The sequence below is a fragment of the Schistocerca piceifrons genome, chromosome 5 (assembly GCF_021461385.2).
Source record: "Schistocerca piceifrons isolate TAMUIC-IGC-003096 chromosome 5, iqSchPice1.1, whole genome shotgun sequence".
NCBI classification, from domain to species: domain Eukaryota; kingdom Metazoa; phylum Arthropoda; class Insecta; order Orthoptera; family Acrididae; genus Schistocerca; species Schistocerca piceifrons.
In genome coordinates, this window is record NC_060142.1 from 661,237,177 (window position 1) to 661,309,265 (window position 72,089).

A 72,089-nucleotide genomic window follows, 5' to 3' on the forward strand; every position below is an offset into this window, starting at 1 on the left:
CAAGACAGGTACGAATGGCTCTATATTGATGAGTATCTAATTTGGAGAGCTGAATCTTTGACGCAGTGTGGTAGAATTGACAGCCATAGTCCAATCGAGATCGAATCATCCCTCGGTACATGGTGAGTAAAACACTCTGGTGCGCTCCCCACCAGACACGAGTGAGTGATCTGATTACATTTAAACCTTCTTCAGACTTGGTAACGGTGGATCGGATGTGGGGCGCCCAGCTTAACCGAGAGTCAAAAATCATCCCCAGAAATCGAACGTGAGATTTTATTTGGAAGGTGTACTGGCCACAGGTAATGTGATCTTGAGTGCGAGCTGTCGTCGACTTGGAGAAGGGAACGACTGCTGATTTCTCAGCCAAGATCTCCAGCCCATTGATAGACAGCCATTCATCGATGAGTGCGATGGTTGTGGTTAATGCCGTTTTGGCCTGAAGATACGAAGCAGCAGTAGAATAAACACATATATTATCAGCATACTGTAGGATTTTTGTGGGGGGAGTAAGTATGCGTTCCAGGTCGTGCGTATACAGAGTATACAGGAGAGGACTTAAAATTGCACCTTGCTGCAAGCCCTGGGAGACGTAAAAAGGTCCGATCATGGTACCTTTGAAACGGACGTAGATCGTTCTTTGAGTAATCAGGATACTGTTACCGTAGATCATCCGTGAAGGAATTCCGAATCCTGCCAGCTTGTCCAAGAGTATCGGTATTTGTACGTGATCATATGGATCCTTAACGTCAAGAAAAGCTGCCACTACTGTCTCATTCGTTCGAAAGGCTGACGTGATATCCATATTAAGCAAAAACAGGTTATCCATGGTCCCTTTGCCTTTTCTGAAGCCGTATTGACTCCGAGGCAACAAATTACTTTTTTCAAGCCACCATTCTAGTCTCCTTTTTACCATTCGTTCCAGTGTTTTTTCAACACACGACGACAAGGCAATAGGTCTATAATTAGTTCTGACATTTGGATCTTCACCACTTTTGAGAATTGGAATTATTACTTGCGTCTTCCATGTTGATATGAGGTCTGTCTTCATCCAGTACTGATTAAAAATGTTCAAGAGAAAGTCTTTCGCTTCTATAGGTAGGTGTTTAAGCATAGAGTAGTGTATATGATCAATGCCAGGGCAACTGTCGCTCGATACTTTAATAGCTTTGTTGAGTTCTTCTTTAGTTACGATTTGACTTTGTGACAGGATTGTTTGTAAACAGTGTGCTATACGAAAATGGTTGTTGTCGAGTTATTTAGTATTTAGTGCTTCATTTTTTGCAGTGAAAGTGCCTAGAGCTAGAGCTAAAGTGTTTAAAAAGCGTGTGAACTGGCAAAAGAAAAGAAATCATGATTCATTAGCAAAGCAGTTCTTCATCATCACTGTTGGAAAATGTGAGTCCACTTACTACTGATTTGCCGAACGAACTTACTCCAAATGAAAACAGAGCTCCTCATAAAAAAGTAAGAGATTTGCAAAAGAAATATAATTTACTTGATAAAGGGAAAGAAGTTTTTGGACTCATTGATACGAGTATATTGTGCGAAGCTCTTGAAAACAATGTGTGTGCTGCAAAAATTGTCAAGGAAACGTTTCACTGAGAATAAAATGCCTTGTTGACCTGGCTGTCCAGTTTAATTTAACATGCAGCGTTCGTAAGTATAGCAGTAAGTTTCCAATTTCTGTTTCAGTAACTGTAAATAATAGATACAAGAAAACTGAACTTTATAGTGTAAATACTAGGTTAGGTTATGGATTGCGAGCAGTTGGTAAGGGCAAAGCAGCTGGTGATATGCAATGTGATGTTCCAAATCTTCCAAGTGTACCTTCAAAGTTTGATGCTTACAACTATGTACTAGGATCTGCAGTTGAAGATATAGCACGGAAGTCAATGCAGGTAGCTGTGGAAGAAGCAGTGAAAGAAAATGATGGCAGTCGTGACCTCGCAGTAGTTTTTGATGGCACATGGCAAGAAAGGGGTCACAACTCCAACAATTGTGTTGTAACAGCAACTAGTGTTGACAGTGGCAATGTTATTGATGTTGCAACAATGTCTAAATACTGTAGATGGATAGACAGGCTGAAAAATGAAAATAGTGATGACTCTGTTGCTAGTTATTATGGTAGTAGTGGTGTCATGGAGGTTGCTGGGGTGAAAAAAAATTCTCATCGCTCTTCAGAGTGGTATAATGTTCGCTATGTCAAGTATCTGGGAGATGGTGACTCTAAAGCACTCAAAGAAGTTTTGGAAAGCAAACCATATGGGAACAGTGTAAATATAAGCAAATTTGAATGTATAGGACATGTGCAGAAGAGAATAGGTACCAGGCTGAGAGGGTTAAAATCAGAAAACTAGATGATGGGAAAACCTTGCATGGCAAAGGAAGATTGACTGATTCCATAATAGACCACATTCAGAATTGCTATGGCCTTGCAATCAGACAAAATACAGGCAATCTTGAAGAAATGAGGAAAGCTATATGGGCTTTTTATTTCCACACTGCATCCACAGATGAGCATCCCGAACATGGTTTGTGCCGCAAAGGTGGAAAGAGCTGGTGTAAATACAATAGGGGACTAATAACTGGAGAGAAATACATTCACCACCATAGTTTACCATTAGCCATCATGGAAGAAATAAAGCCCATTTTCAGGGATCTGGCTGACAGAAGTCTTCTGATGAAATGTCTTCATCGAAAAATGCAGAACCCAAACGAGTGCTTGAATAGTGTGATATGGCATCGTCTCCCAAACACAGTGTTTGTCGGAATTAATACACGACATTTTGGTGTGTATGATGCTGTGGCAACCTTCGATCTTGGGAATATAACTAAATGCCAGGTCCTTCAAAAGTTGGGTTTGCGTGTTGGTTCCCGCACAGTACGTGGTATTTTGACTTTAGATCAGCACAGAGTAAGGCTTCTTGACAATATAATCAAGACATTAGTGAAAAAAGCATGACAGGTGCAGAGGGGGACCAAAAGAAGACTTGAAGATGATTATGAAGACTGGGAAGGGGGTATTAACTATGGATCAGAAATATTTTAATATTTTTTCTCCGTTTCCTGTAAGTTTGTTTTTTGCTTCTTCTAGGAACATTATCTCAGGTACTGGTGAAACTATAAGTCTGAAATTTTTATGACTTAGTCACATGGTTTTCTTTTACACACTGAAACAACGATTTTTTAATTACTTGCTTTAAAAAAGGCTTAGGGGTGATAATCTAGTAAAAATGATGGAAAAATTTACTTAAAAATAAATTGTAAGTAGGCTGTTTATGTTTTCTTATTGGCAACGTTACGTAGCGCTCTGTATGAAAATCACTGGCTGTGCTGTGTGAAGTCTGTGGCTAGCTTGCATTGTTGTCTGCCATTGTAGTATTGGGCAGCAACAGCTGGATGTGAACAGTGCGTAGCGTTGCGCAGTTGGAGGTGAGCCGCCAGCAGTGGTGGATGTGGGGAGAGAAATGGCGGAGTTTTGAAATTTGTAAAATTGGATGTCATGAACTGCTATGTATATTATGATTTTTCAACACTATTAAGGTAAATACATTGTTTGTTCTCTATTAAAATCTTTCATTTGCTAACTATGCCTATCAGTAGTTAGTGCCTTCTGTAGTTTGAATCTTTTATTTAGCTGGCAGTAGTGGCACTCACTGTATTGCAGTAGTTCGAGTAACGAAGATTTTTGTGAGGTAAGTGATTTGTGAAAGGTATAGGTTAATGTTAGTCAGGGCCATTCTTTTGTAGGGATTTTTGTAAGTCAGATTGCGTTTTTCCTGTCTTTATGTGTTTAGCTGATGTTGTTATGTTGTAGAATTTTTCTAATACTATGTTATTTACTTTGTAAAGATGTTTAAACATTATTTGTTCTGTTTTGTTTTAATGCTCATGTGTGAAGTTGATGTTTCGAAAGTTATTCTGATCTTTTATGTATGTACTCATGCCACAGTTCCTGTAACACTGGTGTATATGTTATTTCGATTCTTTTGTAAAGCCTGTACCACAAATGTTATCTGTATTGTTATGTTCTTTAATGATGTATTTTGCACCTTTGTAATTGTTTTATTATATTATGAAATTGTAATTGACACCAGTTCATCATATTATTAACTTGTAAGATCCATTTCACTGCACACGTTTCTGTTGGTCATAGTATATGGACAATATGTGAGAAGTAGGGACTGTTAGTGTTTGCACGTGTGTTAATAATTCAGCAAGGGACTGGGTAACAGCATTGCTGGTTCTAAGGACAATTCCAAAAACTTTGTGAGTGCACAGGTGGTGGTTATGGACTTGCTATATTATCCGCAAGACTCTTCAATGGTGATTGTGCACCTGCACAGTCACAACAGATGGCTGCTGGCCATCTCTACAAGGACTACAGTGGGTCTGCATCTTTGATGACCCACCAATACCATTTATGAAACGTCCCCTTTGAACAATTATACAGGACTGTGCTTTACCTGACACACAATATTTTTTAGCGCAACGCAATCTGACTTTCAAAAATCCCTACAAAAGAATGGCCCTGACTAACATTAAACTATACCTTTCACAAATCACTTACCTCACAAAAATCTTCGCTGCTCAAGCTACTGCAATACAGCGAGCGCCACTACTGCCAGCTAAATAAAAGATTCAAACTATGGAAGGCACTAACTACTGATAGGGATAGTTAGCAAATGAAAGATATTAGTAGAGAACAAACAATGTATTTACCTTGATATCATCATATATAAATATAGCAGTTCATGACAAATTACAAATCTCCGCCATCTCTCTCCCCACATCCACCACTGCTGGCGGCTCACCTCCAACTGCGCAACGCTACGCGCTGTTCACAGCCAGCTGCCTAACACTACAATGGCGAGTATTACAACAATGCAAAGCAGCCACAGACTGCACACAGCACAGCCAGTGATTTTCATATTGAGCGCTACGTAACGTTGCCAATAAGAAAACATAAACAGCCTACTTACATAGAGAAAACATAAACAGCCTACTTACATAGCCCCCATGCTCCCCACAAAAAATTTTACAAATTGGTTTGGGCAGTGCCCAATACAGATTTGAAAAAAAATTTTCATAATTACAATAACAAAGATATCAAATGCACACACTTATTGATACAACATTGGTCAAAAGCTAAAATTGTCTCACAGTCCATAAAGACAGTCCTAATCGTTCATTACGGTAAAATATAGTGTTTTTCTCAAAGTCTGAGCAGTAGAAGAAAATGCACCCGGAAGTAGTGGATTTCCATGCAGTCTTGAAGAAGAAGTAGTGTTGTCCTTCCAACGGAAAAACAGTGCTGACTCTTGGCATACATACAGGTAATGGGCCACAACAGAGCAAACCCACAGCAGAGTCAGTCGAAATTTTGATTAGTATTGGTAGGTAGGTCATCACAGAGCAGACCCACTGTAGTCCTGGTAGAGATTACGGTATTGGTGGGCCACCAGAGGTGCAGACCCACTGCAGTCCTTGTAGAAATAATGGCATGGTGGGTCATCATAGATGCAGACCCACTGTAGTCCTTGTAGAGATAATGGTACTGGTGGGTCATCAAAGATGCAGACCCACTGTAGTCCTTGGAGAGATAGCCAGCAGCCATCTGTTGTGACTGTGCAGGTGCACAATCACCGTTGAAGAGTCTTGCGGATAATATAGCAAGTCCATAAACCACCACTTGTGCACTCACAAAGTTTTTGAAATTGTCCTTAGAACCAGCAATGCTGTTATCCAGCCCCTTGCTGAATCATTAACACACGTGCAAACACTATCAGTCCCTACTTCTCACATATTGTCCATATACTATGACCAACAGAAACGTGTGCAGTGAAATGTAACTAACAAGTTAATAATATCATGAACTGGTGACAATTACAATTTTATAACATAAGAATACAATAACAAAGATACAAAACACATCATTAAAAACATAATAATACAGATAACGTTTGTAGTAATAGGGGCTTTACAAAAGAATAGAAATAAACATATACATCAGTGTTACAGGAATTATGACATGAGTACATACATAAAAGATCAGAATAACTTTCGAAACATCAACTTCACACATGAGCATTAAACAGAACAGAATTAATAATGTCTAACATCTTTACAAAGTAAATAACATATTATTAATGCCAATTATATTCGAGGATAACAGTATTCCTCATCATAGTGAATGTAGCTTAATATTAAAAGAAAAAAAAAATTCTATGAAACTACACAGAGATAGGAAGAAAACAAATACACAAGGGTACACAAACACATAGGGGGATAACACAATGGAAAGGACAGGGTTCGTTTTCAGTGTAACTTTTGGTACTGCAGTATTTTGCGAACAAAACCTTTTTTGTTCTTGGAGATCTCCCTTTGTTTATCATTATTCCCAAAAAGTCCTATCTGTACCTCTTTTCTGTATTCTAACCATATTTCTTTCAAAAGAAATATAGCTCATTGTACAATACTCATTTAGGCCCAAATCGTTTTCATATAACTTTCAAAGCATTCTTTCCCTATTCTCCATAGTTAGGTTCTTATATAGTCTACCCCCTCTTAAGCTAACTTAAATCTACTGAGCTCAGATAGTAAACTAAGGGACGAGGCAATGCAGCAGCACAAAACAAATTAACACAAACAGCAATGCAAAAAAAATGGAAAATTGCAAAGCAAGCTACAGTAAATATAAATTACCAAGCAATGCAACATTACAACTAATATGAGCCAATGTACAGTAGCAAGAAAAATAAGTCAGTAGTAAAATTAGCTTAACAGAGTAACACAATTTAAAATTCAGTAGCACTATGCCTGGCAAACAGCAGCAGCAAATATAAAAAATATAAAACTTATATCTATACATGACAGAAAAAATATTACAGTAAAAACAACAATGCAGATAAGGGAAATGTATATTCACATCTTAATATCTATGTAATTAAAGTGGTGCACCACAACAACTGATTGTAAAAAGAAATATTACCATGTACTTGAAAAGAAAATTATGTGTTACTGTTACTAGTTCCTTCTTATTGTTCTTTCCTTTCCAAGTGCTCCTTTTTTTAAAGAATGTGGATTACAAAATTATCATTTAATAGATCTGTTGACAGAAAGTGTTCACATTAGCAAATGCATCTAAGTTTATTTTATAAAACTAATGCTGTAACACAGCTGGAAAACAGGTATCAAATGAAATAAGCAATTACGCAAACCAAAGCATAAAAATATCATTCAATAGTCATGTGACATTTCATAAGTTAGTAGCTCTCAACTCTCATAGAAAGACACTTGTCATAATCAGGTGTGCAGATGTACGAATATTTCCCATCAATTCATAAGCATTGCAGTAATTAGCACAAAGTACGAGTAATCATATGTTTTCAGGTAATGAGCGTGTAATATTTGTGATGCTTTCTACAAAGGAATGTCAATAGCAAGGTTAATGGAAGTAATGAGGGTGTCGCATTTGCAATATTTTCTCTAAAGGAATGCCAATGGCGAGGATAAAGGCCTGCCTTTTTTCTTTTTTTTTTTTTCTACCTGTGCTTCCGGAAAGGCACACCCTAATGGCTTGTTCTCCAGGTGTTTGACACAGCTGCGTGCCCACGACGCATTACGTGCAGGTGGTTACTTAACTTTCTTACGGAAATATTTACGACACCAGTATCCGCTACAGTGACAGTCTCACATAAAAATATTTCACAGGTCAAGAATTAGCGTTGCAAATCTGTAGAAAGAAAATCCTATGAATATAACGTTGTCCAAAAAATTTTCGCCGGCATTGTGATACATTCACGCATTTACACACATTTCATAACTCTTAAAGTACGATTCTTGGTTTCCAACATCCTTTTTCACAAGTCAAGAGTCCCTACCCACTATTCATTACTCCTTACCTTATTACACATATACGTATCCATCGACACTCGTCAATATTTCGTCATTATAAATATGAAGCATAATCAAATAATTCATATAGCCTCAGCCTATTAATCATAAACATACCTTAGCAGCATAATACACATCGTCGTCGTAAAAATAACATCATAACACCTCAGTCAAATCTCAAAATCGTCGTAGCTTCCTCCAACAATTAAAAAAAATTCTCTGCTCATGTCAAAAGTGTCATCTGCCTCAAACGTACTTTAAAAATCATGAATCCATACCAAATACATCATTCAAAGCTCTCATAGAATCACAATGGTTCCGAAAAAATATGAAGAGTTCACACAGTACAGACAAAATACAATTTCGTAAGTGTGAAGTTATCCAACGGTGTAATTACGTAAACATGTGTCACTGACATAGTAAAAAACATGTTTATCTCTCAGTTAAATGATCAGATAGCTGTGTAATTTGTGTGTTAGAGAAATATGGTACCGATGTGTAAAGTTGTATAAGCAAATACCATATTAGCTAGGGTTCCTTGTGGTTGCCAAACACATGGTACACAAAGTAAGCGTGTACCCCCCTGAGGATTATTGTAATTATACCCTCAGGTGTTACAGATTACAGCAATAGAATGAAATATATCACGGAAAACTTTCTTTGTAATTCAAAAATCTTGAAAAATAAATGGCTTAAGTACAAAATCTCTCAAATGCGTGTCCTGTAGCGCTAAATGTGCGTCTTGCTGTAAGATAATTCTGTGGAAGTGTCGTACTTATCGTTCTCCGAAAGCCAAGTTCTGCAGATGTCAATGTACTTACCTCACGATAAACAAAAGTGAAATGCTTTGCGTATAAATGTCTTAGTTATTACGCTTATTGTTGTGGTGAAGAATGTACTGTGCTGTAACGTATTGTTGTGCTACGGAAAACCCTGTCTCATTGTAGCTATACTACAAAAGTTACTACTAAAACATGTTTTACTTTCCAGAATAAAACAGAAAAACTGTGCAGATATAAAACAGAAACACCGCAAAAGCAACATTGTATATTGTCACTCATTAGAAGCGTCGTGATAAAATCGTGTAGCTGTCACATAAACTAACCACTGTGTCATCTGGTATCTCACAGAAAGTACTTTAAATCCAGATTATATTTTCAAGTAAACCAAAATGTTGCATTAAAATCTCATTAGCAGTACTGGTAAATGTTCTAAGTATGTAAGCCTTATAGTCGTTCCATAATCGTGCAACTAACAAGCAAGAATGTACACACACAATAACACTGTGACGTCTGTTCACTATAGCAATGCATTCGTCATTTCTGTTTAAGTAAGTTCTCTTGGTTCTTGATTGGATGTTTAACTTCAAACATTGTTGTATGTTAACAGATTCTAAGCCTGACAATGCATATTAGTAATGTGAAGCGAAAAATTTTATGGCAAAGACTAAGTTAAAAAGCAGATCATCTTTCAATAAATGGTTTTACATGTGAAATGTGGTGTAAACCTTTACTCTTCCTAGTACGCAGAGTTTCAACTTCAACACAATTATCATGTGGTTTACATCGGTAAAGAATGCTAAATCTTTTCTCAAGGCTAGCGTCTTTGTTATTTTTCCCTGAGCCAGCGGCCGCACGCAGCTGCCTGCTGTGCGAGTCATTGTCTGTCTCTTTGTTGGCGCGCGCTGTTATTGGGATTAGGAGACCTAACTTCTACAAATTCGCCTTGCCGAGAGGGCCCAGCTCTGTTAGAGTCCCGCCAGTTCTGATGAAATTCACGTCTATCGTTATGATTATATCGTCTGTCGTCATGTCGGTAGTTCCTGTAGTTTCTTTCTTGTCGGTTAAGTGGTGGAGAATTTCTCCCTGAATCGTAACTGCGCGCTGAACTGTTGCGTCTGAAGTTATTCTGTCTCCCTTGATAATAATTATTTTGGTTCCCAAATTGTCTGTTTCTCTGATTGTCTCTGTGATAGTCATTACCGCGGAGAGGTGATCTTTCCCTGTAATTATTACTACTCTGCCAACGGTTGTCATACGGGTGGTGTCTGTTTTGGTCACGATTTGTGTTGTGAGAATAGCCTTATCGCGTCCAGTTATTATCGAGGAATTGTGACGGATGTGACCTGTAATTGTTGTGCTCCTGTTTCCGCATTCCGCGATTGTCAGTGTCAATTTCCAATTCTTGTAACAGTCCCTGAAAAGCTTCAATGTCGTCTTTGCAACGTCCTGCCAAAATAATGTGTCGTAAATGTTCAGGCAATTTGATTAAGCAAATGCGGATAAGTTCTGAGGGGCTGTATGGGTTTGACAGGTACTGATTCTTGTTCAACATGTCTTCAAAATATTTCATAAGACTGGAAAATTCAGATTGTTCGAAACGTTTCATCATTATGATGCTTTGTTTTACTCGGTCTTGTGTGGCCTGAGACCAATATGCTGAGAGGAAGGCATGGTAAAACTCTCCTTCACTGTGGCAATCGTGAATGACCGACCGCATTCTTACAGCTGGTTCATTCTCTAAGTAGCCACACATAAATTCTAATCTGTGTTCTAACGACCAGTTGGGAGGAAAACAATGCGAGAATTGATGGAGCCATGCTTGTGGATGAATGTCGCTGCCAGAATTTTTAAATGTTTTGAATTTACGTGTAGTCATGAACAGCTTAAAGTCAAAATCATCATGTCGGCGAGTCGCATATTGGTCATTGTTACGTCGTGTCGGCCGTTCCATCTCAAAATTCGGTGCACATTGCCAATTTCTTTCATAACTTCCGAAATGCCCTGTGTTATTATTTTGTGGCTGTTCCGTATTTCTATGTCCCTCTTCCCGTATTGGGGCGCGAGTGTCCTCTGAAATACGTAATTCTTGTACTACTTGTGCCAACTGATCTTGTACTTCCCGGATTTCTCTTTTGTACTGTGTATTGATTTGATTTTGATTTTGTTTGAATTTTCTTATTTGTTCATACTCTTCTGTGTCAGTGAAGGCTACGGGTCTTGTGTCATTCAGATCATCATCTACCTTTGTAGATAAGTTAGTGACCTGATCCGAAACTTCGGCTACTTTCTCCGATAGTGTACGTATTTCCTCCATGTGTCTTTCTGAACCAATTTTCAGGGTATCTACTGTGTCCTTTAAGTTTTCCTGAGTTCTTGCAAGTTGCGTAACCGAATCGGTAGATGCAACTGAGTCAATTTTAGCTTGCAAGGTGTTGTGATTTTCATGAACAATGGTTTGCAGTTCTTTTATGGCTGCTTCGTGATTCTGTAATACATTTTCATGCCGCGAAAAAATGGGTTGAAAATGCTCACAAATTTGTGTTTTTATGTCATTACAGACTTTTTGACATTTCGATTCAATGTTATGTAACTCACTAGTTAAATCTTCACGTGTTTGTTCAAGTGTGGTGTCTAACTTTTGAAGATTTTGTCCCATTGCGTCTAACTGTTGCTGTGTTTGTCTCTGGTGTTGTTCCATTGTGTCTAACTTTTGAAGATTTTGTTCCACTGTGTCTAACTTTTTGAGATTTTGTTCCACTGTGTCTAACTGTTGCTGTGTTTGTGTCTGGTGTTGTTCCACTGTGTCTAACTTTTCAAGCTTTTGTCCCATTTGTTGCATTAATTGTAATAACAATGCACTGGTGTCTGAAACATGTTCCTCAGTGCTTTTCGGCAGTGAAGTTGCACCGGCAACATTCACATTTTGACAAGCGGAAAATGTGTCTTGACTCATTTGAGAAAACGGTGAGAACCCAAAACCTGAGTCTGCAGTATTTGCAATATTGTGTTCTGTCATTCCCGATTCCTGAGGCGAGCTGTTGCCGACCAATCGATCGATAACGCTTCCCTGTTCACTACCTGTTTCACTGTCTACACCATTGTTTGCCGCCCGCTCCATTTCCCTATGCGCAATTACCAAATTACTACTTGGAACATTAGTTAATTCATTACTCTGCGGCGCTAACACACTGCTTTCGTCTTCACTGTCATTTCTCAGTTTACTTTGGAGCCTAGTATTACGTTTTTCACCCGCCATTATTGTCACAGTATTTCACACGACAACACAGAAAAGCACAATTTGAAGAGCAAAAGTAAGAGAACACATTAACATAACACTGAAAATAATATCTAGTTAATTGCAAGCGCAGCTGCGAAAAACTTGCTGCAAATCTACATGCATGCCACAACTGTTTTACTGTACAACAATGAAAAACTACAACTACAAAGGAAATTCTCTCTATGATTACGCGCTATCAATAAACAAAATCTACACTAATTCCACAAACTACAAGAAAAAAAATCAGAAGATTCCAGTGAGGTATCCTCGGCTAAGGGTCGACATATGAAACGTCCCCTTTGAACAATTATACAGGACTGTGCTTTACCTGACACACAATATTTTTTAGCGCAACGCAATCTGACTTTCAAAAATCCCTACAAAAGAATGGCCCTGACTAACATTAAACTATACCTTTCACAAATCACTTACCTCACAAAAATCTTCGCTGCTCAAGCTACTGCAATACAGCGAGCGCCACTACTGCCAGCTAAATAAAAGATTCAAACTATGGAAGGCACTAACTACTGATAGGGATAGTTAGCAAATGAAAGATATTAGTAGAGAACAAACAATGTATTTACCTTGATATCATCATATATAAATATAGCAGTTCATGACAAATTACAAATCTCCGCCATCTCTCTCCCCACATCCACCACTGCTGGCGGCTCACCTCCAACTGCGCAACGCTACGCGCTGTTCACAGCCAGCTGCCTAACACTACAATGGCGAGTATTACAACAATGCAAAGCAGCCACAGACTGCACACAGCACAGCCAGTGATTTTCATATTGAGCGCTACGTAACGTTGCCAATAAGAAAACATAAACAGCCTACTTACATAGAGAAAACATAAACAGCCTACTTACATAGAGAAAACATAAACAGCCTACTTACATAGAGAAAACATAAACAGCCTACTTACACATTATTTCTACAAGGACTGCAGTGGGTCTGCACCTCTGGTGGCCCACCAATACCACAATCTCTACCAGGACTACAGTGGGTCTGCACCTCTGGTGGCCCACCAATACCGTAATCTCTACCAGGGCTACAGTGGGTCTACTCTGTGATGACCTGCCTACCAATATTCTTCAAAACTTCGAATGACTCTGCTGTGGGTTTGCTCTGTTGTGACCCATTACTTGTCTGCATGTCGAGAGTCAGCACTGTCTTTCCGTTGGAAGGACAACACTACTTCTTCAAGACTGCATGGAAATCCACTACTTCCGTGTGCATTTTCTTTTACTGCTCAGACTTTGAGAAAAACACTGCAATTTTACTGTGATGAATGATCAGGACTGTCTTTATGATGGACTGTGAGAAAATGTTAGCTTTTGACCAACATTGTATCAATAAGTGTGTGCATTTGATATCTTTGTTATTGTAATTATGAAAAATTTTATCAAATCATTATTGGCCACTGCCCAAAAAATTTGTAAAATTTCTTGTGGGGTGCATGGGGGCTATGTAAGTAGGCTGTTTATGTTTTCTTATTGGCAACGTTACGCAGCGCTCTGTATGAAAATCACTGGCTGTGCTGTGTGAAGTCTGTGGCTAGTTTGCATTGTTGTCTGCCATTGTAGTGTTGGGTAGCGGCAGCTGGATGTGAACAGCGCGTAGCGTTGCGCAGTTGGAGGTGAGCCGCCAGCAGTGGTGGATGTGGGGAGAGAAATGGCGGAGTTTTGAAATTTGTAAAACTGGATGTCATGAACTGCTATGTATATTATGATTTTTCAACACTATTAAGGTAAATACATTGTTTGTTCTCTATTAAAATCTTTCATTTGCTAACTATGCCTATCAGTAGTTAGTGCCTTCCGTAGTTTGAATCTTTTATTTAGCTGGCAGTAGTGGCGCCCGCTGTATTGCAGTAGTTCGAGTAACGAAGATTTTTGTGAGGTAAGTGATTTGTGAAAGGTATAGGTTAACGTTAGTCAGGGCCATTCTTTTGTAGGGATTTTTGAAAGTCAGATTGCGTTGCGCTAAAAATATTGTGTGTCAGTTTAAGCACAGTCATGTATAATTGTTCTAAGGGGACGTTTCAAAATGTAAAATATCTGTGTAACAAAACATTTTGACAACAAACTGTTGTAACTCTTCAGGCTTCCCCGGCGAGTTCTTGACATGTCGAATAATCGGGTCTACTGCCGGATGTTTGTGTCGCTCTGGCACAATATTTCGGCCACGTAACTCGTTGCCTTCTTCAGGTGCTACCTGAGACTGCTATATTGGAGGATCTAGTCCAGTATTTATGCCCAGACGGCGCTGGGTGCTCTCTCTGCCATCCGCGCCCGCCTGGCGCTGCTTGTAATGTGTTGTCTCTTCCCCGGTGCTCCCTCGGACGTCTGCGCCCGACTTGGTCGCCATCTGTGGCAGCTGTCTAAGGCCTGTCCTGTGTCGGGCATTCCGTTCGCGGTCCGCGCCCGCCAGGTGCTGCTCCTGAGGTTTTAACCCTTCCCTGGTCCTCCCACGGACGTCTGCGCCTGGCTCGTCCACCATCTGTGGTCGTGACAGCTGTATGGGGCCGGACCCGCGTTTGGCGTTCTGTTCATGGTCGGCGCCCGCTTGGCACTGCTCCTGAGGTGATGGCACTTCCCTGGTGCTCCCACAGACGTCCACACCCCGCTCGTCCACCATCTGTTGTCGTGACAGCTGTCTGGGGCCGGACCTGCGTTTGGCGCTCCGTTCATGGTCCGCGCCCGCTTGGCACTGCTCCTGAGGTCATGGCACTTCCCTGGTGCTCCCACAGACGTCCGCGCCCGGCTCGTCCACCATCTGTGGTCGTGACAGCTGTCTGTGGCCGGACCCGCGTTTGGCGTTCCATTCATGGTCCGCGCCCGCTTGGCACTGCTCCTGAGGTGATGGCACTTCCCTGCTGCTCCCACAGAAGTCCCCGCCCAGCTCGTGCACCATCCGTGGTCGTGACAGCTGTCTGGGGCCGGACCCGCGTTTGGCGTTCCGTTCGAGGTCCGCACCCACTTGGCGCTGTTCCTGAGTTGAAGGCACTTCTCTGGTGCTCCCACAGACTTCCGCGCCCGGCTCGTCCACCATCTGTCGTCGTGACAGCTGTCTGGGGCCGGACCCGCGTTTGGCGTTCCGTTCATGGTCCGCGACCGCTTGGCACTGCTCCTGAGGCCATGGCACTTCCCTGGTGCTCCCACAGCCATCCGCGCCCGGCTCGTCCACCATCTGTGGTCGTGACAGCTGTCTGGGGCCGGACCCGCGTTTGGGGTTCCATTCATGGTCCGCGCCCGCTTGGCACTGCTCCTGAGGTGATGGCACTTCCCTGGTGCTCCCATGGACATCTGCGCCCGGCTCGTCCACCATCTGTGGTCGTGACAGATGTCTGGGGCCGGACCCGCGTTTGGCGTTCCGTTCATGGTCCGCGCCCGCTTGGCACTGCTCCTGAGGTGATGGCACTTCCCTGGTGCTCCCACAGACGTCCGCGCCCGGCTCGTCCACCATCTGTGGTCGTGACAGCTGTCTGGAGCCGGACCGGCGTTTGGCATTCCGTTCATGGTCCGCGCCCGCTTGATACTGCTCCTGAGGTGATGGCACTTCCCTGGTGCTCTCACAGACGTCCGCGCCCGTCTCGTCCACCATCTGTGGTCGTGACAGCTGTCTGGGGCCGGACCGCGTTTGGCGTCTGTTTATGGTCCGCGCCCGCTTGGCGCTGCTCCTGAGGTGTTGGCACTTCCCTGGTGTTCCCACGCACGTCCGCGCCCGCCTCGTCCAACATCTGCAGTTGTGGCAGCTGCCTGAGGCCCGTCTCGAGTCGGGCGCTCCGTTCGTGGTCCACGGCCGCCTGGCGCTGCTCCTGAGGTGCTGGCACTTCCCTGGTGCTCCGACGGTCGTGCGGCTGTCAGAGTCGCGTCCTGCATCGGTAGTCTCAGGTAGCACCTAAAGAAGGCAACGAGTTACGCGGCCGAAATATTGTGCCAGAGCGAAACAAACATCCTGCAGTAGACCCGATTATTCGACATGACAACAAACTGTTGTTACAATATTGTTATAACATATCAATGCTCATACAGTAAAAATTTTATCTCTCTGTCTCCAGCAGTTTGTGAGAAAATGTTCTCTATAGTGGTCGTATTTTAGCTTTCTGTATCCCCTTAAAGTGATATTTGTCATTAAATCGTTTTCTTTGAGGTAATCAATAATAGTAATTAACAGTAATAATAAATGCAGCTGTGGGATTAAGAAGTTCCTAGTGAGCAGCCGCACCTTGTGCATGTGTGCTGCAGGTACAGGAAGGCGAGCGCTCGCAGGTCCCGCAGCCGCGCCGTCAGCCGCTGGTCGGTGGACGACGGATACGTCACCGGTAACGACGAGGACAGCGACGAGGCCGGCGACGACGAGGCGGTGTACCCCAGGCGGACCAGCGCCGCGGGCGCCATGGCCGGGCTCGACTTCATGCTCACCACCGACGAGCAAGATGTCGACGCCTCCTGCCGCTGGCCCGTCCAGGGCTTCAAGGCACCGACCCATTTATTTCCGTAGAAACTACCGCAAATACAGCAAGCACAGTAACGCAGCTGAACAGAGCTACGTGTTATCATTTTACTATACGGTCACATTGTCGTTAATCACTTCTGTGAACGACGAATAAGGGACTGCATGCTGGCTTTGCGAAAACCTGAACTTCTTCAGACGAGGCACTGGCTTGCACCTTTGAGTATAGCAACTGGGTCTGGAGAAGCTCACGCATGCGCGTCCCAAGGAACTACATAGTAATCCGGAATAACACCGCCTTTGCAATGTATTTATCCGACGACACCGGGCAACTGACTTTCAAGTAAAACGTCTCAACTCTACGGCAATATACTGGGTGATCAAAAAGTCAGTATAAATTTGAAAACTGAATTAATCACGGAATAATGTAGATAGAGAGGTAAAAATTGACACACATGCTTGGAATGTCATGGGGTTTTATTAGAACCAAAAAAACCAAGTTCATAAAATGTCTGACAGATGGCGCTGGACAGCAAAACGTCACTGCGAATGACAATAGTCATGCTTGGCCTCCCAGGTCCCCAGACCTCAGTACGTGCGAATATAGGCTTTGGGGTTACCTGAAGTCGCAAGTGTATTGTCATCGACCGACATCTCTAGGGATGCTGAAAGACAACATCCGACGCCAGTGCCTCACCATAACTCCAGACATGCTTTACAGTGCTGTTCACAACATTATTCCTCGACTATAGCTATTGTTGAGGAATGATGGTGGACATATTGAGCATTTCCTGTAAAGAACATCATCTTCGCTTTGGCTTACTTCGTTATGCTAATTATTGGTATTCTGATCAGGTGAAGCGCCATCTGTCGGACATTTTTTGAACTTTTGTATTTTTTGGTTCTAATAAACCCCCATGTCATTCCAAGCATGTGTGTCAATTTGTACCTCTCTATCTACATTATTCCGTGATTTATTCAGTTTTCAAATTTATACTGACTTTTTGATCACTCGGTAGATTGAAGAGGCAAAGAAACTGGTACACCTGCCTATTATCGCGTAGGCCCCAGCGAGCACGTAGAAGTGCCGCGACACCACAGGGCATGGACTCGACTAATGTCTGAAGTAGTGCCGGAGGGAATTGACGCCATGAATCCTGCAGGGCTGTTCAAAAATCCGTAAGAGTACGAGGGGTGGAGATCTGAACAGCACGTCACAAGGCATCCCTGATATGTTCCATAATGCTCATGTCTGGGGAGTTTGGTGGCCAGCGGAATTGTTTTAACTTAGAAGAGCGTTCCTGGAGACACTCTGCAGCACTTATAGACGTGTGGGATGTTGCATTTCCCTGCTGGAATTGCCGCAGTCCGTCGGAATGCACAATGCACATGAATGGATGCAGGTGATCAGCCAGAGTGATTACGTACGTGTCACCTGTCAGTGTCGTGTCTAGACATATCAGGGGTTCCATATCACTCCAACTGCACACGCTCCACACCATTATAGAGCCTCCACCAGCTTGAAAAGCCTCCTGCTGACATGCAGGGTCCATGGAGTCATGAGGTTGTCTCCATACCCGTACACGTCCATCCGCTCGATACAATTTGAAACGAGACTCGTCCGACCAGGCAACATGTTTCGAGTCATCAACAGTCCAAGGCCAGTATTTACGGGCCCAGTCGAGGCGTAAAGCTTTGTGTCGTGCAGTCACTGCAGCCATCATGGCTACACAAGTGGGCCTTCGGCTCCGAAAGCCCACATCGATGATGTACCGTTGAATAGGTTCGCACGCTGTTGATTACCAGCACTGAAATCCACAGCAATTTGCGAAAGGGTTGCACTTCTGCCACGTTGAGCGATTCTCTTCAGTCGTCGTTGGTCCTGTTCTTGCAGGCTCTTTTTCGGCCGCAGTGATGTCAGAGATCTGATGTTTTAGCGGATTACAGATATTCATGGTACACTTGTGAAATGGTCGAACGGGGAAATTCGCACTTTATCGCTACCTCGGAGATGCCGTGTCCCATCGCTCGTGCGCCGACTATAGCACCACGTTCAAAGTTACTTAAATCTTGACAACCTGCCAGTGTAGCAGCAGTAATCGATCTAACAAATGTTTCAGACACTTGTTGTCTTATACAGGGTGGTCCGTTGATCGTGGCCGGGGTAAATATCTCACGAAATAAGCATCAAACGAAAAAACTACAAAGAACGAAACTCGTCTAGCTTGAGGGGGAAACCAGATGGCGATATGGTTGGCCCGCTAGACGGCGCTGCCATAGGTCAAACGGATATCAACAACTTTTTTTTTTAAATAGGAACACCCGTTTTTATTACATATTCGTGTAGTACGTAAAGAAATGTGAATGTTTTAGTTTGACCACTTTTTTCGCTTTGTGATAGATGGCGCTGTAATAGTCACAAACGTATAACTACGTGATATCACTTAACACTCCGCCAGTGTGGACGGTATTTGCTTCGTGATACATTACCCGTGATAAAATGGACCGTTTACCAATTGCGGAAAAGGTCGATATCGTGTTGATGTATGGCTATTGTGATCAAAATGCCCAACGGGCGTGTGCTATGTATGCTGCTCGGTATCCTGGACGACATCATCCAAGTATCCATACCGTTCGCCGGATAGTTACGTTATTTAAGGAAACAGGAAGTGTTCAGCCACATCTTGAACGTCAACCACGACCTGCAACAAATTATGATGCCCAAGTAGGTCTATTTGCTGCTGTCTTGGCTAATCCGCACATCAGTAGCAGACAAATTGCGCGAGAATCGGGAGTCTCAAAAACGTCGGTGTTGAGAATGCTACATCAACATTGATTGCACCCGTACCATATTTCTATGCAACAGGAATTGAATGGCGACGACTTTCAACGTCGTGTACCGTTCTGCCACTGGGCACAAGAGAAATTACGGGACGATGACAGATTTTTTACACGCGTTCTATTTAGCGACGAAGTGTCATTCACCAACAGCGGTAACGTAAACCGGCATAATAGGCACTATTTGGCAACGGAAAATCCACGATGGCTGTGACAAGTGGAACATCAGCGACCTTGGCGGGTTAATGTATGGTGCGGCATTATCGGAGGAAGGATAATTGGCCCCCATTTTATCGATGGCAATCTAAATGGTGCAATGTATACTGATTTCCTACGTAATTTTCTACCGATATTACTACAAGATGTTGCACTGCATGACAGAATGGCAATGTACTTCCAACATGATGGATGTTCAGCACATAGCTCGCTTGCGGTTGAAGCGGTATTGAATAGCATATTTCATGACAGGTGGATTGGTCGTCGAAGCACCATACCATGGCCCGCACGTTCACCGGATCTGACGTCCCCGGATTTCTTTCTGTGGGGAAAGTTGAAGGATATTTGCTATCGTGATCCACCGACAACGCCTGACAACATGCGTCAGCGCACTGTCAATGCATGTGCGAACATTACGGAAGGCGAACTACTAGCAGTTGAGAGGAATATCGTTACACGTATTGCCAAATGCATTGAGGTTGATGGACATCATTTTGAGCATTTATTGCATTAATGTGGTATTTACAGGTAATGACACTGTAACAGCATGGGTTCTCAGAAATGATAAGTTCACAAAGGTACATGTATCACATTGGAACAACCGAAATAAAATGTTCAAATTTTTTTTTTTTCTGTATTGTGATTTCATTCCCCTGCCCCATAGGGGCAGGGGAGGGCTGTCAGCAGCACAATCCGCCGCTCTTCAGCCGAGTGACATGACAACTAAAACAAGAATAAAATAATACATACATAAGGAGGTAAAAAAGGGGAACATAAAACAGAGTAAGGGGAGAAAATGGAGGTAAAGATACACTGACATGTAGACGTTCATTGGGGACAGTTAAAAAAGTCACCAGGAAGTTAAAAAACGCAGTTGGCGACTCTTAAAACACAGAGAAGACACTGGATGCGCATGCACAGGTTAAAAGTTGGCCACAGTATTATAAACACTCCAAAACAACACACTTAAAACCCACTTGGAGCACACACGATGAAGAATAAAACTACCAGGTGGGACCTGCCGAGGGAAAGGTCAGAGAGGATGGAAAAGGAGGGGAGAGCATGGGGCAGCTGGGGAAGCGGCGGGATGAAGAGAGGAGGGGCAACCGTGGGTTCACGAAGAGGCAGGAGACACATGGGGCGGGAGAGGAAAAGGGAAGACAGGGCAGGAGGGAGCGCAGAGACACTGAAAGAAGGCACAAGAGATGGAGGGGGAGTAGGAGGGGAAATCCGCTCAGAAGGAGGGAGGGGGAGGAGAGGGAGCCCTGAGGAGGAGGCAGGAAGAGGGGGTTAGAGTTGGTAGGAAGGGTAGATGTCAGGGCGAAGCTCATCATCCGGGAGTGGTAGACGGTGGAAGTTGTGTTGGGAAAGGAGATGGAGGGTGTGGAGATGGAGAGAGGGAGGGACACAACGGTAAAGGCGCGGCAACTGGTTGGGAGCGGAGAGGAAGGGAGACACCAGGGGGTGAGGAAATGTTCAAACGTACCCACGTTCTGTATTTTAATTTAAAAAACCTACCAGTTACCAACTGTTCGTATAAAATTGTGAGCCATATGTTTGTGACTATTACAGCGCCATCTATCACAAAGCGAAAAAAAAGTGGTCCAACTAAAACATTCATATTTCTTTACCTACTAGACGAATATGTAATAAAAAATGGGGGTTCCTATTTAAAAAAACGCAATTGATATCCGTTTGACCTATGGTAGCGCCGTCTAGCGGGCCAACCATAGCGCCATCTGGTTTCCCCATCAAGCTAGGCAAGTTTCGTTCTTTGTAGTTTTTTCATTTGACGCTTATTTCGTAAGATATTTGGCCCGGTCAGTATCAATGGATCACCCTTTATAGACGTTGCCGACGGCAGCGCCATACTCTATCTGTTTACATACCGCTGTATTAGAATACGCTTGTCTATACCAGTTTCTTTGGCGCTTCAGTGCAGATAATGGATGTACGAGTGCAGGTTGTAGACATATAGTTGACGAAATATAGAAATTTGGGTCTGACCTCGAGGTGTTCTCGGATAGGCTAATGGTAAGGCGAGCGCTCGCAATAAGCGGAAAATCCGAGTTCGAGTGGCGGTAAAGCACAAATTTTCATTGTCGTCATTCCGTTATATAGCTGATAGTAGTTCGTATTCGCAAACTGCGAATACATGTCATGTAAATCTTCAGGTTTTGGCGGCGCAAAGACTGTTCCATTAAGTTTCGGGTGTGCAGCCGCAAGAAATCTCCTTCTTCTAATATTTCGGCTGTATACCGTCCAGTCATCTTCAGCTGGAGAGGCAGTCTAGCGACTCACTCTGAAGATGGCTGGACGGTATACAGCCGAAATATTAGAAGAAGGAGATTTCGTGCGGCTGCACGCCCGAAACTTAATGGAACATTTCATGTAAATTATTCCTCCTGCTCCCTGTGGTATTTTCTGAGGCTGATCAATTTGTACATCGACTCGGAGGGTTTGAACTGATCCATCTGTCGTGTCGATCGATCCCACGACGTCAGCGTTCCATTGAGTACGACCTGAAGAATGAAGGTCGTAGTTTCTACAGCCGAGTCGGATCCTTCTATAAGTGACAAATATCTCTGCCCCATTAGCGGACAAAAAATCAGATCCGCCGTAGCACGATTCGTCGTTTGAAACTACTTACACCCTCGCTATGTATTTTTATTTGCCTAAACATTACTTTGCGTCAACCTGTCTGTGTTTACGTGACTTCCCGCCGTTTAACCGATGCACCTTTGACTGTTGCAATCTTAACTTATCCTTTTTGTCAATATAACACCACACTAGTGGAGTCAGTCTTCCTGTGTTGGTTAGTTTGTTGATTTGGGGGAGGGAACCAACAGCGAGGTCCTCGGTTCCATCGGATGGGGAAGGAAGTCGCCCGTGCCTCGAAGAAACCATCCCGGCATTTGCATGAAGCGACTTAGGGAAATCACGGAAAACGTCTTTCAGGGTGGCCGGGCGCGTGTTTGAACCTGTTCCTGTGTTAATAAGTGGCTTGATCTATCGGCCACGATGTATAGCACATATCAGAAAGTCATTTTCGACCTCATTTTCGGTGAAACTAACAGGAATCCCTGCCTCGGGCAGGGAGTAGAGGGTGTGGTGGCACGTACGTCCCAGTACTCGTTTAACGATCTGCCAGGTTGCCTGCTGCTCGCATTATCTTTTCTTCTATTGCGGCAACCTCTCGATTCGTGACCCTGTATCCCACAATTGTAGCAAATTTATTTCTGCTTACAGTCTTTACGTTTGTGACCAGGCTTCTTAGATCAGTAACATTCACCATCTGCGTTGAATAAGCTACTCTCTCCTTTTCGCATATCATTCGGCCATCTTAGTGCATCCTTAAAGCCAACAGCTGCTTGTACTGTTCCTGAAAGCTATTATATAGCGCTAGTTGGACTACTTTACTTAGTTCCTCCCCGCACAACCCATGGATGAATGTGTCTAAAGCTCTCTGATCGGCTTCAAACACCTGTATGCGGTTCTTGTTCTCGGCTTCTATCAACTCGTATATTTCAGCGTTAACGCTTCGAATTCTGTCGGCAAACTGCTCAGTAAATTCGTTTAGTCGCATCCGCAGACTATGAAGTTGTTCTCAGTAGAATCTGAGAGAAATTTTTCGTTTGAATCTCTGAACAACTGTCGCTTAGAATTCATTTTAATCTTCTGATTTCACGCAAGTGGGCTCCTCGCTAATGAAACCTTGTATGGCTCCCTGAATTCTTAATTTAGCAACTGATAATCTATCGAATCAGTCCATGAACCCAACAAGGCACCTCCTTCAAGTTTTCGAAAGAATTTTTTGTACTTCTTCCTCTGTTTTCCTACTAAACCCCGGTATTGTTGGGAATAATGAGAAATTCTTCATGGGACCAGAACTTCAAGTGCATTTGATCACTCATGTTGAAGGCTGCGCTCACTTTTCACTGTTTTTCCACTGAATTTCGTTTCGCAACTCGTTTACGACGGTTTGGTGATCGACCGCGTTACTAGGATTAGATTCTGAAACTTCCTGGCAGATTAAAACTGTGTGCCGGACCGAGACTCGAATTCGGGACCTTAGCCTTTCGCGGGCAAGTGCTCTACCAACTGAGCTCCCAAGCTCGACTCACGCCCCGTCCTTACAGCTTTACTTCCACCAGTACCTCGTCTCCTACTTTCAAAATTTCACAGAAGCTCTCCTGCGAACCTTGCAGAACTAGCACTCCTGGAAGAAAGGATATTGCGGAGACATGGCTTAGTCACAGCCTGGGGGATGTTTCCAGAATGAGATTTTCACTCTTCATCGGAGTGTGCACTAATATGAAACTTCCCGGCAGATTAAAACTGTGTGCCAGACCGAGACTCGAACTCTGGACTTTTGCCTTTCGCGGGCAAGTGCTCTACCAACTGAGCTACCCTAGCACGACTCATGCCCCCTTCTCACAGCTTTACTTCCACCAGTACCTCGTCTCCTACTTTCCAAACTTCACAGAAGCTCTCCTGCGAACCTTGCAGAACTAGCACCCCTGGAAGAAAGGCAAAGGTCCCGAGTTCGAGTCTCGGTCCGGCACACAGTTTTAATCTGCCAGGAAGTTTCATATCAGCGCACACTCCGCCGCAGAGTGAAAATCTCATTCCACGATTAGATTCTGTCGTACAGGTTAATATACGCCGACAAATCCACTCTAGTACAGTAACCTGAATTCCAGCGTTGGACGACCTCGTGTTGTCGGATGACGTCGAAGCTCCTGCAGATGCTGCTGCTGTTTCTCCATGGGATGACGGAAGGAACTTGGAATTCTCGAGAATTCACACATCGCTGCACCTCCTCAGGACTGTAGGATTTCCTTAATTGATGCCCACGCTGACACCACTTCTATGAGGCAATTACGGGTGTTGTGTCCACGACTGAGGACATCCTTTGGTATTTGTCAGGATTATCCAGGCACTTGATCCATAGGATACATAAATACGCGACACCGAGTTATTTATTTGCATCACTTTATTTCCATAAGAACACTTGCACTGATCAGCTACAACACTACGACCACCTACCTAATAGATGGTGTGCCCACCTTTGGCCCGGACAACAGCGGCGACACGTCGTGCGATGGAAGCAATGTTGGCTTGGTACGTCGCTGGAGGGACTCGGCACCACAACTGCACACACAAACCACCTAATTACCCTAAATTCCGGGGAGAGGCGCGATGATCGCTGACGACACGTTCAATCACACAACAGGTGTGCTCCATCGGGTTGGGGGGAGGGAGGGGGGCAACAAATCAATTGGACACTGCCACTGTATTCCTCGAACCACTACATCGAGCTCCTGGCGTTGTGACATAGCGCATTATCTTGCTGAAAAATGCCACTGCAGTCGGGAAACACGATCGTCATGAAGTGGTGTACGTGGTCTGCCACCAGTGTACCCTGGTCATCATGGTGCCTTGCACGAGCTCTACTGGACCCACGGATGACCACGTGAATGTTCCCCAGAGCATAATAGAGCTTGTCTGCATCTCACAGTACATGTCAAGGTGCTGTTCCCCTGGAAGACGAAGGACTTGCGCCCTCGCATCGGCATGATGAGAAGTTACCGGGATTCATTAGACCATGCAATGCTCTGACACTGGCCAAACGTCCAGTCCGATGGTTCACGTGCCCATTTCAGTCACAGTTGCCTATGTCGGGGTGTTAAGATTGGCACATGTGTGGGTCGTCTGCAGTGAGGGCCAATCGTCAGGAGTGTTAGGTGCAGTGTGTATTCAGACACACTTGTACCCTGCCCAGCATTTAATTCTGATATCAGTTCCGCCACAGTTCGCCGCCTGTCCTGTTTTACCAGTCTGCCCAGCCTACGACGTCCGACATCTATAATGAGGGGTGACCGCCTAACACCACGACGCATGGATGTGGTTTCACCTCGGTTTCGCCACGTGCTGAAGACACACACCACAGCACTCCTCGAACACCCGACAGGTCGCACAGTTTCCGAAATGCTCGTGCTGAGCCCCCAGGCCATCACAGTCTACCCTCTGTCAAACTCAGATAGATCGCATACCTTCCCCATTCTACACACGGACAGCACGCTCACTGATACCACTTCAACCGCTGAGAGCCGAAAAAGACGTAAAGCTGAGATGCGGCAATTCATCCTCGAGCTCCCATAAACCAGACCTGGACGATACAAGCTGTGTGCTTTCTATCGTTTTGAAACATTTTGTCACCATTGGGAAGTAAATGTCGTACCATGGGTGGAACCTGTTCAGCCAAAATGGTCATATTATCCTGCGACCTTGCTGAGTACTCATGAAGCCATGGAAAACCACGATACGGCTGTCCAAATCATTACCGAACGCCCTCCATGTTTTACATTTCGGACGTAAACTCGCCGAGAAGTTAGTGTGAAACAAGACTAGCCTGCGCAAATAGCATTCTCTCAGTGTTCCTTACTTCAGATTCTGCGGTTTCAGCGTCACTTCACGTTTTCCTGTTAGGGGCATCTGCATCACTGATGAATGAAACTGGAACTCCAGCACCCCCTGCAATTCTCGGCCTATGGAGCTACCTTCGTGTTGCTTCGGTGCTGACGCCTTCGCGAGTGACTTTCGCAGATGTCCTCCTCTTATTTTCTGCCACGTTCCTCTTCAGTGCACTCCCGATCCCACCCGATCTCACCTTACGATCATACAGAACATCTAACATTTCCTGTCCTCACTCTACAGTTTTCAGTTCAGGTCAACCATTTTTCAGTGCATGTTGTTGTTGTTGTTGTTGTGGTCTTCAGTCCTGTGACTGGTTTGATGCAGCTCTCCATGCTACTCTATCCTGTGCAAGCTTCTTCATCTCCCAGTACCTACTGCAACCTACATCCTTCTGAATCTGTTTACTGTATTCATCTCTTGGTCTCCCTCTACGATTTTTACCCTCCACGCTGCCCTCCAGTAGTAAACTGGTGATCCCTTGATGCCTCAGAATATGTCCTACCAACCGATCCCTTCTTCTAGTCAAGTTGTGCCACAAACTTCTCTTCTCCCCAATCCTATTCAGTACTTCCTCATTAGTTATGTGATCTACCCATCTAATCTTCAGCATTCTTCTGTAGCACCACATTTCGAAAGCTTCTATTCTCTTCTTGTCCAAACTATTTATCGTCCATGTTTCACTTCCATACATGGCTACACTTCCTACAAATACATTCAGGGAAGACTTCCTGACCTATAAATCTATACTCGATCTTTACAAATTTCCCTTCTTCAGAAACGCTTTTAATGCCATTGCCAGTCTACATGTTATATCCTCTCTACTTCGACAATCATCAGTTATTTTGCTCCCCAAATAGCAAAACTCCTTTACTACTTTAAGTGTCTCATTTCCTAATCTAATTCCCTCAGCATCACCCGACTTAATTCGACTACATTCCATTATCTTCGTTTTGCTTTTGTTGACGTTCATCTTATATACTCCTTTCAAGACACTGTCCATTCCATTCAACTGCTCTTCCAAGTCCTTTGCTGTCTCTGACAGAATTACAATGTCATCGGCAAACCTCAAAGTTTTTATTTCTTCTCCATGGATTTTAATACCTACTCCGAATTTTTCTTTTGTTTCCTTTACTGCTTGCTCAATATACAGATTGAACAACATCGGGGAGAGGCTACAACCCTGTCTTACTCCCTTCCCAACCACTGCTTCCCTTTCATGTCCCTCGACTCTTATAACTGCCATCTGGTTTCTGTACAAATTGTAAATAGCCTTTCGCTCCCTGTATTTTACCCCTGCCACCTTTAGAATTTGAAAGAGAGTATTCCAGTCAACATTGTCAAAAGCGTTCTCTAAGTCTACAAATGCTAGAAACGTAGGTTTGCCTTTCCTTAATCTTTCTTCTAAGATAAGTCGTAAGGTCAGTATTGCCACACGTGTTCCAGTGTTTCTACGGAATCCAAACTGATCTTCCCCGAGCTTGGCTTCTACTAGTTTTTCCATTCGTCTGTAAAGAATTCGTGTTAGTATTTTGCAGCTGTGACTTATTAAACTGATAGTTCGGTAATTTTCACATCTGTCAGCACCTGCTTTCTTTGAGATTGGAATTATTATATTCTTCTTGAAGTCTGAGGGTATTTCGCCTGTTTCATACATCTTGCTCACCAGATGGTAGAGTTTTGTCACGACTGGCTCTCCCAAGGCCGTCAGTAGTTCCAATGGAATGTTGTCTACTCCGGGGGCCTTGTTTCGACTCAGGTATTTCAGTGCTCTGTCAAACTCTTCACGCAGTATCGTATCTCCCATTTCATCTTCATTTACATCCTCTTCCATTTCCATACTATTTTCCTCAAGTACATCGCCCTTGTATAGACCCTCTATATACTCCTTCCACCTTTCTGCTTTCCCTTCTTTGCTTAGAACTGGGTTAGCATCTGAGCTCTTGATATTCATACAAGTCGTTCTCTTATCTCCAAAGGTCTCTTTAATTTTCTTATAGGCATTTTCTATCTTACCCCTAGTGAGATAAGCCGCTACATCCTTACATTTGTCCTCTAGCCATCCCTGCTTAGCCATTTTGCACTTTCTGTCGATCTCATTTTTGAGACGTTTGTATTCCTTTTTGCCTGCTTCATTTACTGCATTTTTATATTTTCTCCTTTCATCAATTAAATTCAATATTTCTTCTGTTACCCAAGGATTTCTACTAGCCCTCGTCTTTTTACCTACTTGATCCTCTGCTGCCTTCACTACTTCATCCCTCAAAGCTACCCATTCTTCTTCTACTGTATTTCTTTTCCTCATTCCTGTCAATTGTTCCCTTATGCTCTCCCTGAAACTCCGTACAACCTCTGGTTCTTTCAGTTTTTCCAGGTCCCATCTCCTTAAATTCCCACCTTTTTGCAGTTTCTTCTGCCCCTGGAAATGCCTTACAACTTAAAACCTGGTTCCTAAATCTCTGTCTTACCATTATATAATCTATCTGATACCTTTTAATATCTCCAGGGTTCTTCCATGTATACAACCTTCTTTTCAGTGCATGTGTAGCACTTAAATTCCGGTTATTCTCTCTTTCTCCATCTTCGTTTTATTAACAAAACGAAAAAAATCAACATTTTGTTTTTAGTACCTTGAAAGAATCTCCTAAAACAAATGTAACTGTTTCCACTTTTTCAATTACTTTGTATAGAGTCAAGCAGTATCATTTTTGTATATGTGAGAGTCCATCGCCGTCCTCATGGGATAAGGCAGCCGAAATAATAATAAATAAAACAAACAGTAAGTGCTGGTCGTCGACGCAGTATATACGAAACAGGGAAAGTGGAGGGGAGGGAAGTTGAAAAGAGAATAAAGCGGAGGAGAAAATGGAGGAAGAGGTATGCTTTGGAGGTGCAACAGAGAAGTGGGCTAGGGATCATTCTGCTCGAATTACTGACATATTCTTGAGGATGTAAATTTGGTTCTTAATCGAGAATAGTTAGAATACGTGACCAGCTGCAGCAATTCGATAAACTCAGTCGCCTCCTGCCTCGAGACTTCTTTGTGTTTAAGGAGATTGTTTCTTAATAATAGCAATCGCCACATCCTTTGGAACGTTACCGCACAAGTTCTTAATATCCAAGGATACCCTTCTAGAGCAGCTCGTAGTTGTTCTGTCTTTAATTTTACTGACAGAAATCATACTGGCACACATCGAGTAGTTGCTGTTGTACACGTACTTTTCACTTGTAATAGGTGAACAAGGACAGAGACACTGTCGAAGAAAAGGAGGCACAGTGGTGGAGTAAGGGACGTGCAGTGTGACGTCACAGATGGACACAGGTTGAAAATTTTATAGTAGGATAAGAAAACATTTTATCAAGATTATTTTATGACCTCCGCTTTGAAAAATTCAAATACACTGGCAGAAAAAAGTCACAACATCAAGAAGGAGTTGTGAGACATAAACGATAGTTGTTAGGAGTGTTTCTACATCTGAAAAATTCTACATTTGAAGAATTCTATTCAAATTTCGCACCAGTGGCAAAAGAGTGACACTAGTAGCGCCTCTATGATGATGAAAATCAGGTTTGCTTTAAATGCACGATGTAACGGTAGTGAGCGTTAGTTACCTTTATCGTGTGTTGATGTTAATCAAGAATGCCTTTAAGGCGACAAAGGAGCTACTATCAACACCCCACTAAGTTTGAACGAGGTCGTGTAATAGGGTTACGAGAAGCTGGATGTTCCTTCTGCGATATTGTATAAAGACTTGCCAGGAATGTAGCCACTGCACATGATTATTGGTAGCGATTGTCGCGAGAATGTAAGGTAACAAGAAGACCAGGCTCCAAACGCCCACGTCATACTTCCAAGGCGGGAGATCATTGTGTTTGGCGTATGGCTCCGGTGAATCGTACTGTACCTGTAGTAGAAATCTGAACAGCAGTTGGCACCACACTGACACAATGAACTGTTACAAATGGGTTACTTTAAGGACACTCCGAGCTAGATGCCTTCCAGCGTCCAATCCACCGACCCCGAACCACAGCCATTGGTGAGTTTAGTGGTTTCAAGCGATAGCTCATTGGAGGGTAGGATGGACGTCGTGTCTTCCGATGAAAGCTGGTTCTGCCTTGATGCCAGTCATGGCCTTGTGTTGGTCAGAAGGAGGCTAGTTGAGGGCCTGAAACCAACCTGTCTGAGTGCTAGACACACTGAACATATACCTGGAGTTGTGGGCTGGGGTGCGATTTCGTGTGACAACAGGAACACTCTCGTGGTTCCAGAATGAGATTTTCACTCTGCAGCGGAGTGTGCGCTGATATGAAACTTCCTGGCAGATAGAGCACTTGCCCGCAAAAGGCAAAGGTCCCGAGTTCGAGTCTCGGTCCGGCACACAGTTCTAATCTGCCAGGAAGTTTCTCTCGTGGTTATCCCACAAACACTGACAGTAAATTGGTACGTCAGGTGATTCGACCTGTTGTGCTGCCTTTCATGAACAACATTCCAGGGGATGTTTTCCAGCAGGATAACAGTCGCCCACATACCTCTGTTGTAACCCGAAATGCTCTACAGAGTATCCACATGTTCCCTTCACATGTTCGATCACCAGATGCGTCTCTAATCGAGCACAGATGGGACATCATTGGACGACAATTCCAGTGTCATCCACAAACAGCGTTGACCATTCCTGTATTGATGGACCAAGTGGAACAGGCATGGAACTCCATCCCACAAACTAACATCTTACAACTGTACAACACAATGCATGTGTTTTCATGCTTGTATTCAACAGTCTGGCCGTTACACTTAATGTACCAGCATTTCACATTTTCAATGGCTTATACCGCAGTTCCATTGGCTTGTGATACTGTAGTGTTAACCACTTATACAGGGTTATTACAAATGACTGAAGCGATTTCACAGCTCTACAATAACTTTATTATTTGAGATATTTTCACAATGCTTTGCACACACATACAAAAACTCAAAAAAATTTTTTAGGCATTCACAAATGTTCGATATGTGCCCCTTTAGTGATTCGGCAGACATCAAGCTGATAATCAAGTTCCTCCCACACTCGGCGCAGCATGTCCCCATCAATGAGTTCGAAAGCATCATTGATGCGAGCTCGCCGTTCTGGCACGTTTCTTGGTAGAGGAGGTTTAAACACTGAATGTTTCACATAACCCCACAGAAATAAATCCCATGGGGTTAAGTCGGGAGAGCGTGGAGGTCATGGCATGAATTGCTGATCATGATCTCCACCACGACCGATCCATCGGTTTTCCAATCTCCTGTTTAAGAATTGCCGAACATCATGATGGAAGTGCGGTGGAGCACCATCCTGTTGAAAGATGAAGCCGGCGCTGTCGGTCTCCAGTTGTGGCATGAGCCAATTTTCCAGCATGTCCAGATGCACGTGTCCTGTAACGTTTTTTTCGCAGAAGAAAAAGGGGCCGTAAACTTTAAACCGTGAGATTGCACAAAACACGTTAACTTTTGGTGAATTGCGAATTTGCTGCACGAATGCGTGAGGATTCTCTACCGCCCAGATTCGCACATTGTGTCTGTTCACTTCACCATTAAGAAAAAATGTTGCTTCATCACTGAAAACAAGTTTCGCACTGAACGCATCCTCTCCCATGAGCTGTTGCAACCGCGCCGAGAATTCAAAGCGTTTGACTTTGTCATCGGGTGTCAGGGCTTGTAGCAATTGTAAACGGTAAGGCTTATGCTTTAGCCTTTTCCGTAAGATTTTCCAAACCGTCGGCTGTGGTACGTTTAGCTCCCTGCTTGCTTTATTCGTCGACTTCCGCGGGCTAAGCGTGAAACTTGCCCGCACGCGTTCAACCGTTTCTTCGCTCACTGCAGGCCGACCCGTTGATTTCCCCTTACAGAGGCATCCAGAAGCTTTAAACTGCGCATACCATCGCCGAATGGAGTCAGCAGTTGGTGGATCGTTGTTGAACTTCGTCCTGAAGTGTCGTTGCACTGTTATGACTGACTGATGTGAGTGCATTTCAAGCACGACAAACGCTTTCTCGGCTCCTGTCGCCATTTTGTCTCACTGCGTTCTCGGGCGCTCTGGCGGCAGAAACCTGAAGTGCGGCTTCAGTCGAACAAACCTTTATGAGTTTTTCTACGTATCTGTAGTGTGTCGTGACCATATGTCAATGAATGGAGCTACAGTGAATTTATGAAATCGCTTCAATCATTTGGAATAGCCCTGTATGTGTTACCCAGACAAAGACATTCCCAAAATTTCATTACTCTACATTAACTATTTCCTGGGGTTGGCATTTTTTCGTCAGAATATTAGTGATTGATCGGTTAGACATGAAAGGTCTAATGATGAGGTTCTAACACTCGAGACAAGTATGCCAAATAAATACAATGGAGAGTAAAGTTAATACTGTGGTGTTAATTAAGGACCCAAGATTGAGCCCTGTGGTACAGAGTTTTTCTCGATACCTTTTGACGCTGCAGATGCCGTAGTGAGAACAGGTTGTGCCCGCTGTTCCCGGACAGATGCTGCTGCACAACCCAGTGGCGTTCCCCGACATGAGCTCGCAGTTCTTCCGCGTGCCCGTGGACCGCGACCTGGTGGTCACCGTGCGGCCGGCCGTCATGATGACCTCGGAGAGCCTGGTGGACTACCCGCCGGAGCGCCGGCGCTGCTACTTCACGAGGGAGCGCAGCCTCTACTTCTTCCGTTACTACAGCGAGGAGAACTGCCGGGCGGAGTGCCTGGTCAACTACACGGTCCGTGAGTGCGGCTGCTCCGCCTACTACATGCCTAGTGAGTATTGGCTGATCGCACAGTCTGATGACACCAACTCCTGCGCTCAACAGTGATTTAGATGCAACAAGTGCAACTTTTGTGCGATGCTCTTCTCCACCGGTTTCGACAAATCGAGTTTCAGCCTTTGATAAACCCACAGCATACCATAACAAAGCTGCAGGTGTCGAAAAACACTCTCAGAGGAACTTGCTAAGTCTGTCCACACTGTTGTCAAGTTTCGTCATTTATTTTCTTTTTTCTAACCTTCCACGAAGAACTTGTATGATGACTGTTCCATCGTCGTCGAAGGCCCTCCATTTCAAAAGTATAGCAAATGGATAAAAAGATCACAGTTGACTAGAGGCATCAAATTCGGATAAAATCCCAATACGTTTTTAATTTGGCAGTGAAGCCAGACCATATCTACGGTATGCATCCAAATATTATATTTACAGCGGAGACGGAGAAGCACAGTAAGTTGCCTTTCTTAGATGTGCTGGTCGAACGGAAAAATGGTTCAAATGGCTCTGAGCACTATCCGACTTAACATCTTAGGCCATCAGTCCCCTAGAACTTAGCACTACTTAAACCTAACTAACCCAAGGACATCACACACACCCATGCCCGAGGCAGGATTCGAACCTGCGACCATAGCAGTCGCGCGGTTGCAGACTGAAGCGCCTAGAACCGTTCGGCCACAACGGCCGGCGCCCACGATCAATAAGTTTAGCAAGGCAATAACAATTATTGGATTATAGGCCCAGTGACAGTGGATTAACGATGCGGACGTCTATGACTCGCCAACAGCTAAGTGGAAACTATTGTGAGGCAACACTATCTAAGACACACCATGAACTACATTGTTCTAACAGTAACGTAAAAACTTTATTAGAAACAACAATAACTTTCTCGTTCATTGATTTTACATGATTGTAAACTGTCACATTGTAGTGATATTCAGATTCATTTTTAATAACATTCAAAAGAGTAGTTAAAGTTAATTTTGTTCGTTGAATTATATCTTTCCATAATCATAATAATTTTGGGAACTAATTAACTTATGGCACAGTCCTTATTTTTCATTTTTTCCATATCTTGCAGCTTCAGACGTGACTGTATTCAATACACTGGAAATATGAATTAAAATATACCTCCACAGAACCAAAAAACCAGAATCTATGTTAAATGAACAAACAGATTTAGCAAGTACAGTTATTTGAGTAATTTTAAAGACTTATTGTGAAGTTATTCCATGCATTTGTCAATTGTTTAATAATTATATCTCTGGCACTATGAGTAAATTCATCTTTGATCATACCGTGTACAAAAACATCTGTGAAGTGTTTATAAACATGTGTATGCCAATGTGCTTCTTGAATGAAGTGATATGTACGAACAGGATGGTGAAAAGAATGTATGACGATGCTAAAAAGTTAAAAACGTTTCTCTTGGAATATATAATAAGTCTAAACTGTTCATTATTTCAACTATTTCGCACATATTTTCCGCCTTTGGTTCAAATGGTTCAAATGGCTCTGAGCACTAGGGGACTTAACATCTGAGGTTATCAGTCTCCTAGAACTTAAAACTACTTAAACCTAATTAACCTAAGGACATCACACACATCCATGCCCGAGGCAGTATTCGAACCTGCGACCGTAGCGGTCGCGCGGTTCCAGACTGAAGCGTCTAGAGCCGCTCGGCCACAGCGGCCGGCATTTTCCGCCTTTGACTTACGAAATTTCTAACCTAACATAAAATATTTTCATGATAGGAATAAAACACGAAAAGTAGTGACTGAAGGCATTTTGTAATTCGTACTTCCAGTGCACAGTTCTTATTATTACAAACGATTACTATTTATAATAATGTGATAAAAGTTACACAGTTTTGTCTCTTTTCATTTGCTGTTATTTAAAATGTTTCGTTATTTATATATTATGTGAGTGTTAATCTGCATCTGTATGTTTCATTGCTCTGCACTTAATTTCGTACGAATTACTGTGGTGTATCAATGCATTTTGTGTGCTGTGCATTATCCTCCCTTACAATAGTAGGCAGAAGCGCTCCACGAATTGTTCATTTTGTTTAGGAGAATACTTTACCAGTGACAATCTCTTTGATTTGTGCTAATGGTTGCGTTCTGTTAACTCAGGAAAAGTAAAGTCTTCCTGGTTTCCGCTACCTGAAAATTGCCAGGCACAGTAAATTTAGGGGAGATAGATCGGGTATTGTCTGAGTAAAGGACCACGGTCCGTTCTAGCTCACTCGATGTGGCCGCGCTATACATAGCTCCATAATGGCATCTCCAAAGCAGGTGCACTCCAAGCAGAAGGCTATTGTTACTTTCTTTCGGCGGAGAACCAGAGCATCACAAGTTTTTATAGGCGCCTGCAGAATATCTACAGAGTACCGGTAGTGAACGAAAGCAGTAAATCGTTGGACAAGACATCTGATATCATCTCAACTAGATCGTCCAATATTGTCTGTTCTCCCACATTACGGCCGGCCGCATGTAGCTGTGACTCCAGCAGTACTGGAAAGTGCGGACACTTCCATTCGAGGTGATCGATGGATCACAATGAAACACCTCACTGCACAACAGGATGTCTCTGTTGCTAGAGCTGACACATTCGTCCACCAGTTCGAGTACTCAGAGGTGTGTTCCCCGCTGGGTTCCTCGCCACCTAACAGAAGCTGATAAAGGAAAACGAAGGACTATCTGCAGGGAATTGCTTATGCATTACGAGGTTGATCGTGACAATTTTCGTCAACATTGTCTCAAGCAACGAAACGTGGGTTCATCACTTCGAACCAGAAGCAAAACGGCAAATCGTGGAGTTGTGGCATCACACTACCTCTCCTTCGAAAAAGTAGATCAAAGCTGCACCCTCAGCCAGTAATGCTATCGTGATGGTCTTCTAGGATACTGAAGGGTTTATTTGTTTGATGTCCTCCCTCATGGAGCAATAATCGTCTTTGAAATGTGTTGCGCTATCCACAGGAAGTTGAAGAAACGACTTCAGCTTGTTTGTCGCTACGGAAGTGCAAACGGTCTTCTTCTCCATGACAACATTAGGCCTCACACAAGTCTGCGCACCCAATAGGAGCTCACGAAACTTCATTCAGCTGTTCTTCCTCATCCACCTTACAGCCTGGATATCACACCTTCCAGCTTCCGTATGTTTGGTCTAGTGAGGGATGCACTCCATGGGATGCAGCACGTGAGTGATGGGGAAGTTATTGATGCAGCGAGCTGTTGGCTACGACGTCGACCTCGCAGGCACACAGACCCTCTCAGTAAGTTGGCATAAGGTTATTGCACTGAGAGGAGATTGTATTGAAAAATAGGGGTTTTGTAGCCAAAAGAGAGGGAAATAATATGGTGTATTAGACTCCTGAATAAAAACAACCTGCTTTCAGAAATAAAATGTGTTGCATTACTTATTGCATGCCCCTCGTAGCTTTAATATATTGCACTTAAATGTGCAAAAATCGAAATATTTAAGAACGCCACGCAAAACACAATCTCATGTCTAACAACACAAAATAAATTCTGGCATTATTTATGGTGGTCTCCAGTGTGCATCCCTTCAAGTGCTTCCAAAACCAGCCACTAGACTGAGATAACGATAAAAAAAAACTTCGTGTGTTCGTAGGTACACGAGCCGCCAGGTACAACATCCTCATCTACCACAAGAAGGCCTGTATTGCATAGAGATATACATTGATACCACGAAATTGTTACTCGTTTATATGTTTACAGAAGTGATTTGGAGTGGCAGTCATTAAAAGAAAGGCGTATTTCGTTGCAGCGACATCTTTTTACAAATTACAATAATCAACATTCTCCTCCGAATTTCAAAATACTTTGCACACTCCTTTCACTGAGAGAAATAACCATGATGATAAAACGAGAGAAATCAGAGATCACATGTAAAGATTTAGGTGTTTATTTTTCCCACATGCTATTCGATGAAGTCTTAAAGTGGTTCTATGAACCCGCTACTAAAAACTTAAATGTTAATTGCAAAATAATAATGTAGACGTACGTAATTTATGTTTAAATTTTTACTGCTAATAAACAAGAGGCGTTTTAAACGAAACTGATAAATCGTCTCCTCATTCGTTACTTTTAGTTGGAATCTCAAAGGTGTAGGCACCTCGGGCCAAATGAAACTAAATGTCCTCCAAAATCTCCACTCTTCAATTAGAATAATTGTTCTTTGATAAAAATTTAATTAACTGTTGTTTTGTTGTTTCTAGACTTATTTGCAAGGACGGTTGATAGCGTTTTTACTTCTCTTACATTACAGGAGAGGAGGAGGTGCCGATCTGCGGAGGTTCAAAAATGCCCTGCGTAAAGGAAGCGCAAAGTAAGCCTGCAGAAAGCCCGTTTACATTACTTGAACCTCACGTACTCCTGAGCTGTAACGTTCTCTCCGAAAGATAAAGTTTGTTACACATGTCGCAATGCACTGCAAGCTAATGCTGTACTGGAAATTAAATATATGCATGAGGGACGTTACAACCCAGACATGATAGCCTTTGGGTTTATGTTAGCGTCTGCTGTGTAACTGAAGCTTTTAAGGTTTCGTTTATGTTTTTGTTTCCAAATGAATAGACTAGAATATTTATTCAGCTTCGAACATGTTTACCTGTAGTTGGTGTCGTCATATGTTTTATACTTACTGCATTACAGTTATTTTACAATTATACTTCCCTAATTTTGTTGCAAGAAGCCTTTTACGTAAGTATCTACTTCAGAAAAGTACATTGTAACACAAACTGATCACTTTTTGCAAACCAAATGCAATATGCCACAGTGAATCAGCATATCATGTTAGTGTCTTTGTATCTAAATAATCCGTACACAATTATAATAATCATAAATTTTATCTCTATATTGCCTTATACAATATGGCACAGTGAATCAACATACCACACTGTTAGCTTCATAAAATATTGGGTTACGATTTATAATTTAGTATAGTCTCATGTCAAAATTCCGAATCATCTATTAAACATTCTTCAAATTCTTTCACTGTATAGAAGGCTTTGCTTTTTATCCACTTTGTTATTACATTTTTGAATTTATTCAGGGACACTGGATGGGTATTTTTAGATAGTTTGTTAAAATATGTGTCACCAAGATATTTATAGCTATTGTGAAACTTTGCTAATCTGGCATGGGGCTTGTCAATTGCCTGTCTCTGTCTAGTGTTATGATGGTCTATTGACATAAGTCAAAATTAACCAGGTTTCCTTTCGTGTATACTAGGCAACTACAAATATATAGACTAGGTACTGTCATAATTTTCATTTCCTTGAAGTGGTGTCTACATGATTATCTTGGCGTGAGTTCTGCAAAGCATCTAATGACCTTTTTTTGCCATTTAAATACAGTCTTAGATCCAGGTGAGCTTCCCCATAGCAAAATTCCATATGTCAGAAGGGAATTGAAGAAAGCAAAGTATGCATATAGCAACAGAATTTCACTTACATGGCCTCTCAGCTTGTACAGCAGATAAATCACACATGCGAGTCTGGAGCATAACTTATCTGTTTGTGTATCCCAGCTCAAACTTTGATCAATATGGAATCCAAGAAGTTTCACTGGTGTATTTTTGTTCTTGGGGGCATTCAGATTAAAAACAATGTTCTCTCTTTTGCTATTATTTATGCATAGTGTATTAGCCTCAAACCATTAGGTATGCACATCTACTGCTATTGCTACATTCAGCTGTAATCATCCATTTAGCATTCTGAGCTATTAATGTGGTGTCATCTGCATGTAGTGCAGTATCACAGGCCAATATGAAAGGCAGATCATTTACATATATAATGAACAGAAAGGGCTCAAGAACGGAGCCCTGCGGCATTCCTTTTTTAACGGGTAAAGGATCTTATTTTTATATCTGCGACATAAAGTTACACTATAATATTGTAAATAGCTTTTTTTAGCTGTTTTAAGCCAGTTATTATTTATCACCTTTTCTAACTTTCTTTTTTATGTTTGTGATGGTTCTTTTATTTCCTTAATTATCATCAGTGTTTTAATTGGTAGCAATAATTTTCCGATACTTCTTGCTTTTGTACGACTAGCAACGTGTCTGATCTTCTGTTACACACAGCAGCCAAGAATTTTTAAGAAATAAAATGCCTGGTGTTGGCTTATAAGACGCATAATTGGCTTGTGGCACTTGACTACATCACAAGTTGCCTCTGAATTGCAATTCTTAACTTGTATTTTGTTACTGTGCTGTCTTTCTGGGTGCATCTGGACAACTAGTGATTGTAATTATTGCCTGTGGACACTCTGGATGGCTGTAGTGACTGAGAACTTTACTAAGCAGTTTTAATTTTTAGTTGATGTAATGAATGTCTGTTTACCTTCTAGACACGAATACCTTTTACTCTTCTTATGACATTAAATTTTATTATGTATCATACAGTTTCTTTATGATCTTCAGTGTTCTACAAATGCCTGCTGTTGGAGTTGCTGCCATGTTACAGAAACGTGTTGTGTTTTCCACAGGTAGGTTCTACGGTGACACTAAAAACCTCACAGCTTGCCAGTGTCTACCGGGCTGCGTTGAGATAAACTACAACATTGAGACCTCACAGTCTCAAATTTTATGGAGGAAGTACCTGGATTTCAACCCTGACGCGATGCAATATTTTCAGAAGTTAGTGCTCCTTCAAATATTTTTTATTTTTTGAAAATACAAACTTGGCATAGATTTCCTCCTGACCGAATGCACTTTGTATCTGGCTACAAACAATAAATGAATTCTGTAACGTGCTCCAGCCATTCTTTTGACAAATGAGTGTAAATATAAAGGAAACTGAGGCGACGAAAGTCATGGGAGTGCCATATGCACATATACAGGTGGTAGTATCGTGAACACAAGGTATTAAACAGTAATGCGTTGGCAGAACTCTCATTTGTGCTCACGTGAGTCATGTGAAAAGGTTTCCGACGTGATTATGGTCGCATTACGGGAACTAACAGACTCTGAACGCGAAATGGTAGTTGGAGCCAGACGCATGGGACATTCCATGTCGGAAATAGTCAGGAAATTCAATATTCCGAGATCCATAGTGTCAAGTGTGTGCCGAGAATGCCAATTTTCAGGCGTTACCTCTCACCACGGACAACGCAGTGGCCGACAAGCTACACTTAAGGACCGAAATCAGCCGCGTTTGCATAAAGTTGTCAGTGCTAACAGACAAGCAACACTCTGTGAAGTAACAGCAGCAAATTATGTGAGATGTATGACAAACGCATCCGTTAGAACAGTGTGACGAAATTTGGCGTTAATGCACTATGGCAGCAGGCGACCGACGCGAGTACCTTTGTTAACAGCACGACATCTCTTGTAGAGCCTCTCTTGGGTTCGTGATTATATCGGGTGGACCCTTAGCGACTGAAAAACCGTGACCTAGTCGGACGAGTTCCGATTTCAGTTGGTAAGAGCTGATGGTGGGGTTAGAGTGTGGTGCAGACCCCACGAAACCATGGACCCAAATTGTCAACAAGGCACTTGCATGCTGGTGCTGGCTTCATAATGGTATGGGCTATGTTCGCATGGAATAGACTGGGGTCATCTGTTCCAAGTGAACCGATGATTTACTAAAAATGGTTATGTTCGGCTACCTAGAGACCGTTTGTAGCCATTCATGGACTTCATGTTCCCAAACTTCTCAAAAGACCACAATTGTTTGCACTGGTTGATGGTGTTGGGACAGAAACCAGCCACAAATTTACTTTCAATTCCTTTATTCAAAGGGTACCGTTACCGGTTTCGAATGACATGTGGTGTGTTTTTTACAGATTAATTGTCGTGAAATGTCGGTTTGGAGTGATTGTTTTCATAACATTTGTCCAACAGATGTGAATACATTCCCACTACATTCTTATTGTTGCACACGTAAATTTTTCTCACTGAACACTTACAAATATGTTTGTAAGCTCTTTGTATGTATCAAAACATGTGGTGCGAGATAGAAATCTTCTCAGTGACAAATCTAAAGTGTTCAGTGAGAAAAATTTACGTATGCAACAATAAGAATGCAGTGGGAATGTATTCACATCTGTTGGACGAATGTTATGAAAACAAACACTCCAAACCGACATTTCACGACAGTTAATCTGTAAAAAACACACCACATGTCATAAATAAAGCGTGTAAACCGTCTGAGGATGAATCACAACGATTCGAAACCGGTAACGGTACCCTTTGAATAAAGGAACTGAAAGTAAATTTGTGGCTGGTTTCTGTCCCAACACCATCAAAATTTGTCTTCAAACAACAGCCACGGTCTCCATCATGTCATCATACGACAAAATTGCATACTTGCGCTTGGTTTGAGGACTATTCTGGACAGTTCGAGCGAATGATTTGGCAGCCCACATCGCCCGACATGAGTCCCATCGAACATTTATGTGACGTAATCGAGAAGACAGTTCGTGCACAAAGTCATGCACCGGGAATACTTTCACTGTTATGAACGGCTACAGAGGCAGCGTGGCTCAATATTTCTGCCGAGCACTTCCAAAGATTTGTTGAGCCCAAGCCATGTCGTGTAGCTGAACTACGCTGGGCAAATGGAGTCAGACTCGATATTAGCAGGTATGCCATGACTTTTGTCGCCTCAGTTCATAAATCAGTATCGGCTGGTAATCACGAAATCATTCACTCTTACTTTGTGACATCACAAATTCTTAAAAAACTTACTTCAGGGCCTACAAGAATTATCCGCGTTGCAGTAATGACAGAAGTAAAATAAAAGGTAACACTACGTCTAGGTAGAGAGGCATACGCGATGTCAGTGTCATATGGCGAGATTTGGCTATGATACGCAGCTGTGTGGCTGGATTGAAGAGTTTTTAGCAAACAGTACACAGCATGTTGTTATCAATGGAGAGACGTCTACAGACGTTAAAGTAACCTCTGGCGTGCCACAGGGGAGTGTTATGGGACCATTGCTTTTCACAATATATATAAATGACCTAGTAGATAGTGTCGGAAGTTCCATGCGGCTTTTCGCGGATGATGCTGTAGTATACAGAGAAGTTGCAGCATTAGAAAATTGTAGCGAAATGCAGGAAGATCTGCAGCGGATAGGCACTTGGTGCAGGGAGTGGCAACTGTCCCTTAACATAGACAAATGTAATGTATTGCGAATACATAGAAAGAAGGATCCTTTATTGTACGATTATATGATAGCGGAACAAACACTGGTAGCAGTTACTTCTGTAAAATATCTGGGAGTATGCGTGCGGAACGATTTGAAGTGGAATGATCATATAAAATTAAGTGTTGGTAAGGCGGGTACCAGGTTCAGATTCATTGGGAGAGTGCTTAGAAAATGTAGTCCATCAACAAAGGAGGTGGCTTACAAAACACTCGTTCGACCTATACTTGAGTGTTGCTCATCAGTGTGGGATCCGTACCAGATCGGTATGACGGAGGAGATAGAGAAGATCCAAAGAAGAGCGGCGCGTTTCGTCACAGGGTTATTTGGTAACCGTGATAGCGTTACGGAGATGTTTAATAAACTCAAGTGGCAGACTCTGCAAGAGAGGCGCTCTGCATCGCGGTGTAGATTGCTCGCCAGGTTTCGAGAGGGTGCGTTTCTGGGTGAGGTATCGAATATATTGCTTCCCCCTACTTATACCTCCCGAGGAGATCACGAATGTAAAATTAGAGAGATTAGAGCGCGCACGGAGGCTTTCAGACAGTCGTTCTTCCCGCGAACCATACGCGACTGGAACAGGAAAGGGAGGTAATGACAGTGGCACGTAAAGTGCCCTCCGCCACACACCGTTGGGTGGCTTGCGGAGTATAAATGTAGATGTAGATGTAGAACATCTCCCGCTTCTCCCGGTGCTGCGGCACTGTGGACTTAGTTTTGGCAGACAACAACTTTCGCTAGCTTCGCGAGCAATGTTTCGCCAAACTCTAAGCTCTGGCTCACCCTCACCTCCCTAGGCCTATGTAGCCCCTTTCAAAATGCTTTAGCCAATAAATGGCCTTTCTCTAAAAATGACCCTAATCATTCCATGACGCCCACCGCCTGCCTATACGCCCATCCTGTACAGAGAGATAGGATTGTTCCTAGCCTAGGTTCGAACATGCGTCCCACTAGAAAGGTGGCCGACAGCAGGTGGTACTCACCGAGAGGAAGATCCAGTACTGCAAAGGCACCAAGTCGTCTGCAAACGTTTCGCATTTCAAGTGGTTGCCTGCTGCTGCTGCTGGAGACCAAGTCCTTGGTAGATGACTAGATACTTTGTCTGCCTCTGTACTGGTCTCCATTTGAAGTCAGCAGCCGATGGAGACAGCGTGACCACGACGAGCATCTGAGAGCGTCTGAGAATGAGTGTCTGATTTCGGGGGTTAGTTATGAGAGTCTGTCGGCCAGTACTTCTCCAAGAGCAGCACCTCCATCCTGGAAGAGATACAGGCCGTAGCAGCCGCTCGAAGCCACTCCGTTTTCAAATGTTCCTTTACAAATGAAAACCCAGGAGAACTGCCCCTATTTAATCCTCGTACCACTGAAAAGATGAATCAAAGAAGTGTTAGTGTCAGTGGTGTTGAGAAACAACTGAAATCGTCAAAAGTGAACAAAGCTGCAGGTCCTGATGAAATCCCTGTCCGATTCTGTATTGAATTGGCAGCCGAGTTAGCCCTTCTTGTAACTATCATCTAGGGTAGATCGCTCGAACAAAAAACCGTGCCAAGTTCCTGGTAAAAAGCACGGGTCACACCCGTCTGCAAAAAGGGTTGTAGAGTGATCCACAAAACTACCGAACAAAATCTTTGACATCTACTTGTTGTAGAATCTTGAAACATATACTGATCTCAAACAAAATGACCTCATCAATAGTAATCAGCATGGATTCCGAAAACATCGATTACGTGAAACTCAACTCGCACGTTTCCTACGTGACATAACTGAAAACCTTGGATCAAGTGCAGCCAGATACATGCAGTATTTCTTGATTTCCGAAAAATATTTGACTCAGTACCACACCAATTGGTCTTAGCGTACAACCTTGTCTAACTCGCCTTGTGTACTGACCTGCCTCCCTATAGCGTGTGCACAGCCTATGTATTACACGTGGAGAGGCATATGGGGTGTCAAGTGAAATTTGTGACTGGGTTGAGGACTTTTTGGTAGGTAGGACACAGTAAGTTATCTTGGATCGACAGTCATTGTCAGATGTAGAAGTAACTTCAGCTGTGCTCCAGGGCGTGTGTCGGAACCCTTGCTGTTCATGGTGTATATTATTGATATTGCAGACAATATTAATAGTAGCCTCAGACGTTTTGCATATGATGCAGTTACCTATGATGAAGTACTGTCGGAAGAAGCTGCATAAATATTCAGTCAGATCTTGGTAAGATTTCAGAGTTGTGCAAAGATTGGCAACTTACTTTATGTATTCAGAAATGTAAAATTGTGCACTTCACAAAACAAGAACCTTAGTATCCTATGACCATAATATCAGTGAGTCACTCTTGAAATCAACGAACCCGTACGAACACCTGGGTCTTAACACTTTGTAAGGATATTAAATGGAGTGATCAAACAGCCTCAGTTGTGGGTAAAGCAGGTGGCAGACTTCGGTTTGTTGGTAGAAAACTGGTGAAGTGCAATCCGCCTACAAAGGAAATTGCTTACAAATGATTCGTGCGACAGGTTCTATAATATTGCTCAAGTGTATAGGACCCACACCAAATAGGACTAACGTATACAGAGAAGGGCAGCCCGAATGGTCGCATTTCTTTTCGAATCTTGGGAAAGTGTCACAGACATACTGAAGGACTGGAATAGCATAATCTTGAAAATAGATGTAAACTATTAAGAGGAGGTCTATTAACAAAATTTCAAGAACCGGCTTTAAATGAAAAATCTTGGAACATATTTCAATCCCCTACGTATCACTCACATAAAGATCATGAGGATAAGGCTAGAATAATTACTGCGCCCAAAGAAGCATTCAAACAGTCATTTTTCCCACGCTCCATACACGAATGTAACAAACACAAATAACTGGTACAGTGAGACGTACCCTCTGGCATGCACCTTACGGTGGTTTGCAGAGTATAAATATAAATAGAAAGACAGATGGCGATGATTTCATTACTTCTGCTCTTCTTATTTAGTCAGCTCTTGAAGGAGCCTAGCTGGAACAGTAGTACTGGCCAACGTCACGCTGTCTGTCAGTTCCCTGACTTAGGGCTCTTGCATCCTGAATATACGTTCTTATGAAACAACGTCGGGGCTTGAAGCTACCGCTTGCTTCTCCCTGTATGACGTCGCTTTGCTGAGCACTGCGGGCACAGGTCATAAAGTACCTGTAGTCTCCGATGTATAAAAGATTTCCGTGACACGTGTACCCATGTTCCGTAATTATTCGAAACAGGATATCGATTCCGAAGATCAATCCTTATGGGCAGTGTTATGCCAGAGCCAAGGTAGCCCCTGAGGGCCGGCAACCCATATTACACCACTGAGGACAGTTTGTCTATGGCCAAGGCGTACCAAAAGCACCATGGTAAATAACGGCTATTTACACACAAAATAATGTTAACAGACTTTCCGAGCACTACTTCCTGCAGGGGGAGATCGAGCCACAGCATGTAGGAAACATCACTACGCCAAAACCTGATTGGCTGGAGACAGCTATTTAGGGGCTAGAACCAGCCCCGAAGTTCAGTTCACTCCGGATGCCGACCTCGTGTACTTCGACCGCTGAAGATTACGTCTTCGTCTCAGAATTGAACTCTTACTAGTGTGTGTGGGTGTGTGTGTGTGTGTGTGTGTGTTTCTGTGTGTGTGTATGTGTGTTACCACGAACCTTTGTGGAACATAGAAGTGAACTTTTGTTTGCCTCAATTAGGAGACTTTTACTGGCATCGTTGTTGTTACCTTTTCGTTTGTTGTTCAGTCATCAACCTTGTGAACTTACCTCAATAAAAGCTGCGTTTGTGAAAAATTGCGAATTGTTAGTCACAACAGGCAGAATATACATTGTTCAAAACAATTAGGCGAACACGTGTATCAAAGTCCGGTATGTAAAACCCGTTTTAATACAGGCGGTAGCTATGGTCTTATTACATGGTTTCAGATCTGCCCGTTCAATGTAAACAACAATTACAATCATTCACCATCTATTGGCAGTGTTATGTTTTACAGTATCAGGCGACCTTTCCAAGGAAGTGAGTACCGGTGTCCCAATGTTTGCTAGTGAAGAACACAGATGGCAGTTGTCATTTGTGGAAGTTGTATTCAACCAACCACATGCAATGCGATATCTTAATGAAGTGCAAGTTGCAATTGAGGTCTCTCTCGTTCAAAAAGGAATCCTTTGCCTCTCCATGTGTAACACATAGGTTGGGCACACGCTATACGGAGGCAGGCCAGTACACAAGACGGGTTAGACAACGTTGTACGGTAAGACAGATTTCTGGCCATCCCGGCGTTGCGGCGCCGTACAGATACTGCCAGAGCACTGCTGGACGATCACAAAAGCGCCGCTGGAGCCACTGCGTCCTATCGCACTAATGAGTATGTTACGAAAAGGGCCTTACGATCCAGAGATCGTATTCGAGTACCACATTTGACAAGACAACATCTAGCAGCTCGTCTTCAGTTCTGCCGTTCCCATGTCATCTGGCAACTTCGTCACTGGCGAAACGTATTAATCAGAGAAGTGCAGATCTGCTGTGACGCAAACTGATGGGCGTGTTCGCGTGCGGGGAGCCGTGGTGAATAGTGCCTGCCTAATATTGTCCAGAAAACTGACAGATTTCCAAGGTTCTGTAATGTTGTGGGAAGGTTTCAATGTCGACAGCCACACGGATCTTTTCGATGTCTATGATCGCTTTACAGCCAAGCAGAACATTGAACAGATCCTGTTGGACCATATGGTGATTGCTGCATAGAGGGGTGACCCTGACTTCCTTCTAATGCCAAAGCCAATGTGGCGGGCGTCAGCAAGGATGTGTTGCGAAGCCTGGACGTTGAGGTGATGCAATGGCCAGCGGTGAGTCGTGACCTAAACCCTAACACGCTTAATAGACGTATTCGTGCTCGTCCTGTTCCACCGCAACCTCTCCAAGACCCTACTGAAGAATGGGAACGGTCACAACGGGGTGACCTCCAAAGAGTTATACGGTGCATGCTGCGTAGGTGTCAGGCAGTGATAAACACTCACGGTAGGCATACATGTTACTGGAGCTTTCAAAGGCGAATAAAAAGTACCCAGGTTGAAGGAATGAATGATCATTTCCATTTTGTTTTCGACACCTGTCGGGCAAAAAATGGTTCAAATGACTCTGAGCACTATGGGACTTAACTTCTGAGGTCATCAGTCCCCTAGAACTTAGAACTACATAAACCTAACAAACCTAAGGACATCACACACATCCATGCCCGAGGCAGGATTCCAACCTGCGACAGTAGCGGTCGCGTGGTTCCAGACTGCTGTAGCGCCTAGTACCCCTCGGCCACTCCGGCCGGCCCTCTCGGGCATTTCAGTTCTTTTTATGTAAACAATCGATGTTTCTTGTTTACTTAATTTGTGAAAGACAAGAGGTATATTTGGTAACATAAGGGATCACCAATTTAGTACTGGAGGGCAGTGTGGAGGGTAAAACTCGTAGAGGGAGACCAAGAGATAAATACACTAACCAGATTCAGAAGGATGTAGGCTGCAGTAGGTACTGGGAGATGAACAAGCTTGCACAGGATAGAGTAGCATGGAGAGCTGCATCAAACCAGTCTCAGGATTGAAGACCACAACAACAACAACAACAGCCAACCCTCAATTATTGTTGAATGGAGTATAGCAGACGCCCAAAATTATGTTCACCTAATGCTTCTGAGCAGTATAGACAGTTACAACCTGATTGATACCACACGAGTGTTTACTATGCACAATGATGATCGAAAAGTAAAAGTAATAAGGTAAAGTGTCACTGTTGTTGTTGTTGTGGTGTTCAGTCCTGAGACTGGCTTGATGCAGCTCTCCTGCTACTCTATCCTATGCAAGTTTCTTCATCTCCCAGTACCTACTGCAACCTACATCCTTCTGAAGCTGTTTAGTGTATTCATCTCTTGGTCTCCCTCTACGATTTTTACCCTCATCGCTGATCTCCAATACTAAATTGGTGCTCCCTCGATGTCTCAGAACATGTCCTACCAACCGATTCCTTCTTATAGTCAAGTTGTACCACAAGCTCTTCTCCCTAATTCTATTCAATACCTCCTCATTAGATATGTGATCTACCCACCTAATCTTCAGCATTCTTCTGTACCACCACATTTTGAAAGCTTCTATTCTCTTCTTGTCAGAACTATTTATCGTCCACGTTTCACTTCCATACATGACTACACCCCATGCAAATACTTTCAGAAATGACTTCCTGACATTTAAATCTACACTCAATGTTAACAAATTTTTCTGCTTCAGAAGCGATTTCCTTGCCATTGCCATTCTACATTTTATATCCTCTCTACTTCGACCATCATCAGTCATTTTGCTCCCCAAATAGCAAAACTCCTTTACTACTTTAAGTGTCTCATTTCCTAATCTAATTCCCTTAGCAGCACCTGACGTAATTCGACTACATTCCAGTATCCTCGTTTTGCTTTTGTTGGTGTTCATCTTATATCCTCCTTTCGAGACACAGTTCATTCCGTTCAGCTGCTCTTCCAAGTCCTTTGCTGTCTCTGACAGTATTACAATGTCATCGGCAAATCTCAAAGTTTTTATTTCTTCTCCATGGATTTTAATACCTACTCCGAACTTTTCTTTTGTTTCCTTTATTGCTTGCTCAATATACAGATTGAATAACATCTGGGATAGGCTACAACCCTGTCTCACTCCCTTCCCAGCCACTGCTTCCCTTTCATACCCCTCGACTCTTATAAATACCATCTGCTTTCTGTACAAATTGTAAATAGCCCTTCGCTCCCTGTATTTTACCGCTGCCCCATTCAGAATTTGAAAGAGAGTATTCCAGTCAACATTGTCAAAAGCTTTCTCTAAGTCTACAAGTGCTAGAAACGTAGGTTTGCCTTTCCTTAATCTTTCTTCTAAGATATGTCGTGGGGCAGTATTGCCTCACGTGTTCCAACATTTCTACGGAATCCAAACTGATCTTCCCCGAGGTCGGCTTCTATCAGTTTTTCCATTCGTTTGTAAAGAATTTGCGTTAGTATTTTGCAGCTGTGACTTATTAAACTGATAGTGCGGTAATTTTCACATCTGTCAACACCTGCTTTCGTTAGGATTGGAATTATTATATTCTTCTTGAAGTCTGAGGGTATTTCGCCTGTCTCATATATCTTGCTCACCAGATGGTAGAGTTTTGTCAGGACTGGCTCTCCCAAGGCTGTCAGTAGTTCTAATGGAATGTTGTCTACTCCGGGGGCCTTGTTTCGATTCAGGCCTTTCAGTGTTCTGTCAGACTCTCACGCAGTATCATATCTCCCATTTCATCTTCATCTACATCCTCTTCCATTTCCATAATATAGCCCTCAAGTACATCGCCCTTGTATAGACCCTCTATATACTCCTTCGACTTTTCTGCTTTCCCTTCTTTGCTTAGAACGGGGTTTCCATCAAAGCTCTTGATATTCATATAAGTGGCTCTCCTTTCTCCAAAGGTCTCTTTAATTTTCCTGCAGGCAGTATCTATCTTACCCCTAGTGAGATAAGCCTCTACATCCTTACATTTGTCCTCTAGCCACCCCTGCTTAGACATTTTGCACTTTCTGTTGATATCATTTTTGAGACGTTGCATGGGGGCTTAATTAAATAATTTGAAAATAATTTTTAAATTTTTTGTAGCTGTATGTCCGATTACGCTGTTTCGTAAACGGTTGGCCCTGACTAGTATTTGTACGCAATCTGACTGCGTAGAATAACAACAAACAATGAAACAAAATTTTCGTTAACACAGTTAATTAATTAAGTCCCCAGCAACTATAAAACCTACTAAACCAAAGCACAAGTGTAGTTGTTCTGTGTATGGGAGTGTGACTCAACGTACACATCTGGCACGGTTCTTCTTCAACAAGACAAGAAATTTTAAATACCATTTATACTGAAGTAACTAAAAAATTTAAATATTATAATTGCGTAAGGAAAGCAGAATTACACTCCAATACAAGAACACAACCCAGATGCTTTGTTGACTGAACCTGTAATGACGCATTATTCAGGACATTGAAATAATGAGAAAAAAAAGAAAAATAGTTTGTTACCTTAATTTATATTGATGAAAAGCACTCTAAACATTACAATCTCTCCACACCGACACGCTACTACCACATCTCAACCAGAACTCTCCAATATCACATCTCAGCAAGCACTGCCTACTAGCACATCTGAACAAACACTCTACTACGAGCTCTCCCCAAGAACTGACTACTACGAGCTCTCCCCAAGCACTGTGGAGGCGGCTTAATAATACTCTTTGGCGCAATCTCTGGCGCAGTGGCTCAGTGTAGCCACCTTTCAACGTTTGTATTCCTTTTTGCCTGCTTCGGTTACTGCATTTTTATATTTTCTCCTTTCATCAATTAAATTCAATATTTGTTCTGTTACTCAAGGGTTTCTACTAGCCATCGTCTTTGTACCTATTTGATCCTCTGCTGGCTTCACTGTTTCATCCCTCAAAGCTACCCAGTCTTCTTCTACTGTATTTCTTTCCCCAATTCCTGTCAATTGTTCCCTTATGCTCTCCTTGAAACTCTGTACAACCTCTGGTTCTTTCAGTTTATCCAAGTCCCATCGCCTTAAATTCCCACCTTTTTGGAGTTTCTTCAGTTTTAATCTACAGTTCATAACCAATAGATTGTGGTCAGACTCCACATCTGCCCCTGGAAATGTCTTACAATTTAAAACCTGTTTCCTAAATCTCTGTCTTACCATTATATAATTTATCTGATACCTTTTAGTATCTCCAGGGTTCTTCCATGTATACAACCTTCTTTCATGATTCTTTAACAAAGTGTTAGCTATGATTGAGTAATGCTCTGCGCAAAATTCTACCAGGCGGCTTCCTCTTTCATTTCTTAGCCCCAATCCATATTCACCTACTATGTTTCCATCTCTCCCTTTTCCTACTCTCGAATTCCAGTCACCCATGACTATTAAATTTTCGTCTCCCTTCACTTCCTGAATAATTTCTTTTATTTCCTCATACATTTCATCAATTTCTTCGTCATCTGCAGAGCTAGTTGGCATATAAGCTTGTACTACTGTAGTAGACGTGGGCTTCGTGTTTATCTTGGCCGCAATAATGCGTTCACTATGCTGTTTGTAGTAGCCTAATCCGTACTCCTATTTTTTATTCATTATTAAACCTACTCCTGCATTACCCTTATTTGATTTTGTATTTATAACCCTGTATTCACCTGACCAAAAGTCTTGTTCAAATGGTTCAAATGGCTCTGAGCACTATGCGACTTAACTTCTGTGATCATAAGTCGCCTAGAACTTAGAACTAATTAAACCTAACCAACCTAAGGACATCACACACATCCATACCCGAGGCAGGATTCGAACCTGCGACCGTAGCGGTCGCTCGGCTCCAGACTGCAGCGCCTAGAACCGCACGGCCACTTCGGCCGGCTAAGTCTTGTTCCTCCTGTCACCGGACTTCACTAATTCCCACTATATCTAACTTTAACCTATCCATTTCACTTTTTAAATTTTCTAACCTACCTGTCCGATTAAAGGATCTGACATTCGACGCTCCGATCCGTAGAACGCCAGTATTCTTTCTCTTGATAACGACGTCCTCCTGAGTAGTCCCCGCCCGGAGATCCAAATGGGGGACTATTTTACCTCCGTAATATTTTACCTAAGAGGACGCTATCATCATTTAGCCATACAGTAAAGCTGCATACCCTCGGGAAAAATTACGGCTGTAGTTTCCCCTTGCTTTCAGCCGTTCGCAGTACCAGAACAGCAAGGCCATTTTGGTTAGTGTTACAAGGTCAGATCAGTCAATCATCCAGACTGTTGCCCCTGCAACTACTGAAAAGGCTGCTGCCCCTCTTCAGGAACCAAATGTTTGTCTGGCCTCTCAACAGATACCCCTCCGTTGAGGTTGCACCTACGGTACGGCTATCTGTATCGTTGAGGCACGCAAGCCTCCCCGCCAACGGCAAGGTCCATGGTTCATGGGGGGGAGTGTCACTGTATTTAGCCATAATTTTGTGTACTAAAATTGTGTGAAAGAATTTAGATTGCAGAAAAAAAACGGTCGCCAGCTCCAAAACGAACAGAAGTTAAATTTAGTAAAAGACTGCAATGACTTTGAAATCACGCAAATACTGGGCAAGAATGTTAATGTGACAATTGAACAAAATGCACTGGCGCGAGCTTAAATGTAGAAAACATCGGTAACGTGAAGACTAAAAAGGATAATTCGGAGAGCATGATGTTAATTATAATTATCAAAACAAATGATATGCAACGACTAGCAACACTTCATAGAAATTGTATTGCGTGCGTAACTCACGGTAACCATTTGGATGTTTGTGTAATCGTTACCAAATTTAATTACTGTTTTTCTCTCATTACTTTTCATCTAAAGCCATGAGATCTTTCCTTCATGGTAACAACTGTTTTTAATACTAATGTTACGTAAACATATGCGCACAATATTATTTATAGAACTCAACATAAAATCATAAAATTACTTTACTGGTTTGCCAAATGACTACCGCATCACGAAATAAAATTCTTTACTCCAGAGTGTCGTTATTCCACTGCACGTATTCGACCGGGAATACATTATTTTTGACATTTTTCAGACGTAAGAGAAACAGTCACGGACGGCGCATAAAATACCTCTCAATAACATTTCGAGGCTTCCATCGCTAACGCAGCTTCGTGCCCCGGTTCTCGATTTGGGGATAGCCAGTTTGGATTCTTGTGGCAGACGTAATTTTCTCCGCTATTAATTAACTATTAACATTCGGAGAGATGGTGGAGAAAAGCTCCTAACCAGCAGATTTTGTACTAGTGTCCCTCTACGCAATGATCCACGGAACGAGGACAAGTCGATAGTCGTACACCTTCTGATTGTGGTGTTAAGCTTGGCGGTTGCATTGTGCTGTTCGATTAAGTGTAATAATCTAGAGCGGTTTTCATCGGTTGCGGCTCAACCATCAAATCGACCGATGGCAAAAATACCGCGGGCCTTCGTCGAAACATGTTACACAAAATTTTTAAATGCTTATACTGCTCGTCATCTGAATGTATATATATATATATATATATATATATATATATATATATATATATTATTTCAGCTATCGCGATGTTGGCTTTTGAGCAATTATGAAGCGTAACTGGGAAACTCCACAGTTCGCTTCGCTGCTTCGGACTTCGCCTTTATTTCCAAACTAATATATGCAGGAATGACATTGACCAGCACTTCTTGTTAAATCCAGTATATTCAGTCGTATTTACCAGCTTGATCTTCATGCGCTGATAAAGAACAAGATTACTTAATATGCTGTGGCAAGAGCTGGGAACGCAAAATTCTTGCATTAGCTTGATAGTGATGCTATCTAAAAAGTAGAACAATTGTGTCCTGCTTGATAATGTGGACAGATGGATAGGCGTGACTGTACTGCTCAAAAGCCCCGATCTTTAGCTCATCAAAATGAAGGGAAAGCAGGTTTAGTTTGAAAGTCCCGTCGACAACAAAGTCTTTGGGGACGAAGCGTAAGCTTGTATTGGGAAGGGATGGAGAAGAAATACGAGCGCTTCCTTTCCAAAGGAACCATCCAAGTATTCGCTCATGCTAATTTAGGAAAACCACGGAAAACGTAAATGTGGACGGTCGGGTGGGGACTAGAATCCACATCCTTCCAAATGCGAATCCAGAGTCTTAGTATTGCGTCACCTCACTCGGTTTTCGCCTTTCCCAATTGGAGAGAATGTTCCCCTGTTGCCTTTCTAACGGAAATGAATAGTTTTTTTTAAATGAAAACAGTTTCATTTGCAAAATTGTTTTTATTGAAAACAATTCCGCGTTTCGCCCTTGCGAGGCAGCATCAGAATATGTAAAAATGTTATAGGATAATCGAATAAACTTATTTGACCAAAAACAGCTTGTCCAACAAAGCTAGTGAAAAAGGATAATATATGTAACTCTAAGCCTGCACTCTAAAATAAACTACAGATACAAATAATGTATGATGGTCTATAATTATCATAATTTCTTTTAGATATTGTAGATAGAACTTACTCCCTAATATCTAAGATATGTTGTTCTTTTACAGCTTCACTTTCGGAAGGGTGGTGATATATTATAAAAACAGCCAGTTCATCCCCAGTTTTCGCACTGAGCTCTATGGGTTTACCAGTTTCTTAGGTAAGATCATACGTTTAATCTTCTTTAAACAATATTTCCTCACACTATTAGACGTTTCTGTCGCATGCGACACTAAGATACGTAACAAAACCCATTACATTACTGTTTTTGACATCAGTGTGTCGATGTTAACCGCCGAAATACATTATTATGATCACCTTCTAGCAACAAAAATAAGTTTAAATGTACAGACCACCTAGACAAGCTGCAAAGACACAGGTTCTGATAGGTTCTCACAGGTGTCTGGAGGCATGACGTCTGTGTGCAGTAAGTGGAGAAAGGTACGTGGAAGGAAAGGGGTGGTGGTGGAGGAGAGACTCTCTCAGTGAAAGCACCGATTGAAGGGTGACGTTACTCAACTGGATCAAGATCTAAGGTATTTGAAAAACTGATCGTGCTCCTACGTTCAATTGCAGGCAATTGTAGACATCTGCCGAGCCGAGGTGCCTTGCTGGAAAACCTCGTTCCTTTTTAGGAATGGGCCCTATGACATGCTGCAACTGCAAGTAATACGACAGACACCCGTCTCAAGAAAACCATGTTCATCCTTTACAAATCCGAAAGGGCTCTAACCTCAGATGGCGGTCGAACAACACATCTCGCATCATATTTCCGCAGAAAACGACCAATGCTGTTGGAAATACTCCCTATGTAAATCAAAAAGAGCGTAAGCATTTGTGCCACCTCGTAATCATCATGACTCCCCGGTGCGTGGTTCGTCGATATCGCAGCGCCCGTCTGATCTGTCGTTCACTATATTCTGATGAAAGATGACGTCAAGGTGGGATATCTCAGCTCTGGTGAAAGATGACGTCAAGGTGGGATATCTCAGCTCTGGTGAAAGATGACGTCAAGGTGGGCTATCTCCGTTGATAAACTCTGAGGGTCTGAGATGACGTGGACTCTGTGAACCAATGTACGATATATCCCTTCACGCTGTGCCGGGTGGTGACAACTGTTAGCAGGTAGATACAAATCAGTGTGAGTAGGATGCCTCTAAAAATCATGTCCCAATGTCCCATTACCCTTCCCCCTGACAAACACATCAAGGATGGGAAGGCAGCTATCCTTTTCCATCTCTATCGTGAAGCGAATATACGGGACGATACTTCTGTTGTTTGGCCCCACGGAAGTCAGCATTTGTTCAAATGTTCAAATGGGACTTAACTGCTAAGGTCATCAGTCCCTAAGCTTACACACTACTTAATCAAATTATCCTAAGGGCAAACACACACACCCATGCCCGAGGGAGGACTCGAACCTCCGCCGGGACCAGCCGCACAGTCAATGACTGCAGCGCCCTAGACCGCTCGGCTAATCCTGCGCGGCAAAGTCAGAATTTAAACGGCTTTTTAGAACAGCTGAATTCAATCCATCCGAATATTCGCTTCAGGATGGGCGTGAAAAAGGATGCTGACTTCCCTTACTTGACGTGATGGTAAGGAAGAAGGTTGATGATACACTGGGACATTGTTGTTTATAGGAAGCCAAGTCAAACTGATATGCAGCTACAGCCAGACTGTTCTCGCCACCCAGCTCAGGGTGAAAGGGTACTTAGTACCTTTGTTTACGGGGCCCACATAATCTCAAAGCCCGAAAATTTGTCAGCTGTGCTGCACCACCAAGAAGTCACCTTTCATCAGGAAAGACAGACCAGATGCACATTGCACTTCGAGCTATCAACCATGCACTGGGTGATTATGGTAATAAATATGTGGGACCAGAGTCTACGGCCGTTTTGCCATACTATGGAAATACTTCCAACATCAGTGGTCGTATTCTGCGGGAATACAGGGTGGTCCATTGATAGTAGCCGGGCCAAATATCTCACGAAATAAGCATCAAACGAAAAAACTACGAAGAATGAAACTCGTCTAGCTTGAAGGGGGAAACCAGATGGCGCTATGGTTGGCCCGCTAGATGCCGCTGCCATAGGTCAAACGGATATCAACTGCGTTTTTTTAAAATAGGAATCCCCATTTTTAATACGTATTCGTGTAGTACGTAAAGAAATATGAATGTTTTAGTTGGACCACTTTTTCCGCTTTGTGATAGATGGCTCTTTAGTAGCCACAAACGTATAAGTACGTGGTATCACGTAACATTCCGGCAGTGCTGACGGTATTTGCTTCTTGATACATTACCCGTGTTAAAATGGACCGTTTACCAATTGCGGAAAAGGTCGATATCGTGTTGATGTATGGCTATTGTGATCAAAATGCCCAACGGGCGTGTGCTATGTATGCTGCTCGGTATCCTGCACGACATCATCCAAGTGTCCGGACTGTTCGCCGGATAGTTACGTTATTTAAGGAAACAGGAAGTGTTCAGCTACATGTGAAACGTCATCCACGACCTGCAACAAATAATGATGTCCATGTAGGTGTTTTAGCTGCTGTCGCGGCTAATCCGCAGACAGATTGCGCGAGGATCGGGAATCTCAAAAACGTCGGTGTTGAGAATGCTACATCAACATCGATTGCACACGTACCATATTTCTATGCACCAGGAATTGAATGGCGACGAATTTGAACGTCGTGTACAGTTCTGCCAGTGGGCACAAGAGAAATTACGGGACGATGACAGATTTTTTGCACGCATTCTGTTTAGCGACGAACCGCCATTCACCAACAGCGGTAACGTAAACCGGCATAATATGCACTATTGGCCAACGGAAAATCCACAATGGCTGCGACAAGTGGAACATCAGCGATCTTGGCGGATTAATGTATGGTGCGGCATTATGGGAGGAAGGATAATTGGCCCCCATTTTATCGATGGCAATCTAAATGGTGCAATGTATGATGATTTCCTACGTAATTTTCTACCGATGTTACTACAAGATGTTTCACTGCATCACAGAATGGCGATGTACTTCCACCATGATGAATGTCCGGCATATAGATCGCTTGCGGTTGAAGCGGTATTGAATAGCATATTTCATGACAAGTGGATTGGTCGTCGAAGCATGTTCACCGGATCTTACGTCCCCGGATTTCTTTCTGTGGGGAAAGTTGAAGGATATTTGCTATCGTGATCCACCGACAACGCCTGACAACATGCGTCAGCGCATTGTCAATGCATGTGCGAACATAACTGAAGGCGAACTACTCGCTGTTGAGAGGAATGTCGTTACACGTATTGCCAAATGCATTGAGGTTGACGGACAGCATTTTGAGCATTTATTGCATTAATGTGGTATTTACAGGTAATCAAGCTGTAACAGCATGCGTTCTCAGAAATGATAAGATCACAAAGGTACATGTATCACATTGGAACAACCGAAATAAAATGTTCAGACGTACCTACATTCTGTATTTTAATTTAAAAAACCTACCTGTTACCAGTTGTTCGTCTAAAATTGTGAGCTGTATGTTTGTGACTATTACAGCGCCATCTATCACAAAGCGAAAAAAGAGGTCCAACTAAAACATTCATATTTCTTTTCTTACTACACGAATATGTAACAAAAAGTGGGGGTTTCTATTTTAAAAAACGCAGTTGATATCCGGTTGACTTATGGCAGCGCCATCTAGCGGGCCAACGATAGCGCCATCTGGTTTCCGCCTGCAAGCTAAACAAGTTTCATTCTTTGTAGTTTTTTCATGTGACGCTTACTTCGTGAGATATTTGGCCCGGTCACGATAAATGGACCATCCTGTATAATTTGAAATGCGTTTTTGACCACCATCGAAGATTAGGGCTGTTTTAGGATCCGTAAAAGATGAACTTGGTTTGCGTAAGACGGATTATGGCATGGCATATATTGGTTAGACCATCAGGACCATGGAGGACAGGTGTACTGAGCATAATCGTCACACACACTTATAACAGCCGAGCAAATGTGCCATTACAGAACACGGCTAACCCATGGAATATATCTACTCGGAGATTCCAGATATTGGACTAGTGTTATAAAGGAGACACTTGAAATTAGTGACTTTGTGAATAGAGATAGAAGCTTTTTCTTAAATTCGGACTGTAATTTTGCTCTCTTTCTGATGAAACAACAGAAGGACAGAGCTAATGCTGTTTTTAATATTCGCTATCAATAACTTCCAGCGTTGGTCATCTTTGGTTGTGTTGTGGCGCTAATTTATGTACGTACGTATGTGTGTGTGTGTGTGTTTGTGTGTATGTGTGTGTTATCTTTCCAAAATTGCTCTGCAACACGAGGTTTTAAATTCCCTTGCTCGACTCTTACTTGCTGCAGTTTGGCCTTGAAAACGACAGGGTGTGCACCTCTCTAAATATCGGCGGTTGTCGACGTCACCCGGCCGCATTCAAGTTATCTGAAGAGTATGTCTTCATCTTCGGGTGGAGAACAGGGGAATTTGTTTGCCTGGAGACGAGGATCGGGCACTTGTGTGGGTACTGAGTGGTGTGATTTCGCTGACCTTTGATTTGTGGGAAAAGCTGAGATGGTGTAATATGGATGTATTGTTGGTTCCCGATAAGGAGATATAAGAAGAGAGAAACAAGGCTAGAGACTGACACTTACGGAGCGCCTGATAGTTTCCTCCGAAGCCAAGTTTGTCAGTTCATCCCATATGATATGTAACATGCGCTATGCTACTCACGTTCTCATAGAATGTGGCTATAATAATGTATTTCGACAGCGTATATTTCACGTTGCGGTAAATATGCGGCGTTGTGTGCGTCAGGGGTGAACCCACCGTACTCGATGTGCCAGATTTCAGTGTGTGGTGAGAACACTTACACGTCACTGTGTTGGACAGCCAACTGCGGCGGGCTGCTGGGTCTCTTCCTGGGCTTCAGCGTGCTCAGCCTGGTGGAGTGCCTCTACTTCCTGACCGCCAGGGCCTACCTGCACTTCCGCTGACTGCCGCCGCTGCCACTGCTGCTGCTGACGTCATCGGTGACGCTCCACTGCCCACTGCCGGGTGCTAGAAACTCTTCCCGCGACAGTTGCTCATCTCACAGTGTACCTAGAATTTTATATTTTGTCATCTTGAGGATGAAGCGTCTCTGCTTACAAGTAAGAGTCGTTCCCAGAAAGTAATGCACTGCATTTTATTCTTCAACAATTCTTAATTGAACGTAATGAGAATTTCACACACGAAAGAATGGTGCTTTATCTACACACCCTATTTTTACACGTAATCTCCATGCCGTTCTGTGACTTTCTACTAATCGGTACTAATCGTTGTCCTGGTGGCGGAGCCAGTGTTTCAGTGTGTGAATCACCTCCTTATCGTCCTCAAAATGTCTTCCACTTATGGCATCCTTTAATGGCCCAAACAAGTGGAAGTCCGAGAGTGCTAGGTCAGGGCTGTAGGGTGGATGGGGTAACAATGTCCAACTCCGTTTTGCAATATGTTCGGCAGCCCTCAGACTTGTGTGGGAACGAGCGTTATCGTGTTGCAGCAAAACACCTCCTGGGTCGCTGTGGCGCCGAAGTCTCCAGAGGCGCGTCTTGAGTTTTGTTAAGGCACTGACATATGCTTCCGAATTAAACGTATCGCCCCTTGGCATCACATCAATGGGAATCACACCTTCACAGTCCGAGAACGCGGTGATCATGACCTTACCGGTGGAAGCAGTTGCTTTGCATTTTTTTCTTCTGTGAGGAGTGGGTATGTTGCCATTCCATGCATTGTCGTTTTGTTTCGGGCTCAAAATGGTGAACCCAGATTTCATCACCTGTCACAATGCGGGACAAGACGCCTCAAAACGTTGCAACAAATCAAGGCAAATGTTTTTTCTGGGCGACTTGTGATCCACCGTTAGACACAGCGGGACCCATCTGGCACACACTTTTGAGTATCCAAGAGTGCTGATAATTGCATCCACACTTCCTTTGCTGATTGTCAGACGCAGCGCTAACTGCCGAGTCGTAATGCGTCTGTCCTCGCGAATGACAACATCAGCTAGCTGCAGCATGTCAGGTGTGACAGCCGTGGTTGGTCTCCCCGACCGCTGCAAATCGTGGAGCTCCACCGAACCGCCTTGTGATGACCTCACCCTACGTGCCCAGCGACTAACTGTTCATCTGTAGACGGCAGATGCTCCACAGACTTTGCTCATGCGTTTGTGAATATTCCTCACAGTTTCTTTTCTGCAGTGAGAAATTCAATGATGGCACGTTGCTTGTAACGTACATCACCTACAGACGCCATTTTGAAACAGTCCTACAGCTATGCTATCTGTCGGAAGGGACGGAAACTTGGCACGCTGACTCAGGAGACTACAAATAATACATACGTAACGTTTCGCATTCTTAGCATTATTTTCGGCTGAGAAAAAAAATCCGGTACATTACTTTCTGGGCTACCCTCGTAGATTTGGTAATAGAGAGAGTCCGTCTTGAGTAAAACACAAAATGGTTCAAATGGCTCTGAGCACTATGGGACTTAACATCTGTGGTCATCAGTCCCCTAGAACTTAGAACTACTTAAACCTAACTAACCTAAGGACATCACACCCATCCATGCCCGAGGCAGGATTCGAACCTGCGACCGTAGCAGGCGCGCGGTTCCGGACTGAGCGCCTAGAACCGCGAGACCACCGCGGCCGGCAGTAAAACACAATTCTTAGTTTTATTTCCCAGACTTGTTTCGCTGAAATCTAAGCATCGTCAGTGGATTTTCTGTTATCTTTCTATAGAACAAGGAAAATGCTCTTTACTGTTTATACACATATAAATTTGCGTTTTTAAGACAGTATTTACATATTTGATAAACAGTCTAAGTTTTCTGTGTATACCTTGTTGCCACATGCTGTGGTTTTCCTGGACTTTTATGTTTTTCATTGCAGTTGTTTTGTTCCACAGTTTGTCATCAGCAACCATATAGAACTTAATGTAGAACAGTAATTTACTTCGAAATTTTGCGCCTGAGAATCTCATAGTTATGCCTACCATCAACTAATTCTATATGGAAGATTGTGTACGTTTGTGTGTGTGTGTGTGTGTGTGTCTGTGGCTGTGTGTGTGTGTGGGGGGGGGGGGGGTGAGTGGATGTGTTTCTCTGGTTTTCCCATTACCTTTACTGTGAAGGCATCCACTAAGTACTTAGAGCAGTCCTTCGCAGTGAAGATGGTGAGAAACCTGAAAAATTAAATGGCTCAAATGGCTCTGAGCACTATGGGACTTAACATCTGAGGTCATCAGTCCCCTAGAACTTAGAACTACTTAAACCTAACTAACCTAAGGGCATCACACACATCCATGCCCGAGGCAGGATTCGAACCTGCGACTGTAGCGGTCGCGAGGTTCCAGACTGAAGCGCATAGAACCGCTCGGCCACTTCGGCCGGCTTGAAAAATTAAATGAAACATATTGCAAACACACACACACACACACACACACACACAAGTATTAAAGAGCATTTTTCTTGTTTTCTAGAAAGTTAATAAGAAAATGCGCTGATGATGCTGAGCCTTCAGCGAAATAGGTCTGGGAAATAAAAACAAAAAATCGTGTTTTGCTCAAGTCAAACCCTCTCCCAAACCGAATCTATTAATATTTAGTATTTGTACGTCTAATGTAGAATGATTTTACAGAGCGTTTCCGCATTTTTAGCTCTATCCCTCTTATCGAATAGAGGAGGTGTGTATGAGGACTGTAACAGATAGTGTTAGTATTCAATAAAAATTATATCTCTAGGCACAAAAAATACATAAAAAACCCTCAAGATGCGTTCCAGGCATAAATATAAATTTTCAACTTTGAGCAAGTTTTACTGCATTCTGGTGCGATGAAGTTTGTGAACTTTGCGCTAGGACTACGCACCTATAGCTCAAGCGAACCTACTGTTACTGTGATGGTACAACTGTAACGTACATTGGTCACGCCCGTATGCAGACGAACACCATAGTAGAGTGATAGCTGCGTAATATTGGACAGCTAATGTCGGGTATTTTAGATCTTAAGAAATATCTGTTGATTTAACACTCAATTTTAGCTTTTCTGTTACACTGCACAAATAATCTCTATGGATCCCACCGACAGAAGTCTCTAGAATGCGAGAAGTAAAAGATGTACATTTTATTTAAATGCACCACAATTTGTAAAATACTTTAAGAGCAGTGTTAATGTTAATTATGTTGTATTTAATAATTTAATTGTAAACGCTTATGTAAAGATGGAATAAAAAAATTTCTCCACTGTGTTATCCACAAGACTCTTAATATGCTGTGACAGGTTGTTCAATGTCCCTCACTCCTTCCTTTACTAATGCTGAACCCCTGAAGTATTTGCAAAGACTGTTTTTAACCTTATTGTTGTTATAATTTTTTGAGAAAAAAATAAATAATAACAATGAAGAATAGTAATAGAATTCCCTATTGGGGTAAAAATACTCATAGATTTGTCTAAAACGCCTTCTGGGAACTAAAACCAGACATAATTCTTAGAAGACGCTTTTGTATTCCGAAAACGTTTTCAGAATTTTCCCAAACACATACAGCTCTTTTTCTTCATTTTGTTCACCTTTGTTTTCATCATTTAGGCTGGGCGGACGTCACATGATACCCCTTAAAATTCATCGACGAGTACTTCACCCAGTTTATTTTTTTATAAAGTGCTGCCGCCCCCGCACTGACCAAGCTGAGCTACCACGCCGGAACCACTACTCCATCCGGACACAGTGGTCATCCCACCTGCGTGAATCACCCTAGCACACCACCCGTTAGACCCAAATTCTCAACTTATAACGTACACTACTGATGTAGTGCCCCTTGTCAATTATCCTCATTACTCGCGGTATTTCGCCGTTCCCGTAAGAGTTAGAGCCTGCGTGAATCCTCACTGAAGAGATCACTGGACGTCCTCGCCTTAATTATACACTGAAGCGCAAAGGAACTGGTATAAGCATGCGTATTCAAATACAGAGATATGTAAACATGCACAATACGGTGCTGCGGTCGGGGACGCCCATATAAGACAAGAAGTGTCTGGCGCAGTTGTTAGATCGGTTATTGCTGCTACAATGGCAGTTTATCAAGATTTAAGTGAGTTTGAACGTGGTATTATAGTCGGCGAGCAATGGGACACAGCATCTCCGAGGTAGCGATGAAGTGGGGATTTTCCGGTACGACCATTTCGCGAATGTGCCATGAATATCACGAATCCTGTAAAATATCAAATCTCCGACGTCGCTACGGCCGTAAAAAGATCCTGCAAGAACGGGACCAACGACGACTGAAGAGAAACGTTCAACGTCACAGAAGAGCAACTGTTCGGAGATTGCTGCAGATTTCAATGCTGGGCCATCAACAAGTGTCAGCGTGCGAACCATTCAACGAAACATCATTGATATGTGTTTTCGGAGCCGAAGGCCCACTGTTGTACCCTTGATGACTGCACGGCACAAAGCTTTACGCCTCGCCTGAGCCCGTAAACACTGACCTTGGACTGTTGATGACTCAAAACATGTTGCCTGGTTGGACGAGTCTCGTTTCAAATTGTATCGATCGGATGGACATGTACGGATATGGAGACAACCTCATGAATCCATGGATCCTGCATGTCAACAGGGGACTGCTCAAGCTGATGGAGGCTCTGCTATGGTGTGGCGCGTGTGCAGTTGGAGTGACAGTTGATACGTACGTAAGCATTCTGTCTGATCACCTGCACACATTCACATACTTTGTGCATTCTGACGGACTTGTGCAATTCCAGCTGGACCATGCGACACCCCACAAGTCCAGAATTGCTACAGAGTGGCTCCAAGAACACGGTTTTGAGTTTAAACACTTCCGCTGGCCACCAAACTCCCCAGACATGAACATTATTGACCATATCTGGGATTTCTTGCAACGTGCTGTACAGAAGAGATCTCCATCCCCCCTTGTACTCTTAGGGATTTATGGACAGTCCTGCAGGATTCATGGTGTCAGTTCCCTCCAGCACTGCTTCAGGCATTAGTCAAGTCATGGCGCGTCCTGTTGCGGTACTTCTGCGTGCTCGATGAGGTTCTACGCGATTTGGCTCTTCAGTGTATGTATGTGACGGTAGGCATTTACAAATTACTGATGTTCCATTACTTACTATTTATATTAAAAGAAACTGATTAAAATTAAGATAAACAAATAAAACAGTCCGTTTGTCATAAAGTGATACAGTAGTGATAGTATGTAAGAGTAATTGCATACATTGGAATCATAAAGTATAAGGGATAGATGCACGTAAATAAATATTACAATTGTGGACATATTATGTAAATATTATGGCATACATCAGAAGCAAAGTAGATGATTGGAACTGATGTACAATAGTGGACATACAACTTTTTTAGACGTAGGTAGTTGAAGGTATTGTATGCCAAAGCAAGCAGCTGTATATTATTCACTATTTTATGTTGGGTTAGTGATGTCTGTTGTTATTGTTAAAACACTGGAGAGCAAGTGAATGAAATTTTGAAGAAAGGCTGCATTGGATAACTCACTGCGTTCACTTAGGAGAGAACACCCTGTATGTACCAGACTTGGGTTCAGTTTTTTAAATTCAAAAACAATTTTAATTAACTGTTTGTCTAATCTAAGGTCTGAACGGGTATTCGCGATAAAAATTTTCCAATCGTAAGTGATTTGCAGGACACCTAAAACAGGTGCTCTTTAGTGTATGCCACAGTGTAGCTTCGACAGCTTCACTGCAATGAAAATGTGTTACTAGTAATGTTCTCTGTGATTTGCAAGTGAGAGTCGTAAAGTTTTTTTTTTATTCTCTCACGAATGTCCTCTTACGCAATATCCCTCACAAGTTAATGCTTACGTTCACTGTTTTCGTGCTCTTCAGATGCACGCACACAAAAAAGACAAGAAAAACAAATACAAACATGTGATGTCAAAATTTGTCAACAGTGTACGGACACACTATCGACCTCATGCCGGCGGAAAGTTTCAACGGGAATTATTGTGATTAGTCGCATGAATAAACAATTTAAAAAACAATTTTGTCGTTAGAAGAGATATGACGTTCATTCCAAAACTGTTTGTTGTTAGTTTTGTCTTTTATTTCTTACCGAAGAGGGAAGGGTAAGAAGATGATTTTTCTTTTCAAGCGAATATCAGTTCTACATTGGGAACAGTTTGTAGAGGATTTCCAGTTACGGCGTTTACCTTATAACCAAAACTTTGGTCAGAACTGGGGACAATGTGTCCCCGGCAGAAATATAAAGGCCTATACTGTGTGTACGGCTATATATACACTACTGGCCGTTAAAATTGCTAAACCAAGAAGAAATGCAGATGATAAACGGGTATTCATTGGACAAATATATTATTCTAGAACTGACATGTGATTACTTTTTCACGCAATTTGGGTGCATAGATCCTCAGAAATCAGTACCCAGAACAACCACCTCTGGTCGTAATAACGGCCTTGATACGCCTGGGCATTGAGTCAAACAGAGCTTGGATGGTGTGTACAGATACAGCTGCCCATGCAGCTTCAACACGATACCACAGTTCATCAAGAGTAGTGAGTGACGTATTGTGACGAGCCAGTTCCTCGGCCACCATTGACCAGACGTTTTCAGTTGGTGAGAGATCTGGAGGATGTGCTGGCCACGGCAGCAGTCGAACATTTTCTGTATCCAGAAAGACCCGTACAGGACCTACAACATGCGGTCGTGCATTATCCTGCTGAAATATAGGGTTTCGCAGGGATCGACTGAAGGGTAGAGCCACGGGTCGTAACATATCGGAAATGTAACCTCCACTGTTCAAAGTGCCGTCAATGCGAACAAGAGGTGACCAAGACGTGTAACAAACGGCAGCCCATACCATCACACCGGGTGATATGTCAGTATGGCGATGACGAATACACGGTTCCAATGTGCGTTCACCGCGATGTCGCCAAACGCGGATGCGACCATCATGATGCTGCAAACAGAACCTGAATTCATCCGAAAAAATGACGTTTTGCCATTCGTGCACCCAGGTTCGTCGTTGACTACACAATCCCAGGCGCTCCTGTCCGTGATGCAGCGTCAAGGGTAACCGCAGCCACGGTCTCCGAGCTGATAGTCCATGCAACTGCAAACGTCGTCGAACTGTTCGTGCAGATGGTTGTTGTCTTGCAAACGTCCCCATCTGTTGACTCAGGGATCGAGACGTGGCTGCACGAGCCGTTACAGCCATGCGGATGAGATGCCTGTCATCTCGACTGCTAGTGATACGAGGCCGTTAGGATCCAGCACGGCGTTCCGTATTATCCTCCTGAACCCATCGATTCCATATTCTACTAACAGTCATTGGATCTCGACCAACTTGAACAGCAATGTCGAGATACGATAAACCTTTATCGAAGTCGGAAACGTGATGGTACGCATTTCTCCTCCTTGCACGAGGCATCACAACAACTTTTCACCAGGAAACGCCGCTCAACTGCTGTTTGTGTATGAGGAATCGGTTGGAAACTTACCTCATGTCAGCACGTTGTAGGTGTCGCCACCGGCGCCAACCTTGTGTGAATGCTCTGAAAAGCTAATCATTTGCATATCACAACATCTTCTTCACGTCGGTTAAATTTCGCGTCTGTAGCACGTCATCTTCGTTTTGTAGCAATTTTAATGGCCAGTAGTGTATATTAAGTGTATGAGAGAGAGAGAGAGAGAGAGAGCAGAGACATTGACCTTCTCGACACTTGTTTGGCATTTGTTATTTTTCTCGCCATGCACTTTATTTTTATGTTTACCTTCTTTTATTCCCTACCAATAATGGCAGGGTAGATTTTTGTTGAACTTCGTACTTCTCAGTTAATTCCCAGCCAGCTCGCAGAGAAGGAAACAGGTTCGCTATCGGACTGACTCAAGATTTCTGTTCTTCTCACTGAATCCTATAGAGTTAGTCCTGGATCACTGGGGTTCCAGATCCACTTTATCTGTTAGATGATTACCACATCCAACGTTTATCCTACAATCGAAAGAAACCGGTCGAAAGCCGGCCGAAGTGGCCGCGCGGTTCTGGCGCTGCAGTCTGGCACCGCGAGACCGCTACGGTCGCAGGTTCGAATCCTGCCTCGGGCATGGATGTGTGTGATGTCCTTAGGTTAGTTAGGTTTAACTAGTTCTAAGTTCTAGGGGACTAATGACCTCAGCAGTTGAGTCCCATAGTGCTCAGAGCCATTTGCACCATTTTTTTGAACCGGTCGAAAACCTTTAACGGAGCTTTGTGACTGAGTCAATTTACTATTTGTTTCTGGGATGTGTCATGTTCTTTTCTTTTTCACTTGTTTAAAGTGTGTATCGTAGTAACCAGCTGCGAAAGTTCCATTAATGCGCTATCAAAACCTGTCGAGTAAAGTAGGCTCGCTGAAGTTGGAAAATTGGTTTCGTTAAAGTTAATTAATACTGTCCCTTGTTGTGAAATGCATTTTGGATATAGGTTTCAGCATTGCTAATGGATCTATGTTCGAGTTATATGCGACAGCTCGTTACTTGTATGGTTAACTTAATTAAGTTTTAGAAACTGATTACGCAATTAGTACTAAAGGTCCAAATATGCAAAGCTGTAACGTTTCTGTTTAATTTTACATATAATGTTGTACTCAAGCTGCATGTACTGAAAACAAACCGTATTAATAATTGAATATCATTCTGTCTAATTAAATCTCTAAATCAACTGCTCACCATAAGCTCCTAACAAGGAGCAAAAGCGCAGATATTATGCTGATTGGTACCTTAATATACAGCCACCTAATAGTCCTAGTCGGCTTTTCTCTGCGTCTAACACTTTCCTCGCAAACATGTCTCATAATTTAGCATCCAGTGTTTTCTGCACGGCCGTAACTGGACCACTAAGTGGGCTACACCTGTCAGTGTAGACTAACCAGTTTGCGCCCACACGATCATACTTTAACACCTGACCTGTTGCCCAGGTGAAAATAAGCGTTAATGACTTGCTCTTTTCCCATGTACTTGCAGGCACCAACCAACTTAAAACATGCTAATCCTAATAGATGTAATTACTGGGTCTGCAAGTGAATAAATATTGATGCAATGTTGTTCAGTACAGTGTCTTGAGTCACAAGTAAAAATAACTGCACTTATACCCACAACGCCCTGTTAATGATGAAGAATCCAGTTCATTCCCCTACTACAAAGCAAAACTTTAACTTGTTTCATATGTCGTAAATAATTCAATATTCCTGATAACAGCCTTACGGAGATTTTAATAGCAGAGTAGGGAAAGAGAGGAAAAGTAAAGCTACTGGGGTATATAGGAAGGATGTCAGGAATGACAATGGGAAAAGGTTTGATTGGTTTATTGGAGCAGTAGGAAATACATTCTTTGGTCATAAGCATACACATAAATTTACATTGTATAGCCGTACAAGAGGGTGTAAATCAATTGTTGACTTCCTTATCATTATGCAAAAGGCTAGTTTCAAAATTCAAGATGTCAGAGACAAAAGAGATTCAGATTGTAGAAGTGACCATCAACTGGTGGAATGTGAAATTTATATCCCCCATACTTTCAGGAGTAGTGGCGAACGGAAGAGACTGCAGTAAGCTGGCAAGCCTGAGGGCATAAGATATAACTTGGTTAGTTTAAGAGAAGATAGTACTAAGTACTTATACCACCAGCGACTAGCAAGTAAACTGGAGAGCGCAGAGAGAACAGTAGAAGAGGAATACGAGCATATAAAGAAGGGCATAGGTGAAGCAGCGAAGGAAGCGCTTGGAGAATACGAGAAGAAGATGAAACCTGTTTGCTGAGATGTAGAAATAGCAGACATGACTGAAAAGAAAAATAAAACTCATTTGACGTTCCTTAATGTGTGTGACAGTGAAAGTAAACATATATAGGATACTAAATAAACAAGTTAAAAAAAGTGTTAAAAAGAACCAGCTGCTGTGACCGAGCGGTTCTAGGCGCTTCAGTCCGGAACCGTGCTACTGCTATGGTCGCAGGTTCGAATCTTACCTCGGGCATTGATGTGTGTAAAGTCCTTAGGTTAGTTAGGTTTAAGTAGTTCTAAGTTCTAGGGGACTGATGACCTCAGATGTTAAGTCCCATAGTGCTTAGAGCCATTTGAACCATTTTGTTAAAAAGATAAAACAAGGCGTGAGAAGAAAGATGTGAGTGTGTAGAGAGGATGATTGGTGGGGCTCGTAGTGCCGAGGCAAGGAGAACAATCATGTCAATGCAATTGTCAGCTAGTGACTAGTTACATAATAATAATATTAATGATGGTCAATGGTCAGTGTATTTTGAGGATTTATTCAAGGAAAATCGTCCTGAATTTTAACATAGATGTGCGGTGAGGATTCACCAGGAGTATATATGGCGTTTAGATATAAAAATTCTTCAGCAGGCTGTGAGGAGCTGTAAGATGAAGAAGGCACAGGATATGGATCAATATATCCAGTGCAGGTGAAGTTTGGTTCTCCAAAATTGTTGAAGATGCTATGGAGGCTATTTGAAAGAGTATTAAATGGAGAAGATGTTCCATGAGAATGGAAAACATCTCACATAAGACTGGTGCATAAGGAAGTGCCGCATAATGATCTAAATAATTTTAGGCTATTGGCATTGATGCCACTAATTGCAAAACTGTACTCGAGGGTAGTGAAAAATCTGCGAGAGAAAGAAACAAGTCACAAGCAGCAAGAAGAGCAAATAGGATTCCGATCTTGAAGATCGGTAGTGGACAACATCTTCACAATGAAACTAACACGTGGAAAATGCACAGAGGGTGGAGTGGAGACACACGTTGCAATGACTGATCTAGAGAAAGTATGCGTTGATGTACCTACCAACAAACTAGGAGGAAAGCTGAAACGGGTAGAGTTAGATTGAAGACTGCTAAAGACTGTTATGAAATTATATGAAAATGACATAGCGAGAGTAAGGATTCGGAATGACTGGAGAGACGAATTCGAGGTGAAGAATGGTCTGCGGCGGGATGTGGGCTGTCAGCCACCCTCTTTAAGCTGTATCTAGGAGCAATACTGCAGACCTAGCACAGAAAATGCCGCTTTATCACAGTGACAGTAGAGGAAAGCACGATATTTAGCCTGTATTTTTCTGAGGACCAGCTTGTACAAGCAGAATATGAAGATGGTCTGAGCTATATGATAAGAAAGCTTAAAGAGAAATACAATAAGGCCTGCCTGAAGATGAACATGAGTGAATGTGAATACTTGGTCGTTGGAACAGAAGAGTTAAGTAATTTGGATGTAGATGGAGAAGTAATTGCAGGTGAGAAAAAGACAAATTGTCATTGAGTATTATTTCATAAACAGGGCACAAGTAGGAATGAAATCACTAGGAGGATTAATAAAGGAAGAGCTGTAACAAGAGCAAAGAACCCTTTTCTGTGGAACAAAAAAATAATAAAAATCATGAAGAACAGAATGTATAAGGCCATAGTCCAGAGTGTAGCTTTGTACGGAGAAGAAGCCTGGGACATAAGCAAAATAAATAAATAGATAAACTACTTGCCACTGAAATGGATTACTTATGACGAAGTGCAAGATAGGGATAAAGAGGACAAGAAATGACCTGATCCGACAAAGGACGAAAAATAATACCAATATACACAAAGCAAAAAAACGCTTTGCATCAAATCGGCTCCCAGAACTCCTGAAGATAAACGTTGACAGTGGATAGTCTATCTTAGACAGCGTCCCTTTGATTGTTCAGAGATGTCACTAAACCCGCCCAAAGACGTAAACAACCATGCATGAGCAGCGCCTATTAGACGGAGGGGGTCCGACAGCCGATCAGTTCCAGTCATTCCACCAGGAAGCTCTCTAGACGATCAATACCGCGGTTCGATCGCATCCGCATTGTTACTTTGTGCCAGGAAGGACTCTCAACGAGGGAAGTGTCCAGGTGTCTCGGAGTGAACCAAAGCGATGTTGTTCGGACATGGAGGAGATACAAAGAGACAGACACTGTCGATGACATGCCTCGCTCAGGCCTCCCAATGGCTACTACTGCAGTGGAAGACCGCTACCTAAGGATTGTGGCTCGGAGGAACCCTGACAGCAACGCCACCATGTTGAATAATGCTTTTCGTGCAGCCACAGGACGTCGTGCTACGACTCAATCCGTGCGCAATAGGCTGCATAGTGCGAAGCTTCATTCCCAACGTCCATGGCGAGGTCCATCTTTGCAACCACGACACCATGCAGCGCGGTACAGATGGACCCAACGACTTGCCGAATGTACCGCTCAGTATTGGCATATGTCCTCTTCACTAATGAGTTTCGCATATGCCTTCAACCAGATAATCGTCGGAGCCGTGTTTTGGAGGCAACCTGGTCAGGCTGAATGTCTTAGGCACACTGTCCAGCGAGTGCAGCAAGGTGGAGGTTCCCTGCTGTTTTGGGGTGGCATTATGTGGGGCCGATGTACGTCGCTAGTGGTCATGGAAGGCGCTGTGGCGGCTGTACGATACGTGAATGCCATCCTCCGACCGATAGTGCAACCATATCGGCAGCATATTGGCGAGGAATTCGTCTTCACAGACGTCAATTCGCGCCCCCATCGTCCACATCTTGTGAATGACTTCCTTCAGGATAACGGCGTCGCTCGACTAGAGTGGCCAGCATGTTCTCCAGACATGAACGCTATCGGGTATGTTTGAGATAGATTGAAAAGGTCTGTTAATGGACGACGTGACCCACCTACCACTCTGAGGGATCTACGTCGAATCGCCGTTGAGGAGTGGGACAATCTGAACCAACAGTGCCTTGATGAACTTGTGGATAATATGCAACGACGAATACAGGCACGTATCAGTGCAAATCGGACGTGCTACTGGGTATTAGTGGTACCGGTGTGTACAGCAATCTAGATCACCACCTCTGAAGGTCTCGCTGTATGGCTGACAACATGCGCTGTGTGTCTTTCACGAGCAGTAAAAAGGGCGGAAATGATGTTTATGTTGATCTCTATTCCAATTTTCTGTACTGGTTGCGGAGCTCTCGGAACCAAGGTGATGCAGAACTTTTTTGATGTGTGTATGTGGTGA

At 43.0% G+C, this 72,089-nt stretch overlaps 1 protein-coding gene across 1 annotated transcript; it reads left to right on the top strand.

The window, feature by feature from the left end:
• Nucleotides 1-16,362: 16,362 nt before the first annotated feature.
• LOC124799183 (pickpocket protein 28-like) lies at nucleotides 16,363-58,982 on the top strand. The gene is made up of 6 exons (XM_047262718.1): nucleotides 16,363-16,443; nucleotides 32,465-32,735; nucleotides 37,034-37,093; nucleotides 39,256-39,406; nucleotides 54,048-54,139; nucleotides 58,879-58,982. The coding sequence occupies exons 1-6, from the start codon at nucleotides 16,363-16,365 to the stop codon at nucleotides 58,980-58,982; spliced, it is 759 nt and encodes a 252-aa protein (XP_047118674.1).
• Nucleotides 58,983-72,089: the final 13,107 nt, after the last annotated feature.

Coding starts and splice junctions, on each gene's coding strand:
- LOC124799183 (XM_047262718.1), top strand. CDS start 16,363: ATGGCCGGGCTCGACTTCATGCTCACCACCGACGAGCAAGATGTCGAC. Junction 32,736..37,033: donor CTCCGCCTACTACATGCCTA/GTGAGTATTGGC, acceptor CTTACATTACAG/GAGAGGAGGAGGTGCCGATC. Junction 39,407..54,047: donor GCGATGCAATATTTTCAGAA/GTTAGTGCTCCT, acceptor GTTCTTTTACAG/CTTCACTTTCGGAAGGGTGG.